The sequence below is a fragment of the Geotrypetes seraphini genome, chromosome 2 (genome assembly GCF_902459505.1).
Source record: "Geotrypetes seraphini chromosome 2, aGeoSer1.1, whole genome shotgun sequence".
Lineage (NCBI taxonomy): Eukaryota > Metazoa > Chordata > Amphibia > Gymnophiona > Dermophiidae > Geotrypetes > Geotrypetes seraphini.
Window position 1 is genome coordinate 501,461,453 of NC_047085.1, and position 72,089 is coordinate 501,533,541.

A 72,089-nucleotide genomic window follows, 5' to 3' on the forward strand; every position below is an offset into this window, starting at 1 on the left:
ATACCGAAAAATCAGATATAACAACCTAGGAACAGACGATTTTTTGGTAACATAAGATTATGCTTTGTAATATTATGTAATGTAACATAAGGTTATGCTTTGTAATATAACATAAGGTTATGCTTTGTAATATTATGTAATGTAAGTTATGCAATGTACTGGAAAAATAAGGTAAAATAACACAAAGTAACCCTACGTAAAGTCTTGTAAAGTTATGTAAGATAAATTATGTAAACTTAATGCAAGTTATGCAAGCACGGTAAGGATAATGTAAAGTAACGCAAAGTAACTCCACGTAAAGTTATGTAAAGTTATGTACGAAAAGTTATGTAAAGTTAGGTATGCAAAGTTTGTAAAGTTATACAAATAATTGTATTGTCATCGCCTGGAAATGACCAGCCATCTTCTAATGTAATCCGCTTAGAACCGCAAGGCACAAGCGGAATAGAAATCACTAATGTAATGTAATGTAATATATGCAAAATATAAATTGGTGGGCTTCCCAAAGCCCTGCCAGCTGAAGATCTCTTCATCTAGGAAGGAAGGGGGGATTTGTTCAGACAGGATCAGATTAATCAATAGGCCAAATAGTTACGTGCCTAGGGCCCAACACTGTGAGGGGGCCTGCTGAAGGAGGGCAAAGAGAGAGACCCTTTTCTTTTTTTAAACATGCAGGTCTGGGGGGGAGGGGCTGATGATGTAATACCGGGGTATGGAGCTTTAAATTGAGCCACAGGACTTGAGGGATACATTTGTTTTGCTGTTTTCTCAGGCATTGCGTAAATATTGTATTTGTACGAAAACTTAACCTGTCATAAAAGGCACGATCAAGAAATCCGAAAATAGGAGCTTGGATGAGCCGAACAAGCCAAGTTCTGTCCCTGCACTCTTCTCCCAACCCCGCTGTTGACTCTGCGTGGGATCAAAATTTGCCAGGATCGTGGTTATTCCGTTCTGCTACACCGGCTCACTCCATATTTGGCTCAGCTAAGGGTCAGCTGCACCCAATTGGCTCCGAAGGAATTCTCGCCGCTCTCTTTCGCAGCCAATCTCTTGAATTCGAGTGCTTCCTCTTCCGTCTTCCTATCGCGCACACACAGCCAATCAGCTGAGCCTAGCCCTCCACCTCCAGCAGTCCAGCTGCCAGTAGAGGGAGAGAGGAGCTCGCAGGGGGTGGAGCTAAACCTCTGCCTTTGTACTGTCAGTCACCCAAGTCTTCCATGAAGGTAATAAAAGGATTTTTATCCTTCTCAAGTTTATTTATACTTTCCCTTCCTTATGTCATACTTAGGGTTACCATATTTGTGAAGACAAGAAAAAAAAAAGACAGACGACACATAACCACGCCCATATTCATCCACAGCCCCACCCACACCACCAATTTCTTGGTCCCCTTCCCATCCTCTGTACCCTTTAGTGCTCTCTCTCCTTTCCTCCAATCTACCTCCCCCACTGGTGCCTCTCTCTCTCCTTCTAACCCCCCCTCTCCTGTGGGTGCTTCTTTCTCTTTCTCCTCTTTCAACTCCTCCCCGCCCCTCTCTCTCTCTTCTCCTGCTGTTTCTGTCTCTCCCCTCTCATCCAGCACTACCCTACTCCATGCTCTTTTCTCCAGCACTCTCTCCTTTCTATAATGCTTCTCCAGCCCTCCTTCCTCCCTCCATACTGTTTCTCCAGCCACCCCTCCCTTCCTCGCACTTTCTATACTGTATCTCTCTTCCTCCCTCCGTGCTGTTTCTCCAACCCCCTCCCCTCCCTCCTGCGACACTGGTTCACCTCACACCCTCTCTAGCTTTTGACTCCCCCACCTTTCTCCTCCCCAGACCCAGCCGCTGTAATTGAATGTTCAGGCAGCCAGCGGCCTGCCCCGGAAGCCGCCTTCTATATGGGAACAGGAAGTCGCTGTAGAGAGGCGGTTTCCGGGGCAGGCCGGTGGTAGTAGGCTTACCTCGTTGCTGCTACCGGCTGCCCAAGGATTCAGTTACAGAGGCCCACGGAGGAGTCGGGAGAGCCGGCTAAACCTGGACAGACCCCCATTTTTTATAAACCATCTATGCACCAGGACAGTCCTTCTGCCCCTAACCTAATCGGGGAGTTGGGGTGCCGCGGGGCAGGAGGGCTTGGGCTCCCTCCTGCACCGAACGTAATCGTGGGTGCCGCGGGGCAGGAAGGCTTGGGCTTCCTCCTGCCCTGATCGTTGTGGGGGGGGGGGGGTGGATTGCGGCAGGGGAGATGAGCCATCTCTCCTGCTGGGATCATTGTTGTAGGGGGTAGGCAGGTTGCTGGGGCCGCTGAGCTGATCGCAGCAGCCACGATCAGCTAAGCGGCCCCTTTTCGGCACTTATACCTGTTTTGACTTGGTCTAAGTCAAAATGTATAAGTGCCAACTAGGCAACCTGTCAAAATTTTTGGTTATACGTGTTGTACGCCTAGGTGTAGGTCGACCTACCTCCCGCCCACCGCCCGCCCTTTCCCCTCCTCTAAAAACGCCTCTTTTCTCTCTGTGCATTTAGAGGCAGGGGAAAGGCATAAGCTGGTTTTAGTTACGTTTAAAACCAGCTTTGATTATGGGTACTTGGACGATCAGGCTTTTTGATCATACAAGTACCCATTTAGGCCACTTTTTAGACTTTTTTTTATTATGAGCCCCTTAGCCTATAATCATAAAGTTCTATGACCTCACAATGTAGGTGTAAAGAGCCTTAGCCAATAGGGAGAGGAGGAGATAGTGGATGCTGCGAATGGAGAGACTGGATGGGACATTTGGTCTTTATCTGCCATCATATTTCTATAACCATAAAGCTCTATGACCTCACAATGCAAGTGTTGAGCCTTAGCTTAAAACAATAATGCTCTATGATATATTTATGCAAGTGTAAAGAGCCTTGGCCTATAGGGAAAGGAGGAGATAGTGGATGCTGCAGATGGGCCATTTGGCCTTTATCTGCCATCCTTGTTTCTATCCAGCAGAGATTGTCTATTACATATTTAATGCACAGTGCTGCGTATGTATGGCAGTGCTAGGGAAATTATAAGTAGTAGTAGTAGACTGGAGAACTAAAAACGCAAATGCATTTCCTGTTGGACTGTGAAAAATATACAAAGACATCAGAGATACACATTTCCCAAAACTAACAGAGAAAATCAAAGATCTCCCATAAAAGAATGAGCAGGAAAATCTCTTTATGGTGAGATGAGAAACAGCAGCTACAGCGACAAAATGAGACATGTAACCCAACCATGGAGAATATGTACCAGCGAAAGTAAACACCAAAAAGTCCAACAGGACAGAGAACCCACGGGTATAAAACAGTACAAAAGGAAGTGGGAAAGGACAATGAGCACTCCACTGAAGATCACTGATGTAAAACCAACTTGTTTATTTCATAAAAGGACACAAGCAGAAGCTGTGGATCCGACACAGCACTGTGTTTCGGCTTCTGAGGAACGCCTGCATCATGGGTCACTAAAAATGGAACCAAACCTGTGGCGTATATGTTCACAGATGACAGGTCTGGGATAAAACCAAAGCTCGGTCCAACTAACATGCCAGAGTAACCAAAATCACTGAAAAGCTTTTCAGTGTTCTTCAGTGGAGTGCTTATTGTCCGTTCCCACTTCCTTTTGTACTGAATATGTACCAGCAGCAGAAAATGGGAATTATCATCCTTTCTGGACCCTGTATCTTTATCTTGTTAGTCTTAATATTTTCTAAATTCTTAATCAATTTGGGAGTGATTTTCAAAAGTTTTGTCCATATGTAATGCCCATAAAAGTCTCCTATAAAATTGTACAATAGTATATGCGCATTGATGAGATGCTACATATGTACTGTATATATTTGAATATAAGTTGATTTATGGGCTAAAAAAAGGCGCCAAAATGGGGGTCTTGGCTTATATTTGGGTCAGCAACTACCCGCTCCCCTCCCAGATCTGTTGCAGTAAGACCTGATAGTCAGCGGTGGGCCGGGACAGGAAGGACCCCTCTCATCTCCTGTCCTGGCTAACTGTGACAACGTTTACCTCCCCAGCATACCTTTCAGTTTCCTGGTGGTCCAGCAGTGAACTGAGGCTGGAGCGATCTTTCAGCGCTCCTGCCCCTTGCAGTTCCACTCCCAGAATGGCTGACATAAGTGACCACGGGAACTCAAGAGGTTACCACGAGGGAGCGAATTTGCAAGAGGCAGGAGCGCAGAACGAACTTAAAACCAGCTATGCTATCTGCTTTTACCACAACCTCTGGCAATGCACTCCAGAGCTTAACTATTCTCTGAGTGAAAAATATTTCCTCCAATTGGTTTTAAAAGTATTTCCCTGTAACTTCATCGAGTGTCCCCTAGTCTTTGTAATTTTTGACGGAGTGAAAAATCGATCCACTTGTACCCGTTCTATTCCACTCAGGATTTTGTAGACATCAATAATATCTCCCCTCAGTCTTCTCTTTTCCAAGCTGAAGAGCCCTAACCTTTTTAGTCTTTCCTCATACGAGAGGAGTTCCATCCCCTTTTAGCTGAAACACTGTCAGTGTCAAGTTTACGCCAATTGCTTTGACACCTACATTTGCTGTCATCAATAAAGACTGTTTTGGTTGATCTGGACTTTGGCTGTGGACATCTGTGCCTAATGACTCTAATATAGACCCTTCAGGCACTCCACTACTGACCCTTGTCTTGGAAAATGTATAATTTAGTTTTACTCTCTGTTTCCTGTCTTTTTAGCCAGCTTGCAATCCACAGTAGGACACTGTTTCTATCCCATGACTTTAATTTTTTGAGGAGTCTCTAGTAAGTGATTTTGTCAAAGGCCTTCTGAAAATCCAAATACATTATATCAGCTGGCTTATTTTTTTTTTTTTTAAGCTATAAATAAACTTATGGATAAATGTAATAAACTGGTAAACCCCTGTTGACTGATTATTCCCATTAAGCTATATCTCTCTCAATGGTCCTTAACAGTATAGTTTCTATTTTTTTTGTTTAGCATTGACCTGGATCATCCTGGAACTCTTTAAAAAATTTGTATCATGATGCTCATTCTCCAGTCCTGTAGCTGTCTTTAAATGATAGATTACATATTGTTAGTAAGTGGCTTGCCTCAGTTCCCTGCCCTGCTTCTTGCTAAATTGTTGCCAGAGAATGTGGTATAATCAGTTAGCTTAGCGGGGTTTAAAAACAGTTTGGATAATTTCCTAAAAGAGAAATCCATAGGCCATTAGAGAGATGGCTTGGGGAAATCCACTGCTTTTTCTTAGGATAAGCAGCATAAAATCTGTTGTACAACAGCTATGTACTTGGGACCTGGGTTGGCCACTGTTGGAAATAGGTGCTGGGCTTGATGGACCTTCGGTCTGTCCCAATATGGCATTTCTTATGGCATTCTGTTTGCAGCATCCTATCACTTTATTCTTCATATTTTATATAGTCTTATGCACTCCTCTACCCATCTATTGTGTCTTATGGTAGATTTATTTTGACAAATTTTGGATCTGGTTTAATTTAGGCCTCTTACCCACACTGGTCTGACCACAGAGGATCTGCACCAGCTCCAACTGATTCAGAATGCTGCAGTAAGACCAATAGGAAGTTGTAAGTGACGTGACCACATCACACCATTTTTGCAAAAACTTCACTGGCTACTAGTATAATACAGAGCTAAATTTAAAATTCTATGTCTAATCTTTAAGGCCCTCCAAGGAAATGGCCCAGAGCACCTGAAGAACAGGATCTCCCTCTACACACCTTCAAGGTCACTAGGGTTCTCCCAAGGAATACCCCTAACCGCACCCTCTCTGAAGGACATCACACGATGTGATACCCACCAGCAAGCTTTCTCCAGAGTAGCCCCCACACTCTTGGATGCACTCCCTGAAAGGCTTCGCTTAACACAAGACTATCTCTACTTCAGGAAACAGGTGAAAGCTTTAATGGAATAACTACCATATTTTCACGCATATAACGCGCACGTTATACACGATTTTTACAAACCGTGCATAACCGTGCGCGTTATACGTGTGAGCGCATTTTACAACTTTTTTTTTTTCAATCCGATCCGGCATCCCCCCTGCGAACCGGCATCCTTCCCCCCGCGATCCTACATCCCCCCCCCCCAGCACCGCAAAACATCTCTTACCCGATTGGGCACCAGCACAAATGCACAGGATGTGCCAGTGCCAGTGCCCGAAGATCCTCCCTTGTTGGGTTGGGCTGGGCGGTGGGTGCGAGAGAGATCCTCCTTCTTCTTGCGCCGGGCTGGACTAGGCTTTGAGCATTTGCGCATGCTCAAAGCCTTCGGGTCTCACTCTCACCGGCTGCACATACAAGCAAGACATGTTTATCCACTCCTACCCTGGCTAAGATAACTTTCAAGCACCATTCTGATCTCATATGCAACTTTCTTCAAATTAATCCCCTTATTTTCTGACTGAGGGTTCTGGCCAGGGCTCCTGGGCTTTAATGGACCATTGATCTGACCCAGTAAGAACATATTGGGTCAGACCAATGGTCCATCTAGCCCAGTTTTCTGTTTCCACAGTGGCCAATCTAGGTCACAAGTATCTGACAGAAACCCAAACATTAGCAAAATTCCATGCTACCAATCCAGGGCAAGGAGTGGCTTCCCTTATGTCTGTCTCAATAGACTATGGACTTTTCCTCCAGTAACGTACACAAACCTTTCTTAAACCCAGCTATTCTAATTGCTGTTACTTCCAGGGCTGTGGAGTTGGTAGATAAATCCTTCGACTCCGACTCCCCAATTTCTGGTACCCACGACTCCGACTCCAGGTACCCAAAATGTCTGTGACTCCACAGCCCTGGTTACCACATCATCTAGCAACAAGTTCCAGAGCTTAACTATTCTTTGAGTGAAAAAATATTTCCTATTTCCTCCCTGCATGCAGCTGTGTGCCACAAAAATAAATGTCTTTAGTCTTTTCTATCTATATACTCCTTCTTTGTTTGCACCTTATGCTGTCTATTAAAATGTTTTATCACTATTTGTGTTGACATTGTAATGTAGCATACTATGCCATACTTTGTATTGTAATCTGAATATCTTTACTCCTGTAATTGTTTATTGCTTATGTTTGACTTATTCTTGCTGTACATTGCCTTGAGTGAATTCTTTCAAAAAGTTGGTAAATGAATCCTAATTAATTATAATGTCCTCCCTAGAAGTTGAATAATTTTCCAATTGTATACCACTTAGGTAATATTTTGTAGGCAGCATTTCAAATAAAATAAACCATAAAACAACCGTAAACTATAGCAATTTCACATTTTAACTTTCAGAACTCTGGGGTCGATACCATCTGGTCCTGAGCTTTGCTCCTTCTTACAATGGTTAAGTAAAGTTATTCCTAAAATGTTAACAGAGTATGTTAGTAGAATTGGCCCCATGTCTCTGACTTACAGAGGTAGGTTCCAATGTTCCCTCTAAAGACTGAGTTCATATGAGCAAAAAAATATATATATATTTTTGTGAAGAAAGGACTGAGTTGATGTGAGGAAATATTTTCTGTTACATTACACCAGAGAAAGAGAAAGCAATGTGTGTCCATTTATGCCATGCAAAATATAAAGATAGCAGATGTAAATTGCTAAAAATTGACCTATTCCAACCACTACTACATTACAAATCGAAAAATGCAAATAAAATAAAAAATGATACAATTTTATTGGACTAAATTTATTTTTCAATTAGCTTTCAGAAGCCAAAACCTCCTTACTCAGGTTAGGACAGTATACTGCTATTATGGTATCTTGTTCTGACCTGAGAAAGGAGGTTTTGATCTCTATAGTTAGTCAAAAAAGTATTAATCCAATAAGATAGCACCTTATTTCCATTTTCTATTTTTACTTACTTGTATTAACATTTATTAACATGGCTACCATACTACTTTACTTAAATTAAAAATAAAATTATTTTTTTCTACATTTGTTGTCTGGCTATTTACTTTTTTCAGCTGTATTGGTGGTTTTTGCTTTCCTCATCTTGCCAGGATTTCCTACCCATTTGTCAGATTTTTCTATTCCTTTTCTTTTCAGCTTTCTGCCTCTGTCCAGATTTAATTTTTTCTTACTATCCAATCCTCAATTTCCCTTTTTTATTGTGTCTACCCACAGCTTGCCACCTCTTTCACTCACCCTGGCTCTCTTGTTTCACGTTCTCTTATTCTCTAATTCTCTCCTCTCTCCCCCTCTTTCATCCAGGGTCTGCCTTCTCTATGCTTCCATCCAGTGTCTGCCCCCTCTTTCCTCTCCACTTCCAGCATGTGCCCTCTCTCGTCTCCCCATATCTATCCAGCATGTGCCCCTCTGCCCTTTCCACTTCCATCCAATGTGCCCCCTATCCTCCCCATTTCCTTCCAGCATGTGCCCCCCTGCCTCATCCTTTGAACCCTGACATCCATTCCATTACCACTATAAACAACTCTGGCACTTCTTCATGCCTGCCTCCCATGGGTCGAAAAGCACCTCTTCATATCGCAGTGCAGTTGGAAGTTCTTTTTAAACAAGCTGGTTATGCCCAATATGATTGGAACCATTCCTGGAACTCAGGTATTGTAACACCTTTACTGAAGCTCATGCAAACTGTTCAGAATTGACTCCCCTGTCATTAGTAGCATTATACAAGCTTCCAAAAAACAATAAACTATTTCTGTAGCATTCCACCACATGCTATTGGCCCCTGATTGCCTTGAATGGTAGTGTTAATGCTCCCTTTCTCCATACATTGTATGGAATAAATCACTTCCTATTAACACTGATGGTAAAGAAAAAAACCCCCACAGGAATGGCTTGTTAATACAACATCCCATTTCCTAGCTTAACCTTTATATTAGTTGGAATAGGAATGTCCCAAGGAGAGCAGTCTTATTTCAATTGCTGAAAAGCTATTTCTCGGGTGTGAACTGCCTGGTGTTGTACCAATGACCCCTTCCTACTGAAACCGTCTCCACATTTAGAACACGTAAAAGGCATCTCTCTAGGGGGTCTTTTGGAGGCCTGTAATTCTCCCTGCTGGCTAATGGATTTCTCATAAGCTATACATTTAGGTGGTCTCTCTTCTTTATGAGACCTCTGCTGTGGATATGGAGTAACAAGATGTCTCGTGTGTATCTCTTCTTGGGGTAATGTCTTCAGTGGGGTGGGTTTTACATGTACCATGCCAGGTATCTCTCGAGTGTGAACCCTCTGATGTTGTACTAATGATCCCTTCCTAGTGAACACATCCCCACACTTCGAACATCTGAAAGGCTCTCCTGTGTGGGTTCTTTCACGTTCTTCTGATTTTCCCTTATGATGATTGAAGGTTTTAGCATATTCCGGACACCTAGATGGTTTCTTTTCATTCCCATACTTCTCATATGATCTCAGAGTTATAGGGTCCTCGAGGAATATCCTGCACACATCACATAAACATTTTTGTTCTGGCTTCTGGTTTCTCTGCTCATCCTCTGTGCATGAGATTTCGCTGCCGCTTTGCTCACGCAGAATAGAATTCTCTGCTGAGTCTCTAGTTGAACTTCTTTGCTGCTTTTCTGAGATGCGTCGTGCCCTGAATTTTCTTCCCTTATTAGAACACAAAGAAGTCTCCCCATCATTTCTTTCCAACAACATCTTGTACCCTTCACAATTGCTAAGCTCCCGGTGATACGTCTCTGCATTTTCATTTTGGGGTTCATCGGTTTCTGATAAGGTAAGAAAGGAAAGATATATGTTAGACAAACAAGCAGCAAAATTTGAAACCATTCTTCCAAGACTGCCTATAGGTGGTTGGGATTGTGTCAATTTGCCGGCTGCCTGATTTGCGATGTCAGGGGTGGAACCTGGAGGGCAGGTATGGTCTGGCCACCCTTATTGGACAGAATACCCCATTGCCCCAGGTACATTAGAGAGAGTGTGAGCCCACCGGGACAGATAGGGAAAAATGCTTAAGTACCTGAATGATTTATAATCCACACAGAATTGTAGAATATGTGGAATATAAATAAATAAATTGAAAAAAAACCAAACACTGTGCAGGCCTTTATCTGCCATCATTTATGTTATTAAGTAATTTCAAAAACTTCCATCAGTTGATGGTAGTGCTCTCTGCATAAATTTTTTTAAAAAATAAAAGAATATAGGACATTTATATAAAACATATACAGCTGTACACCAGCTAGGACCCTGAGTACATAAGAACATAAGAATTGGCGCTGCTGGGTCAGACCAGTGGTCCATCGTGCCCAGCAGTCCACTTCCACGGCGGCCCCTAGGTCAAAGACCATTGCCCTAACTGAGACTAGCCCTACCTGCGTACGTTCCGGTTCAGTAGGAACTGGTCCAACTTTGTCTTGAATCCCTGGAGGGTGCTTTCCCCTATAACAGACTCCGGAAGAGCGTTTCAGTTTTTCACCACTCTCTGGGTGAAGAAGAACTTCCTTACGTTTGTATGAATCTATCCCCTTTTAACTTTAGAGATTGCCCTCTCGTTTTCCCTACCTTGGAGAGGGTGAACAATCTGTCTTTATCTGCTAAGTCTATTCCCTTCAGTATTTTGAATGTTTCGAACATGTCCCCTCTCAATCTCCTCTTTTCAAGGGAGAAGAGGCCCATTTTCTCCAATCTCTCACTGTACGGCAGTATTAGTTCTTTTAACTCTTTATTTTGGTTGCTTTCTTTTAAATTTCTCGCTGGGCCAACAAACCGCTGTGGTTACACGTTCTTTTTCAATATTGTCTTTGCATACCAGCCTGCTAATCCAACTGGTTCGCAAACTCGATCTGTCTTCTTAGACTGGGCTATGGGGCTGCTGTTGCCCCCTTCACGGAGACTCTATTGCCAATCCCTTCTGGCTGGCTCGGCCTTGCAAACTTTCTGTAGCCCTCTTTTCTACTATTTCTCCCACTTAGCCACGGGCTCATCTTCAATGTAATGCTCGTCTTTATGCCTTGTGCTTGGATTGCCAATTGTCTGGCTTTTGTTCAAAAGACTATCGCATTCATGTCCGGAGGGTAGAATTATTAGGGCTGTATGAGCGATTAAACTTTTAAAATCACACGATTAACTGCATGACCCAAATGTAAAAGAGTTGAAAGAAATTTAGCATGTACAGCCTTTCTAAAATCTGGTGCTTTTATAATCATCTTCTCTTCCCATCTTCTCCCTTCTTTCCCCTTTCCTTTCTCCCCACGGGCACTATCTCCTCCTGGCTCCCTTCTCTTCCGGTGGCATAATAAGGGGGTGGTGGTCCGCCCCGGGCGCCATCTTGGTGGGGGTACCGGAACCCATCCTCCTCTCCATCCCTCCCCCACTACTGCACCCCTTCCCTTCCCCCTTACCACTTTAACGTTTCTGGTGCTTGCACCAGCGTCTGCTCTTTCTCGTACGTCACTTCCTGGACCCGCACCTAGGAAGTGATGTCAGAGGAAGGGCCGACGCTGGCATGAGCAGCAGGTTGGGGGGAGGGGGGGTCGCTGCTCGTGCCAGAAACATTAAGGAGGTACGAGGAACAGGAATGGGCATATGTAGGGTTACCCGATGTCCAGACTGCCCCGAACATGTTCTCCTTTTGAATCGCTGCCTGAATCCTTACGGCAGGCTTTGTATCTGGCAGTGATCAAGTCCAAGTTAAAAGCCCACCTCTCTGAGACTGCTTTCAGCTCCTAACTCTTCTCACCTTGGGTTCTGCATCCCCCAACCCTCTATCCAGACGGTACAAAGATAATCCTATAAGATCATCCCTTAAGACTCTCACTAGAACCCCAAATTAGGTGGACCCTCAGAGATGCCACCGTTATACTCAATTATAGTTTCACAGTATATGGCTTTAAGCATCAGGTCCTCATCAGGTCCAATGTTTACCAGTATTACAAATAAATTCAGTGAACCAGCATTTCTCAACGATGTTTAAAATATATAGATATCTTAAACATCTTAATATCTAAATATCTTAAACATCTTAATATCTAGATATCTTATACATCTTAATATCTAAATATCTTAAAACATCTTAATATCTAGATATCTTATACATCTTAATATCTAGATATCTTAAAACATCTTAATACATCTTAAACATCTTAATATATCTTATACATCTTAATATCTAAATATCTTAAAACATCTTAATATCTAGATATCTTATACATCTTAATATCTAGATATCTTAAAACATCTTAATACATCTTAAACATCTTAATATATCTTATACATCTTAATATCTAAATATCTTAAAACATCTTAATATCTAGATATCTTATACATCTTAATATCTAGATATCTTAAAACATCTTAATATATCTTAAACATCTTAATATATCTTATACATCTTAATATCTAGATATCTTAAAACATCTTAATATCTAGATATCTTATACATCTTAATATCTAGATATCTTAAAACATCTTAATATATCTTAAACATCTTAATATATCTTATACATCTTAATATCTAAATATCTTAAAACATCTTAATATCTAAATATCTTAAACATCTTTGAGAAATGCTGGTTCACTGAATTTATTTGTAATACAATGGTACCTCGGTTTACGAGTGCACCGGTTTGCGAGTGTTTTGCAAGACGAGCAAAACATTCGCAAAATCGGCGCCTCGGAAACCGAGCGCGCTTCGATTTGCGAGCGCCCCCCCTGCGAACCGGCACCTTCCCCCCCGTGATCCGGCACCCCCCCCCGCCGCCATCGGGCACCCCCGCCGCCATCGGGCACCCCCGCCGCCGCGACCTGAGGTCCCCCAACCCACCCGAACCCTCTTCTTACTTTTCTGTAGCCTCCGCAGCGGCACTGGCACCAGCATGTCCTGTGCATGGTGCCGGTGCCTGAAGATGTGCTTCCTGTGCTGGGCCTGAGAGTTCACGTCGAACGTGAACTCTCACGTCGAACGTGAACTCTCAGGCCCAGCACAGGAAGCACATCTTCAGGCACCGGCATGCACAGGACATGCTGATGCCGGTACCGCTGCGGAGGCTACAGAAAAGTAAGAAGAGGATTCGGGTGGGTTGGGGGGACCTCAGGTCGCGGCGGGGGGGGAAGGGGTGCCCGATGGCGGCGGGGGGGGGGTGCCGGATCACGGGGGGGGAGGGTGCCGGTTCGCGGGGGGGCCTTCGGGGGGAGCAATGCCGGTTCTCTTGGGGGGGGGGAGCAACGCTGCTGGCCTCGTGGAGGGGGTGGGTGGGAACATATCAAAGCAAGTTTCCCTTACTTCCTATGGGGAAACTTGCTTTGATATACGAGCATTTTGGATTACGAGCATGCTCCTGGAACGGATTATGCTCGTAATCCAAGGTACCACTGTACTGATAAACATTGGACCCAATGAGGACCTGATGCTTAAAGCCATATTTGCTGTATAGTCCCTATATTTACACTGCTGCACAGTCTCGTATGTCCAAGTATTTAAATCTACTGTATAATCTTGTATGTCCAATTCACTCCATTGTGAATGTTTACTTGTAAACCGTTCTGAGCTACTGGGATAAAAATCTAAATAAATAAATAAATACTATGAAACTATAATTGAGTATAACGGTGGATCTCTGAGGGTCCACCTAAATTTGGGGTTCTAGTGAGAGTCTTAAGGGATGATCTTATAAGATTATTTTTGTACCGTCTGAATTATTAATTCACTCTCCTAGCAATATTATTGATTAAGCATGCTGTTAGAGAATCCCCCAACCCTCTATATCATGTCTGTCTGTCCAAGTTAGATTGTAAGCTCGTCCGAGCAGGGACCGTCTATTTAATGTCAAAATGTACAGTGCTCCGAATGCCCTTCAGCACTACAGAAGTGTTAAATAGTAGTAGCAGATGTACAGATACAGAAACATGTCCGCCCTTCCCCCGTCACATACACACATACATGTAACTGGAAATCAAGACTCAGCAGAGAATAAAGGCTTCTCATGTAATGGTGGGGTGAATTTCCAACTAGAGGACTCCAGGCTCCAGCACAGACTCTCTGATCATGGGACAGTAATCAGGAGAGGCTGCTACAGCACTTCCCTTAACAGAGGAAAACAGTAAAATACAGTGGTACCTCGGAATCCGAACGCCCCAGAACTCGAACGCTTTGGAATCCAAACTTTTTTTTTGTAGTAAATTTTACCACAGAATCCAAACTTTGCTTTGGAATCCGAACGCCCCGCACACTATATGTGTATGTTTCTGCCCCAAAAATCCAGTGTATTTACTATTCAAATTTGAGTTTGTGGGACCCAGGAACGGATTAATCCAATTTCTATTATTTTCAATGGGAAAAACTGTCTTGGAACTCGAACGGGGTTCTGGAACGGATTAAGTTTGGATTCCAAGGCATCACTGTATAGAAATCCAAATGGCATCACTACAGATAGAACAATTCACGTGGGACTAATGTTGCGGGCATTATGGTGAGAAGATGGCCTTTGAGTAGCTGGTTTGGTAAAAGCTACTCTATGCGTTGAAAGAGCTCTCCAGAGGAGGGAGGGGAGGGATATATCTTTAATGTGATTCTTTGATGTAATTGCGGGGTGGGGGAGGGCTTATATTGTTTCAATGCTACTGACTGAATTTAAGTGCTTATTTGTTATTGTTACTGATATGAATATTGTATTGCACTTTTTGTTAGTAATGGAAAATCAATAAAGATTATAAAAAAAAAAAAGAACGCTCTCCAGAGGAGCTTGTGAAGGGGTCTCTACAGTTCCCAGCTCTCAATCCACTCTGCATTACAGCGGTTTTATCCCAGTCTCGCTTATTGCTGGACTTACCTGAGCTGCTGCTTTTCCCAGTCTCTCTTTCCTCTGATCCCAGCTTATCTCTGGTGTACAGTTCTTCCCCTCGTTCAATGTGAGATATAATATCAGGCGTGACAGTCAGAGGGCCTGCTCCTAGGGTAAAAATGATGTGTTAGGTTTCCCATAAACACTCTGGGTTTCATTCACTCACATTCAGAACTTTGTATATAAAGATTTTCAGCAACTTTGCTCAATAGAAATAATCAAAATCCGTGGAGGGGCATAATAATAAAAAAAAAATGTCTAAGCCCCTTTTTGGCCTAAGGCGCTAGGCCCCAAACTCGGCTGCAGGGAAATGTCCATTCTAAAAAAAAAAAACGTCCAAAATGGGTGTGAGTTTTTTTTTTAGAATGGCCTACCTGTACATTAAACATAGAAACATAGAAGATGACGGCAGAAAAGGGCTACAGCCCATCAAGTTTGCCCACTCTGCTTACCCACCCCCTGTCTATGCCCTAATGACCCAATTTCCTTATCTTGACCCTCGTAGGGATCCCACATGGGTATCCCATTTATTCTTAAAGTCTGGCACGCTGTCTGCCTCGATCACCTGCACTGGAAGCTTGTTCTAATGATCAACCACTCTCTCTGTGAAGAAATACTTTCTGGTGTCGCCATGAAATTTTCCGCCCCTGAGTTTGAGCGGGTGCCCTCTTGTGGCCGAGGGTCCCTTGAGAAAGAAAATATCATCTTCCACTTCGACACATCCCGTGAGGTACTTAAATGTTTCGATCATGTCTCCCCTCTCCCTACGTTCCTCGAGAGTGTAGAGCTGCAATTTGTTCAGTCTCTCTTCGTACGAGAGACCCTTGAGCCCCGAGATCATCCTGGTGGCCGTCTGCTGAACCGATTCAATTCTGCGCACATCTTTACTGTAATGTGGCCTCCAGAATTGCACACAGTACTCCAGATGAGGTCTCACCATGGCCCTGTACAACGGCATTATGACTTCAGGCTTTCGGCTAACGAAACTTCTATTGATCCAACCCAATATCTGCCTTGCCTTAGATGAAGCCTTCTCCACTTGATTGGCAGTTTTCATGTCTGCATTGATGATTACTCCTAAATCTCGTTCTGCTGAAGTCCTAGTTAAAGTTTCTCCGTTTAATTGCCCAGACCGCCACTACGTCTATCTTTAAAACATATTCCCAACCAAAAGTTTGCCCAAGTCCCAAATGCCCAAACCAAGACCTTTTAGGTGTAGGAGGGGCCAGTCCTTTGCCCAACAGCACGATTCTCTAACCGGCGTATGTCATAAGCTCATATTCAAACCCTTGACCATTTCCCTAAATTTTCAAGTCTCCTTTTGATTTTTACTCCTGATGTGTCTGCTCTGTAGCCCATTTTAGTATTAATCTGTAAAGTAACATTTTCCCATTAGGATTCTCAGTAACCCCTCTTTCATTCCCTCCCCTACAACCCTTTTCTTATGTAACATTCCCCTCATGCATTTGTAATTCGCTGAATGTCCAGCCTTCTTTCGATGTGAACCGCCTAGAAGTCGTCTGACTCTGCCGGTATAGAAAAATAAAGTTATAATTATTATAAGCATCAGTTAAAGAATTGGGGAACCCGTCCCCCCAAAAGACTACAGCAGGAGGAATGCCCAATCCCTCCTGCCGGACAGTCCCCCCCCCCTGCAATGATCACTGTCAAGAAAGATGCCCAATCTCTCATGCTGGATAACCCCCAAGCCCCCGAATGATTGCTGGCAGGAGAGATGCCCAGTCCCTCCTGCCGGACATCCCCTCCCCCAAAAGTTTGCCAGCAGAATGGATGCCCAGTCCCTCCTGCCAGACCCCCCAAAATCACCCTCTCCGGAACCCCCCCCCCCCCAAGCCCACCCGGACCCCCCTAACCTTTTTTAGATTGCTGGATGGATAGGTCCTTCCTGTGTTCAGCTGACAGGCCCATCTTCACTTGAATGGCGGGCCTGCCCCATCCCGGTGCATCTTGGCCAGTAGAAGGGGCCTTAGGCACCTGGGCCAACCAGAATCTTAGGCCCGTCTCCCGGAGGCAACATGGATTCACTAGAGGTAGGTCTTGTTAAACAAATCTGATCAATTTCTTTGACTGAACGACCAGAGAAATGGATAGAGGCTATGCGCTAGATGTGATGTATTTAGATTTTAGCAAACCCTTTGACAGTGTTCCATACAGATGTCTGATAAATAAACTGAGTGCCCTCGGGATGGGTCAAGAACTGGTTGAGTGGAAGGCGACAGAGGGTAAGTGATCAATGAAGATCGCTCTGAGGAAAGGGATGTTACCAGTGGTGTGCCTCAAGGTTCTGTTCTTGGGCCTGCTCTTTTTAACATTTTTATAAACGATAATGCTGAAGGGTAGCCAGGTAAGATTTGCCTCTTTGCAGATGATACCAAAATCTGCAATAGAGTAGTCACGCTGGATGGTGTGAATAACATGAAGAAAGACCTGGCGAAGCTTAAAGAATGGTCTGAAATTTGGCAGCTAAAATTTAATGCTAAGAAATGTAAGGTCATGCATTTGGGCTGCAAAATCCTGAGGGAAAGGTACAGATTAGGGAGTGAAAAGCTTATGTGCATGACGGAAGAGCGGGACTTGGGTGTGATTATATGTGATGATCTTGGTAGCCAAACAGGTTGAAAAGATGACGGCAAAAGCTAGAAGGATGCTAGGTTGCATAGGGAGAGGTATGGCTAGTAGGAAAAAGGAGGTATTGATGCCCCTGTATAAGACTTTGGTGAGACCTCATTTAGAATATTGTGTACAATTCTGGAGGCTGCACCTTCAAAAAGATATAAAAAGGATGGAGTCAGTCCAGAGGAATGCTACTAACATGGTATGTGGTATATTTGGTGAGTGTGCCCGTTGGATAAGGAATATTGGCAACTGGTGGCATGTTGGTTCAAGTATTGCAGAAACATTGTCTGATGTGTTTGGAGAGTTGTTTGTTAAATGTGGGTGTACCTGGCCTCACTAAAACTGAACAGAAGTTTGCAGCTTGTGTATTCACAGCCGCCAGGTTAGCTTTGGCTCATCGCTGGTGGTCACCAGGCATTCCTGGTTGCCGTGAGATATAAAGTCGGCTGGATTACCTCCAACTGATGTCTAAGTTGACAGCTATTCGCCATAACCTGAAAAAAAATACGACTCGATATCAGCCTTCATCGGGCAACTACTCTAGCTACCCATCCCATCACAAATAAAATTGAAAACTTCATGCATCATATACCAAATAATTCATGGAAACTCAGCAGCTCCACTCATCCATCTCTTCTCAAAAGCATGGTCTACCTCCCACAGAACCCTTAACAGGATACTACTGAACCTCCCTTTAACAAAGAATCTCCAATACAAGCGAATCTTTCACTGCATGCTCACCTTCCTTGGAGTGAAAACCTGGAATAACCTCGCTGAAACGACCAGAACAGAACCCAACACCACCACATTCCGGAAAAAAACTGAAAACGAGCCTCTTTGACACTTAAAGTTCTCAGATTTTCCCTTGCCCCATGTTTCCCCTGCCCTACTCTCTTCGCTCCTCACTGGTACATGAAGAAGGGCATGGTACTACTCAAAAGGGTCCAGAGAAGAGCGACTAAAATGGTTAAGGGGATGGAGGAGTTGCCGTACAGTGAGAGATTAGACAAGCTGGGCCTCTTCTCCCTTGAAAAGAGGAGACTGCGAGGGGACATGATCAAAACATTCAAAATACTGAAGGGAATAGACTTAGTAGAGAAAGACAGACTGTTCACTCTCTCCAAGGTAGGGAGAACGAGAGGACACTCTCTAAAGTTGAAAGGGGATAGATTTCGTACAAACGTAAGTGCAGGGAGCCTATGAGCGTCAAGAGAAGCAGGGCATGCAGCGCAGCTCCCTGCGCTTAAAACTGCTATTGCAGTTTGGTAAAAAGGGAGGGGGGTATATTTGTCTATTTTTGTATGGTTGTCACTGAGGTGACAGTGCATACAGTCATCTGCCTTGACTTCGTTGGAAAAAAACCCGGAATATGAATGATAATTAACATTTTCTCTGCCTTTCAGTGTGCTTTGTGTTTTTTAAAAATTTTATTGTTGGTAGATCATTTTGACTTGGTCATTTTAGCTCACAAGCCCAAATAGTCTGGGCACCCCTGTTGTAGACAATACACTGAAATCTTTTGCCTGGATGCTAGGAATTATTAGGAAAGAGATTAAAAAAAAAATGACACAGATTATTATAATGCCTCTGTATTGACCCTTGTGTATTGTGTACAGTTTTGATCACTATACGTATCTCAAAAAAGATATAGCAATGTAGGAGGGGTGATTCCTGCTCCACCTAATGGTATGAGGCCTCAGACTTAGGACAAGCAAGTCATGAACCATCTTTGCTGCCCTGAAGCATTCTGGATGTGTTTACAAGAACTGTGCGTGTACAGCCAATACACTTACCATCTGTGCATGTCCATGCCTATGTGAACGCGGAGGAGTGTTACTTTTTCATCTCTTGTTATGAATTGTGCTTCGTGCTCTTATCATTTGTGGCTGGTCTTGCTGACTACCAAGGCCTTTGCATAAGAAGAACACTATTCATTCCCTGCTGGTCTGGATTGATTGGTCCTCTAGGGTCACCTGACACAGGCTGAGGATCGAGGTGCTTTTGTGAGTTAGACAATTTGGGGTATTGAGGTAGCTCGGACCACAATTGTAAACTCCTCAACACTGCACTGTTTTACAATAAGAACTGATAAGAAGAATTTCTCTTGTGTGGTCTGGCTCTCGGCTGAGAGTTAAAAGAAGCAGACTTGTTCTTTTGGATAAAAACTGAACGTTCTCTGGTTTGCTTTGGCTGTATCTGTGGAAAGTGACCTTGTGCTGACAAAACGAAGACGCTACAACCACAAGACTTCATCAGGCTCGTTCGTAGCCTGAACAAGATTGTTCTCATCTGGATCCGTGGACTGTGGCTACATCCAAGGGTGAGGCAGGAATTATCTTTCAGTTTTGCTGGGTTAGACAGAATCTTGTTTTGTATGGATCAAGTGCGTTTTGGATCCTTGGTGCTAAGCTATCATAAGGTTTGTTGCTATGCTTATCAGAAATCGGTACTGTAAGGAATTATATTGTGTGATAATTACTCATATTTACTAATTACTTAGTGATTACTTATGTAGTAGCTGTGTGCTGACATTTATATATATTTACAGAGATATTGTGAATCATTATTAGTTGTTATTTGCTGCTGGTCATGTGAATATATTTTTCTATCTTTATAATAAAATCAGTTTCTTATATCTTGGCTTCCTGTTTATTCTAATAAAAGTGCAGATAGAAACATAGGAACATGACAGCAGAAAAAGGCCAAAAGACCCATCTGGTCTGCCCATCCGCAGTAACCATTATTTCTTTCTCTCTCCGAGAGATCCCACGTGCCTATCCCAGGCCCTCTTGAATTCAGACACAGTCGCTGTTTCCACCACCTCTTCTGGGAGACTGTTCCACACATCTACCACCCTTTCCATAAAAAAGTATTTCCTTAGATTACTCCGGAGCCTATCACCTCTTAACTTCATCCTATGCCCTCTCATTGCTGAGTTTCCTTTCAAATGAAAGAGACTCAACTCATGCACATTTATATTACACTAGTCTTTAAGCCCGTTACATTAACGGGTGCTAGAATATATGTATGTCTGTCTTTCATTCTTTCTTTCTCTCTCTCTCCCCTTGGCCGCTTTCTGTCTCTCTCTTTCCTCGGCTGTCAACCATCACCCCTTGCCTGTTCCACCTGTCCAGCAGTAGGCCTTCTCCCTTCCTTTTACCTCCCCCTGTCCAGCAGCACTCCTTACCTGCTCCCCCTGTCCCTCTTCCCTGCTCCCCCTGTCCAGCAGCACTCCTTACCTGCTCCCCCTGTCCCTCTTCCCTGCTCCCCCTGTCCAGCAGCACTTCTTACCTGCTCCCGTTTCTCTTCCTTGCTCCCCTGTTCCTCTTCCCTGCTCTCCCTGTCCAGCAGCACTCCTTCTTTTCTCCCCCTGACCCTCTTCCCTGCTTCCCCTGCCCAGCAGCACTTCTTACTTTCTCCCCTGACCCTCTTCCCTGCTCCCCCTGTCCAGCAGCACTCCTTACCTGCTCCCCCTGTCCAGCATGCAGCTCCTCTTCTTTAAAACAGCCTACCGGCTGTAACAAACCTCGCAGGCCGCTCTGAGGCACAGTTGACATGGCCATTGTATGGTTGGGTTTTTTTTAGTCTCTCTGTCTTTTTAATTGGCTACTGTATGTGTGCCTTTTTTTTTCCATCTATCTCCTTGGCTGTTGTTTGGTTGTTTGTATTTTTTTGTTCTCTGTCTCCTTGCCCACTGTGTCTCTTTTTTGCTGTCTATCTCCTTGGTCGCTGTTTGTTTTTTTGCTGATTGTCTACTTGGTCTCTGTCAGTTTGTCTGTCTCATTGGCTGCTGTATGTCTGTATGTCTTTTTTGCAGTCTAACTCCTTGGCCACAGTACGTCTGTATGTATTTTTTTCCTGAATTTATCCTTGGCCATTGTATTTTTTATTTTTTTCCGTTTGTCTCCTTGGCTGTTTGTATTTTTGTTTTTTGCTGTCTCCTTGCCCACTGTCTCTCTGTCTGTCTACTTGGACGCTGTATGTAAATATGTCTGTATTTTTTTTGTTGTCTGTCTCCTTGGCTGCTGTATGTCTGTTTGTCATTTGTTTCCTGTGTCTCTCTCTCTCCTTAATGTTTTGTTATCTTTTTCAATCTGTCTCTTTAGCCCCCTGTCCTTCTGTGAGTGTCTGTGTGTCTCTCTCTCCTTGTCCTCTGTGTTTTGTGATTTTCTCAATGTCTCTTTAGCCCCCTGTCCTTCTGTGAGTGTCTGTGTGTCTCTGTCCTTGTCCACTGTTGTTTGTTTGTGTTTTTAAATCTCCGTTTAGCTCGTGATCCCCTTTGTTTCCATGGCAACCCTGATCGCGGATCTCAGTGTAGGGCCGGGTCTGGCGGCGCCATGTAGGGCGGAAGCGGGAGGCGGGACCTCAGCACAGCGCCGCCGGCCCCCAGGAGCTCGAGGCCGGCGGCGGACATGCCTGGCGTGGCATGGTGCAGGAGGAACAGTGATTGGTGGCGCGAGGTGGAGAGCAGGTGATGACAGTGATCGGTGGCGCGAGGTGGCGATCTCCAGTTGGGGGGGAGGGGGGTTGTTTTAAGTTGAAAGCCGACACCATGCACAGTGGGAGCCGGGTGAGAGCGGCGATCTGCAGTTGGTGGGGGGGGGGGTTTGTTTTAAGTTGAAAGCCGGCGCTGCAGCTCCTTTCTCGATCCTGGTGCAGTTCGAGAGAGGAGCCGGTAGCATGCACAGTGAGAGGCGGGGGTGAGGAAGGCCGCCGCAGCTGTGTAACTTTTTTTTTAATTTGAAAGCCGCGCAGCCGGGGCCGCGCATGCGCACTCGTGTTTCCGCGACGGATCAGGGAACACGATTTTTTTAGTGCGCATGCGCGTCCTACCATTTTATTATATTAGATAGGTATTTAAATGTCTCTATCATATCTCCTGTCTCCCGCCTTTCCTCCAAAGTATACAGATTGAGATCTTTAAGTCTGTCCCCATACGCCTTATCACAAAGACCACTGTTTATCTCATTGTTTTATTACACCTAATTCCTGCTACAGCAGAATTAGAAAAAGTTCAAAGTAGGGTAACTAAAATTAAATGAGGATAGGTTAAAGAGGTTAGGGCTCTTTAACTTGGAAAAGAGATGATTGCAGAATTTGTGCAGAATTCCTCAGGGACAAGAATTACCGGTGTTCTGCGCAGAATTTTGGCACTCCCTTTCTGCGGCCCGATCGGATCGGTACTTCTTCTCTATAGTTGGAATCACTGCCAGCGATATCTTCAGGCAGCCTGCGCATGCTTTGTAGACCTCCCTCTACCACTTTCCTGCCCTTGATGATGTCACTTCTTTCTTCAGGTGGGACCACATTAGAAGGAAACCTGTAGAGCTGGTGGCAGGTTGCCCAAATCAGCATCCCTGAGGTACACAGGATGGATTGGGGACAACGAGGAGAAGTTCTGGCTGGGGAAGGCAGAATGACAGATGTTGATTGGGGGGATGTGGATAGGACTAAGAGATGTTGACTTGGGGACAGGTGAGAGAGATTCTGGCAGTGGGGACAGGGGTGAGAGAGATGTTGGCTGGAGGAAGACAGGATGAAAGAGAGGCTAGCTGGGGGGGGGGAACAGGGGTGAGAGAGATGCTGGCTGGTGGGGGACAAGGGTATTCATGTAGTTTTTCAATGACATTCCCTATGTGCGGGCGAGTGTTGTGAAGAATGAGTGGCCCAAGCAAGAGCATCTGAGGTTGGGTTTTGTGTATTTTTCTGCTCATTTTTTGCAAAAAATCATGATAATACACTTCTTCCACATGGAACTTTGTCTGTAATAATGATGCCTTCATGATCATAAGCAAAAATCATCATTTGTTTGACTTTTGATTGAGCTCATTGAAATTATTTTGGTCGTGGGGAAGATGGAGCTCTCCACTCGTCAATGAAAAACTACGCGAATATGGCTGCGAGGTGTTACCTCAAGCTCCCTACAGTCCAGACATGAGTCCACCAGACTTCGACCTTTTTCCAAAGTTGAAACAACCTATGCATGGACATTGTTTTGCATCTCTGGAAGAGCTTTCTTCCGCCATTACCCGAGCTATTCGGCAACTGAACAAAACAGTGTCTTGGATGGAATAATGAAACTTCCCGGACGCTGGGATTCGGTCATTGCAAAGCAGGGAGACTACATTGAAGGATTGTAAAGAAATACTTGAAAAAAAAAACAAAAAACATGTAAATTAAAAAAATAATGTGCATTATTTATGAAATGACCCTCGTAATATGTAAATCGCTTTGATTGAAACTACAAGAAAGGTAGTATATGAAATTCCATCCCATTTCCCCCTTTTTAAATAAATTAAGCGTTCCCACCCTTCCTTTTGTTTTTCCCTTGTCTTTTTTCCTATCTGATATTGTATTTCTTACCCCTCCACTCCCATCGGCACTGTAAGTCCGTGTCTTATTTAATGTACTCCCTGAATGTTGTCAAACTTTTTAGCTACGTTCATCGCTTAGAAGAATGATTAAGCGATTAATCAAAGTTTAAATAAAACTTGAAACTTGAATGTAGACTGTGTTTGATTCCAGCTCCTTTTTATCTCCACTCTGTACATCACTGTTGGGATTTGTCGCAATGAATATGTATGAGATAACTTTGTATGCACTGCCTCTGCACTATCAAGGTCTAAATAACTATAAACTATAACTCCTTGGTATGCAAATCTTTCTTGCATATGCAATGTGGATGACCTGGAAACCCGACTGGCCGGGTGTGTTCCAGATTGAGTTGAGAACTACTGCCCTTTGCTATATCACCTGACTAGTCTTCTTCAGAGGCTATTATTACAAGGACACTGACATTCATAACTTTTCACCTTTTAATGCATGGAAATATAATTCCTGGCAAATCTATCTCAGAACTCACATTCCCGGAGGATTATTTCTCTGGCTCTCATGGAGCATAGGAACATAGAACATAGGCTCACATAGAACATAGGCTCCCATGGAGCATAGGAATACAGAACATAGGTTCTCATGGAGTATAGGAACATAGGCTCACATAGAACATAGGCTCATGTAGAACATAGGAACATAGAACAAAGGCTCACATAGAACATGAGCTCATAGAGCATAGGCTCACATAGAACATAGGAACATAGATTAATTGCATTTTTTTTCATACAACTGAAGCAGTTGGAAAACGATTGGGAGCATTATCTTTGCATTCTGAAATCTGAAGATTGAATATTCAGATAATGATATTTTAATTTATTATGTTTAATATCAATGGTGCTTATTGTGAGGACTGGGATAACTTCACTCATTCATCTGAAGCAGAAGATTAATTGGTCCTTCCCATATCATCAAAACTTTTCTAAAATACAATAGAAAGGGGCAGATATGGATCCTGTCTCTATTAAGGACATCCCATTTTGAAGATGACTATTGGTTGTACCTAATAGCGTGTCATTCTCTCCTTAACTCTCGCTATTTACACCTGTTTCTGCTTTTGCGATGCTAGCCATTTCTCTGTGTAGCCCAGGAGTGAATAACTCCAGTCCTCGAGGGCCGGAGTCCAGTCGGATTTTCAGGATTGCCCCAATGAATATGCATTGAGAGACTGGAGAAACTGGGGCTCTTTTCCCTGGAGAAGAGGAGAATTAGAGGGGATATGATAGAGACTTACAAGATCATGAAGGGCATAGAGAAAGTGGAGAGGGACAGATTCTTCAAACTTTTGAAAACTACAAGAACGAGAAGGCATTCGGAAAAGTTGAAAGGGGACAGATTAAAAACCAATGCTAGGAAGTTTTTCTTCACCCAACGGGTGGTGGACACCTGGAATGTGTTTCCAGAGGGTGTGATAGGACAGAGTATGTTATTAGGGTTCAAGAAGGGATTGGACAATTTTCTGAAGGAAAAGGGGATAGGGGGGTATAGATAGAGGACTACTACACAGGTCCTGGACCTGTTGGGCCGCCGCGCAAGCAGACTGCTGGGCACGATGGACCTCTAGTCTGACTCAGCAGAGGCACTTCTTATGTTCTTAAGCTCACACAGAACATAGACTCTCATGGAGCATAGGAACATAGGCTCACATAGAACATAGAACACAGGCTCACATAGAACATAGGCTCACATAGAACATAGGAACATAGGACATTGAACATAGGCTTTCATGGAGTATAGGAACATAGAAAAATGAAGGCAGATAAAGACCATATGGCCTATCAAGTCTGCCTAATCATACAGTCTTTTATCCCCTCCTCTCCCTTAGAGATCCAACATACTTGTCCCAAACTTTCCTGAATTCAGATACACATTTTGTCTCCACCACCGAGAGGCTGTTCCAAGCATTATCTACCTTTTCCATTTTCTGAGGTTACTTCTGAATCTGTCCTCTTTCACCTTCATTCTCTGCTCCCTCATTCCAGAGTTTCCTTTTAACCCTTTATTTGGCAGTGTTGCTCAGAAGCAACATGTGTCTTCTATGGCTCCTATGGGAGATCTGCATCTCCAAATGCCTGTTTACTTGGCACTGTTGCTCTCATTCAACATCGAGTTACGTAAAGCAGCTGTTACACCATCTGCCAATTAAAGGGTTAATTGTAAAAGACTCTCCTGCCTTTCCTCATAGTCTATATATATTGAGATCTTTAAGTCTGTCCCCATATGCCTTATTTTAGTAGCCTTCCTCTGGACTGACTCCATCCAGTTTATATCTTTTTGAAGGTGCGGTCTCCAGAATTGACCACAATAATCTAAATAAGGTCTCACCAGAGCCTTATGCAGGGTGTACAGTATTTATTATTTCTTTTTATTGTACGGTATTGAATAGGCATAATACACTACTGAATGATAATCAGGTAAAAGTGAAACGACGTAATTGATACAAAAACTTCACACAAATGTTATTCATGACACCTGTACAATAAAAAGAAATAACGAATAAATACTGTATACCTACTTTGGGGCCCCCCTTTACAGGGGCATCAATACCTCCTTTTTCATAGTGACATAACATAGTAGATGACAGCAGATAAAGACCCAAATGGTCCATCCAGTCTGCCCTACCTTACTCACTCTTTAAATTACTGGTTTAATTTAAATGTTCCTTCTTTTTAGCTATTTCTGGGCCAGAACCCAAAGCTCTGCCCGATACTGTGCTTAGGTTTCATCTATTGAAGTCTCCGTCAAAGCTCACCCCAGCCACTGAAGCCCTCCCCAGCCCCTCCTCCACCAAACGGCCATATACACACACAGACTGTGCATGTCTTCCCAGTACTGGCCTTAAAGTTCTTCAATATTTACTATTATTTTCGGGATCCTCTATGTTCATCCCATGCTTTTTTTAACTCTGTCACTGTTTTCCTCTCCACCACCTCCCTCAGGAGCGCATTCCAGGCATCCACCACCTTCCTACTGGCCATAACTCTTCCTATGTACCCAGGCATCCTTATAGCTCTCGCCATCGCCTTTTCAACCCATTTGACCACCTCAAGATCATCAAATGCTATCACATCTGAAGGAACGCCATTCTAAAATAGGGCGAGATCAGCACACTGATTTCCTATGGCCCTGTGAAAGAATTCAGACTCCTTCCCTCTCTCCCCCTTTACCTTAACTTATTTGAGCTGTCCTTATTTGGAAAGGACATCAGCTGACAGGCATTGCATATGTGCAAAGACTCAGGATCTGTCCACGTGTTAATTAGGCCCTTGCCTACGTGCAGAAACAAGCATAGAATACATCAGCTGACCAGCCTTGCACACGTGCAGGGTCTGAGGGTGTCCACGCTGTAAAGGCATGTACCTTTGTATCCACCAATTTAAAAGCATGTACCTTTGTATCTACCAATCATTAAAACATGTAATCGAGGGAGTTACTATGATGTCATTAGCATAGAAGCATAATAAAAGGGACTCGGAGTTAGCCACTGGTAGCACCTCCTTCCTGACTCATATCCTGCATGTGTGTGTTTGCTGTGTCCCATCCCTACACACACCCAAGTCCCGCTCCTCTTTCATGCACAAAAAGTTCTTCACCCCCTAAACTGTACTGTTCGCTTGGATTTTTGCAGCCCAAATGCATGACCTTGCTTTTCTTAGCATTAAATCTTAACTGCCAAATTTCGGACCATTCCTCAAGTTTCGCTAGGTCCTGCCTCATATTATTCACACCATCAGGGGTTTCTATTCTATTGCAGATTTTGATATCATCCACAAAGACAGCTCTTCAGCAATATCGCTTACAAAAATGTTAAAAATAACAGGTCCAAGATGTCAAGGAAATTGCACTTTCGTATTTCAGGAGAAGTGTGAGGGAAGCTTTTTTTTTTTAACTTTACTGTTTTGCAAAATTATTGAAAGTACAGGGCCTGATATTCAAGTCTGCTGGTTGCTGATTTGCAAAGGCATGTGGCATCCTCACTTAAATCCACTGGCCCAGCCCAAGTATGGTTGTCCTTATCATCAAAAGTCACAAAAAAGGAAACAGAATATTCTTCCTTACCCAGTGACATCAGGGTCTGATAATTCTCCTTCATCACATCCTTGTAAAGCTCCTTCTGCCATTCTTCTAAATCCTCCCATTCCTCCTGAGAGAAATAGACAGCGATGTCCTGAAAGGTTACTGGGACCTGAAACAAACAAAAAAAAAACCCTTCCACACTCAGCGCTATCTGATTCAAATGCATCAGAAGACCTCCCAGTGCTGGAGCTCAGCAAGGCAAGGGGAAGAGTCTTCTGTGTGTTTCTAAATCACAGGGAAAGAACAGAGTCATTATTCTGTTTCACGTGCTCCAAAGCAGTAGCATCAGGGAACAGAGCAGTAACTGAAGACAGCTCTAAACACAATTTTTATGAAGACAGTGTATGTGAATGCATAAAATCTGTTTTACTACTTGGGACCTGGGTTGGCCACTGTTGGAAACAAGATACTGGACCTTCGGACCTTCGGTCTGACCCAGTACAGCAATTCTTTTGTTTTTATGTGGGCCAAGTAGGATAATCGAGTCATTGTGACATCACCAATCAGGCTGGCTCTTAGGCATTGATGGAATGAGGCTTTATGACATCACAATCTGAGCTCTGGAATGTTGCTACTCTTTGGGTTTCCGACAGGTACTTGGCACCTGGGTTGGCCACTTTTGGAAACAGGATCCTGGGCTTGACGGACCTTTAGTCTGTCCCAGTAGGGCAATTCTTATGTTTTTATGTGAGCCAAGTGGTGACCCATCAAATGCGTGGACATTGGCACGCCAACAATTCCGCCCCGACATTTGCGCACCGCCCTAAAACCTTAATTTTCCGCTCTCAAGTGGGGGGGTTGGAGGGGGGTATTTACGCTTTCATTGAGGGGTGTGTGGGGGGGGGGAACCCCCAATACACTTACTACTTCCGCTGTCCTCGCGCTCTGGCCACTTAGAACTGGCTCTGCCACCCATTGCCTTCCCGTTTCTGGTCTGAGGAGGGCGGTGGGGGGGTCCTCCCCACTACACTCACGCTCTTGTCAGGGGGCTCTGAATTCAAACATTGCCGTAAACCCCACCGCCCACTAGATTTACAATTGCGCCTCAAAAATCCCGCTCCCTTCATGCGCGCACTTGTTGGTGCGCGCATTTGTCAGAGCAGATTTGTCAGGGTGCTATCGTCCTGCACGCTACTGATGGTGTACTGAGCCAAGTATAGGATAATCAAGCCATTGTGACATCACTGATGAGGCTGGCTCTTAGGCATTGGTGGAATGAGACTTTATGACCTCACAATCTCAGCTCAGGAATGTTGCTACTTCTTTGGGTTTCTAACAACTAACAAACACACGGATCATTACCCACAATATCCAACCCACAAAATTAACAATCAAAAAAGGAGAGGGTGGGTATAAAGGATAATTAATACAAAAATTATTTTAATAAATTTTACTTTGTGTATTTATTTTATACCTAAATTCTTATTTCTGAAACGATCTATTGTTACTAGTAAACCGCCCCTGCCGTATAAAACCTTGTCTTGAGCACACACTTTTACCCTAATGTATAAATAAATTAATTTGTCAAATTTAAATTAATTTAATTTAGTTTAAGAGGTTGAAGTATCATAATAAATGCACTGTTCTCAGTAAAGAGACCTCTTATAACTTGGATGTTATTTCAAGTCTGGTTTTGGCTGGGAAGCCACAAAGGTAAGTGTTGCTGTTCTTCTTTCTTTCATATACTTTTAATCTATTTTTGATAAATTGGATGAACTGAATTGAATTTTAGATAAGCCTTAAACTTATATAAAAATTTTTGATATGTTTAATAAAGTTATTTTAAGTTAAGAAATTAAATTATTCACTCTTAATTAACTAGTTGATAGTTTAATTAATTGAATAAATATTAACTAGTTGATAGTTTAATTAATTGAATAAATATATAAAAAATAAAAATCTTTAAAGGTAGGAAGGAGGTTTGAAGTAAGTGATTATATTACATGCATTCAGGATGAAGACTTGAAATAACATCTAAGTTATAAGAGGTCTCTTTACTGAGAACAATGCATTTATTATGATACTTCAACCTCTTAACCTAAATTAAATTAATTTTTTTTTTTATTTATAATTTTGAATACATTACAATATCCAATACTTCAAAAGAAAAAAGGAAATCACATAAAACAATACATAATCAAATCATACATACATAATTCCTTTTAAGCCCACATTAATGGGGAGTATACCTTGCTATTTCTAATTAAATAAAATTCAAGCAAGTAAAGGACAATAATTCATGGTTCACCTATAGAACCCTGGATCATTCCTTAAACGATGGGATACTTTTATATTAATTCTCCTCACAATCTCAGCTGGGTGAAACAAATCTCATTTATATTGCTATTTCTATTCTCTTGCAACTAAAAATTGTTGTAATTGTATAGGATCCCAAAATGAATACTCAATATCTTGTAACTTAATCAAACATTTGCAGGGAAATTTCAGATAAAAGGATGCATCCAGTGCCAACACTCTCTCCTTCAATTTCAAAAATTCTTTCCTCCTCATCTGAGTGGTTCTGAATACAAATTAAATTAATTTAAATTTGACAAATTAATTTATTTATACATTAGGGTAAAAGTGTATGCTCAAAGATAAGGTTTTATATGGTAGGTGCGGTTTACTAGTGACAATAGATCGTTTGATAAATACGCATTTAGGTATAAAATTAATACACAAAATAAAATTTATTAAAATAATTTTTGTATTAATTATCCTCTCCTTTTTTGACTCTTTGGGTTTCTGACAGGTGCTTGTGACCTGGGCTGGCCACTGTGGGAAACAAGATACTGGATTTGATGGACCTTCAGTCTGTCCCAGTATGACAGTTCTTATTTAATCAAAAATAACCAACAAATATTCAAGATAAAGCTGCTACTAGTGGAAGGTAACAGGCTAAAAGGCAAGTTTCTAACATGGAGAAAAAGACCTCAGTGTTTCAAGGAAACAACCAAGAAACTATATAATCAGTTATAAACTGACATACAAAACACATCCCAGGTCGAAAAACTCCATGGAAAAGATTTATAAAGATACAGTTTAAGATACTTCCCTTTATACTTCATGTTCGTAGGGGGTCACGTGATGTGCTGAGCCGAGTGAGACGTGCTTCACTCGTGCTCCGGGGCCCTGAATCCCTCAGCACCGTTTTGCTCATCTTGGCCAGCCCTAGCCCTGCACTGAACCTTCGAGGAGGTTTATGGACTGTTTTTTACAGACACCCAGCCTGGTAATGAGCACTAAATCGAGCCGCACGGGAAAAGACAGGGAGACCAGATCGGCGCGACCCGAGCCTAAGATGGCGGCGGGAGACTTGGGTTCCGCGCTTCCCCTGTCGGAGGCCCACATAGCGGCATTGTCGGCTTCGGTGGTGCGGGCGCTGGACTCCCGATTCGACCTTCTCTCCAGCCAGCTTACCTCTCTTGAATCCCTTTTGGGGGAAACGACTCGGCGGACGGGGGAATTGGAGCATCGCGTCTCGGGGGTTGAGGACATGTGCTCCTCCTCAGCAGCGGATCTGGCCTCTCTGCGTACACAGCTCCAGAGACAGGCGGAAAAGATCGAAGATCTTGAAAACCGCTCGAGGAGAGATAACATCCGACTGGTTGGTCTGCCTGAATCAGTTCCTGACTCTCGCCTCCTTTCCCTCGTGGAGTCTTGGCTTCAGCAGGAGTTGCCGCTTCCAGCGGGGGTTGGGCCCTTGAAGCTTGACTGCGCTCACCGCCTGGGCCAGCGTACAGATGATCGTGAACGAGCCCGAGTCACCATCTTCAAAGTCCATAATTCGGCGGTGAAGTCTGAACTTATGCGGCAGTACCGGCAAAAGCGGAATACTCTCTCATATGAGGGTATCCCTGTACGTCTGTTCCAGGACTATTCCCCTGCCTTACAAGAACGTCGACGGCGCTTCTCCCGGGTGTGCTCGGCTCTTTTTGATAAGAAACAGCGGTTCCAGCTACTCTATCCGGCGCAACTGAAGGTTTGGACTCCAGCTGGCTGGCGCCTGTACTCCACGGCGGAGGATGCCCAGGCCTATCTGGATTCCCTACCAGGAGAAGCGGGACCCTCTTCGGCTACCTGAGTCCTGAGGCAGAGTTGGTGTGGGGAGCTGTTCTCCTTTACCTGAGCGGCTTTGTTTTATTTCACCATTGCTGGCCTTTTGAGCTTTACTATTGCTTGCTTCCTATTTGGGTCTTTAGCCTCCTGGACTCTGCTGCCCATTACATCTCACTCAGAGTTTGAGCTGCTTCGTGGCCTACTCATGATACATTTTATGTTTTACCTACAATTTGTTATTATTGTGGTTGCATATCTGGCTTTGCAGTTTATATTTTCCAGTTTCTGTTCAGGATATTACTGCTTGTTTTTTGGTGGCCTTAGTTGGTTGTAGGTGTACTTAGGGGTTGAATGGATGTTATGCCTATGGGTGGAGCTGTTGTCCTGTTTGGTTCTGGGGTTTATCTCCTCTTGGTGGGTTGGAGTATGTTAGTGGGGGTTGAGTTCCCATTTGGGGTGTGGACTGGGTGTGTATGGCTGGGAGTGGGTGATAGGGGGGAGTATCTGTGTGGTTGAGAGTTGGTGATTGCTCGTTTACATCATCTGTGCCAGTGGGGCTGCTTATACTATTTATGCTTCACTTATATGTCCCTTTAAGGGGTCCTTTGGTGATTCTTTCAGGCCCATTGGCTATTGGGCTATATTACTCCCCATGTTCCGGGGTCATTCTGCTTCTTAGCTTCGCTCTCCTATGACTTTTCCCGGTGTGTGTGCTGTATGGATGGGGTATTTTGCGTGTCTGTGGTGTGGATGGGATTGAGGGATTTGGGGCCCTGACTACATCTTCTGTGACTCCATCTCTGTTCCACGTATGTGGGACGGGGTTTTCATTCTGGTTGGGTTCTTGGAGGATTTGTTTCTGGGGGGTGGGGGGGATTGGGGGGGAAGAGGGGGGTTGGGGTGGGTGGATTGGGAGTTGGTGGGGTGGGTTCTTGGGGGTGGGGGGTCCTCCTTCTATATATTTGCTCATTAAGTTTGATATGTTTCATTATTGGTCTTTTCTGTTCAATCCAATTCTTTGGCGATTCCTACTGCTCTGGGGGAGGGTGGGCCCTTGGGGTAGTTTTCACCTGCTTTTCCTTTTCTGGCATTGCTTCCTTCCTGCTTTTCAGCTATGAGTACCCCTTTTAGAATTGCCTCTTGGAATGTTGGGGGGATCATGTCGCCTGTCAAGAGATCCAAAATACTTGTTGCTCTACACCGCTACCGGTCTGATATTGCTTGTCTACAGGAAACTAGATTGACTGATACCGAACATCTTAAGTTACGTCGTTCTTGGGTGGGGGAGGTGTTTTTTGCTTCTTCTTCGGGTCGTCATGGGGGCATTGCAGTGCTGGTCCGTAAGTCTTCGCCAATAGGTGTCCAGGTTCTTGATAAGTCGTCTGACGGTCGCTTCTTGCTTCTTCGCCTTACTTTGGGTGGTCGCTCCTATCTTTTCCTAGTGGTTTATGGCCCTAATTCTGGAGAATCAGCCTTTTTACAGCGGTTGCTTCACCTTCGTTCTCGCTTTCCTGATGATCCTCTGCTTCTTCTGGGAGATTTTAACTTGGTGATGCACCCCGCTCAGGATAAGTCTGGCTCTCCTGCCTCTTCTTTGGGTTCTAAGAGTCATCTCCTTTCCGACTTCTGTGACTCACTTTCGGTTGTGGACCCGTGGCGTCTTCTACACCCTGAAGTTCGTGACTATACCCATCTCTCTCGTGCCCATGGTACTTGGTCCCATCTAGATTATATTTTCTTGTCCACCTCTATGTTTCCTTCTGTTCACTCGGCTGAGCTTGGACCTCTGTCTATCTCGGATCATGCCCCGATTTGGGTTGATGTTGTCCTGGATCCTACGTACCTCTGTGCGCCATCCTGGCGGTTTCCCTTCTATCTTGCTCAGGACGAGGAATTTCGTGCCTTTTTGCAGACCCAATGGGACGATTATTCTACAAATAATGCTCCCCACATGGATGATCCTATCTTGTTTTGGGAGGCTGGGAAGACGGTGATTCGAGGACATATCATTTCCTTTCTATGTGCTCATCATAAGCGTATTAATCAGGGGATCGTTACTCTGGAACGGGCTTTACGTTTGGCGAAGCGGTCCTTTTCTCTCCACCCTTCTCCGGAGACTCGAGACTGCTATTTGTCTACTCAGGTGGCCCTGAACTCCCTTCTCCATTCTCGTTCCCAAAAATGCAAAGCCTTTTATCATCATCGTTTCCTTCGTTACGGTAACAAACCCGGCCGCCTTATGGCTCGTTTGGTTAACGCTACGACTGGCAGGAAGCCGATTTTATCTCTGCGTACCCGGGGCGGAGGAGTGGTGTCTCAGACTTCTGAGATCTCCGGGGTCTTATTTGATTTCTTTAGTTGGTTATATGAAGCTCCGGATGACGCTTCTTTGGACATGATATCGGACTATCTTCACTCTTCTGGGTTGCCTCGTTTGTCAGCGGCTGCGATTTCCTCTCTTAATAGTCCGTTTCGGGCGGTTGAATTGGAGTCTGCTATTAAATCGCTTCGCTCTGACCTTTGCTTTTATTTGGGACTGTTCCTCACTACTTTCCACGTTCCAAGGGAGTTGCAGCTTTCCTCAAGTAGTCTATCCTGATTGCATTGAAATGCATCCTGCTGAAATGGCTTGAAGCTGAGGCTCCGGACTATTCCCTTTGGAGGAGCTGCATGATTGCTCTTTTGATGTGGGAGCGAAGGGATGTGACTGACTTGTCTTCTCGCCAAGGTCGTCTTTTCCAGACCACTTGGGAACCTTTCTGGACTACTTTGACCCCTCTGGCTCGTAGCCGGATACTTAATTGAAGCTTTTGTCTGTACTTACCCTTTTGTGACTCTTTTGTATAGTTTGTTATTCAGATTCTTTGTTAATTTGTGTTTCGAAGGAGGACCCAGGGGTGGGTATGGTGGGGGGGGGGGGTGGTTCTTTTGGGGAATATTTCAAAAATTTTGAGCTGGTTCTGTACTTTTGTGTTACTCTGTTGTGTTCTTGATTGCTCAATAAAATATATTTGACCATACTTCATGTTCGTCTCAAGTGTTTTGTTTTCGTTTTTTAACATGAAATTGTCAGTCTCCCCTTATTAACTTTTGTTATTATTATACTATGTACATCGCTTAGAATGTTGAATAAGCGATTAATCAAATATTGAATAAACTTGGAAACTTGGATACTCAAGTTAAACTGCAAATAACAGCGAAAAGTGTAAAAAACTTGCACTTATCTTCCATTCATCTCCCACAGGCAGTGGAATTAAGTATCCGTTGCTCCAGTACGGAACCAAGCGCACTGTTCGAATAATGAACTCAGTATTCCCGACAGGCCCTGTTTCGCCAAGTGGCTGCGTCAGGGGAATATCTTTAGAAAGAGAGCAACTGCTTCAAAAAATCTTCCGCAATTTGGAGTGGTGATGATACATAAGGATTGCATGCAGGTTTCCCCACTAAAATTAGTGTCAGTAGTGCTGGAACCATAATGGATTTAATGAGGTAAAAAAATTAAAGCAGCAGATCAGGGGCTGCAAGAACCACTTGGGGGTCCTTTTATCAAGGCGCGGTAGGGGTTTAACACGCGGAATACCGCGCATTAAACCACCTGCCACGCTAGTCGCTAACACCTCCATGGACGAGGCATTCGTTTTTTGGCTTGCCGCGGGGGTTAGCGCGGGATTAAATGTCTGACGCGCTAACCCCACTAGCGCGGCTTGATAAAAGGACCCCTTGGTGTATGAATGCGATGTCACTTAAGTGATAAGATTCAAACTTCTGTGTAGCAGCAACAGCATCATTCGCTTGTTACATACGAACTGACTCAGCTCTTATAGCTCCTGACACAGTCCCTGGATGGGGCAAAACATGGCTGTATCAGGCTACTGTTTATTTGAAGTGTTGTTTCTTCATAAATATCTGTTGAAAGGACTTTTCCATCTGCTTCTTTTTTTTTTTTTTTTTTTAACACATCGGATCTTGTGGATCGACCGCCCTGTTGCTTTTTTGGACCATAATGCATCTTCCAGGTATAAAAACATTGCCTCACGCGAGTCTAAAATGAAGTGGTCTTCTTAGAAGGGCTGTATTTGTCTCTTTATATGCGTATGGCCTGCCTGTGAAAATATGCGCCCAATTTTGCCGATCTTTGTAGTAAGCATTTGCATGTGCTCTACCACACATAAATTCACTAACTGAGCTACTGTAATAAAAAAGCAGCTCATTATTTCTGAATTCTTTTGAAAACTGATGTGTAAAAAGGGCTTTTTGCAAAAACAAAACCAAAAACCTTTTGTGCAAAACTGCCCATAGGAAACTCATGCACGTATGTTTTCTGGCAGGTTCACTTGTATACAAGTTCCAGCAGAGATCTTACATGTGGTTACTACATGAGCCTCCAGGAGAGAACCTACAGCAGGGGTGTCCAACCTGCGGCCCCCGTGAAGTATTTTGTGCGGCCCCGGTCGACGGCGATGCAGTGTTTTCCTCTGCTGCTCCCGAGTGTTTACCGTCTTGCCGACTCCCTCCTCTGTCTTGCTGCAGCGTTTGTGCGGCCCCAGAAACTTTTTTTTTTTTTGGCCAATGCGGCCCAGGGAAGCCAAAAGGTTGGACACCCCTGAGCTACTGCGAGGAAGTTAAAGCAGGAGTTCTTTTCTTTGACCGAAAATGATTCTTAGTTTCAGAGGCGGCACAAGCACAGAATGCTCTCGTTATTACTAGAGGATTCCATAATGGGTTTTCAGGGATCCCCATGCAAGAAGTCAGTGGAATATCACAGCAGTGAAGATGCAACCCGGGATGACTAACCTAGGTCATAGCTGCAATGCACTTATCTGTTACAATTGGTGAGACCACAAAATATCTTGCCTGTGGCATAAGATCTTTTTTTTTTTTCTTTCTTTCTTGCTTGGCCATTCCCTCCAAGAACAGCAACTCTTCCTGTTTGGGGAAGACTGATGATATTAGGAGGGGAAAATGGAAAACTGGGACCTGATAGGGAGAACATATTTAACCCAATATTCAGAGCAATCTAAGCAGGCTGGAGAGGCCCCAGCCTCCTTAAATCACTCAAGGCCACCCAGCTGCTGAATATCGGCTCTGATCAACCAACAAAAAAGTGGGCAGGTCAGGAGGCGGTGTTGGGGAGGAGCTCAAAAGCTGTCCAAAATTTGGCCTGTTAGCTCTGCAGGCCCCAGCTGAATGTCGGCCAGGACCCGCATAATAATAAAGTGTCCTGTGTTCTTGAGATCCCCCTCCTGCAACACTAGGCCCCACAATGCCTACTAGGCTCCTACTACTCAGGATAGACCTCCCAGGTCTTGGTGATCCAGTAGATGGGGGCAAGAGTAAAGCCCACTTGCTCCTGCCCCTAGTGACTGCAACTTCAAAATGGTTGCCGTGGCCTATAGCTTTGTTCCTGCCCTTGGCACCCCACTGGACTATTAGGGACTTCAGGATGGCTTGGGGGGGGGGGGGCTGGGGCTATCCTGAGTGGCAGGAAGGTTGGGGGTCAGGGTCCAGGTTGTGTAGTGTTGCAGGGGAGTAAGTCTTGTAAGAGAGGCACAGTGGTGGTGGGGGGGAATCCTCAAGAACACATGGAACTTTATTTAAATGCCGGTCCCAGCTAATATTCAGCCAGAGCCTGCCTAAGCTCTGGCAGCCAGCACTAGTGCAATTATCCCTGAATATTCAGTTCCAGTGCCCACATACAGCCAGGGCTAATTCAGCTGCTGACAGTCAGCCGGATTATTTCTGTATTAGTGAAAAGAGCCACAAGTATCCAGTACTTAGGAGCCAGTGTTTACATTTGCCTCCGCCCCCAACATACACCACATCACAAGACTCCATGCATTTGGTTTTGACCCTCCAGCTCCTCCTCCTGCACCCCACTCAGCTTGGTACCCAGGGTCCACAGCCGCCTCAACCCAGTCAATTAGCTACTTGATGAAGGTTGGAAGGGATGGGAAGGCAGAAAGGCAGATACACATGCATAATCACTGTCCCAAGATATTCCCACTCACATTCAGTATGCAAACTGTTTTTTGCATCTGCATTTCGCCTTCTTCAGTATTCTGCGATCTTTTCCTTGCACCTCTCTGTTGCTCTAGTCGTATCATTCCCTCCTCAGCATTTCTTGCTCTATTTATTCTTAATTGCCTCTGCTCTGTGATATTCTGTGATCGTTTCTGTGCGATTCTCTGTTCCTCTGTAGTCCTACTTCTCTTTGCTGCAGAGTTCCCTGCAATCTTTTCTTTCGTGCTCGCTCTCTATGCTTCTCCTTTTGCTCTAAAGTGTCTTCTGATGCTGGCTTTGTCTCTTCTTCTGCTACTGTCTGTACGCATTAATTGATAGTGCTGTAGTATTGTGACGTCGTTGCAGAAACTCCAGCTGGAAGGCTGTAGGAGACAAAGTATCTTCTCTCCCGTCCTTGCCAGACTCTTTCCCTAGATGCAGGGCCTGGCGCACACCGATGACGTCAGGAGAAGCGCCGCCGCCTCCTCCTCTTCCAGTCAGGCGTGTGCTGTTAATATCACGAGCAAAGGGAAACGAGGGGAGCTTTAAACAGAGCCTTAGAGGCAGATCCGCAAAGAGGACGCAGATTTGCAGTACAGCTCCCAGAGATACCAAGTTACCCAGGTCAAGGCTGGAGAATTTGAGACACTAATCACCCCATCCTTGTGCATTATGGGACTTGCAGCACTGACAGCAGTTGCCAAGAACATGCACTACAAATACCACACTGCTTTGGGGTGTACAGTTAAAATCGGGACTGACCAATCAAGTTTCCAGCCTGGAACTGGATAAGTTGGTATCTCTGGGCTTCCACCTCCCACCCTTTCTAAACTTCATTCCCCTTTTTTAGACCAGTCACTGACAACAGAGATGAATGAGATGTACAACCTTACTTCTGCGATCCTCTGTCTAGCTTCTCATCTCTTGTTTTCTATCTTCAAGTTTCAAGTTTATTAGGATTTTTATATACCGCCTATCAAGATTATCTAAGCGGTTTTTTTACAATCAGGTACTCAAGCATTTCCCTCTCTGTCCCGGTGGGCTCACAATCTATCTAATGTACCTGGGGCTATGGAGGATTAAGTGACTTGCCCAGGGTCACAAGGAGCAGCGCGGGGTTTGCGCGTCTGACATTTCATCACGCACTAACCCCGCGGCCGGCTAAAAAAACTAACGTCTGCTCAATGCAGGCGTTAGCGGCTAGCATGGCAGGCGGTTTAATGTGCGGTATTACGCGCGTTAAACCCCTACCGCAGCTTTATAAAAGGACCTCATAATTTGTGTGTACTTTATAACACATTTACAAGGGTAAGCCAGAAGGAAAGATGCACCCAGAGATATTACGTCTTGTCTTAAGGACAAAAACTGTTTCCTTCTTTCTTGAGTAATTTGTGTTACATCTGGGTATTTTTTTTGCCATAAAACAAATTTTTTGAAAATTTAAAATATAATTTCATAAATGAATCCATGTCCTGTTGGAAAACAAAAGATATCAATAATGTTGCTCTCAACATTGACTTGTAAATAGATTCTTCAAGTATAGCAGATAAGTTCTTTAAATCAACCTGTGGGGGTTGAGCATTTTCCCACTTCCATAGGCTCCTGAGATTTTTAAAGGGTTGATAGAAGATAATATATTTTAATCAATGGGGGAATAAATTCTGAAGAATAACCGAGCATTTCCATCACATATTTTTTAAACATATCATACGGCAGAATTCCAGGAGGTTTAGGAAAGTTCAAAATTCTCACATTCAACCTACGATTATTCTATCTATATATATATATAAAATCGGAGGTATGTATGTGTGTATGTATGTGTGTATGTGCTGCGATCACGCAAAAACGGCTTGACCGATTTGAACGAAACTTGGTATGCAGATCCCTCACTACCTGGGGTGATATGTTCTGGGGGTCTCGCGGCCCACCTGCACACGTGGGCGGAGCTACAAACAGAAAATCAGATTTCACCCATTCATGTCAATGGAAAAAATGTAAAAAGCTGCCATTCTCACAGTAATTCAAAAACGGCTTGACCGATTTGAACGAAACTTGGTATGCAGATCCCTCACTACCTGGGGTGATATGTTCTGGGGGTTTCGAGGCCCACAACTCTATGTTGCTTGCTCAGGGCTGGGTTCACCCAAGAATTTATATGTTCTTGCTCCAGGAGGTGAAACTAAAAATGTTGTTTATAATCACGTTTTGCGTTAGTTGTATTGTATTCATTTTGTCAAATATTTCACATTATAATTTGAATATTGTACTTTTTATTAAGCTGTAATAAAATAATTTCATTCACCACTATAAAGTATCTTTATTTGAATCCATTTACAGTGTTATTGCTATAATTAAATACCCGTGCAACGCCGGGTCATCAGCTAGTATATATATATATATATATATATATATATATATATATATATATATAAAATCGGAGGTATATATGTGTGTATGTGCCGCGATCACGCAAAAACGGCTTGACCGATTTGAACGAAACTTGGTATGCAGATCCCTCACTACCTGGGATGATATGTTCTGGGGGTCTCGCGGCCCACCTGCACACGTGGGCGGAGCTACAAACAGAAAATCAGATTTCACCCATTCATGTCAATGGAAAAAATGTAAAAAGCTGCCATTCTCACAGTAATTCACAAACGGCTTGACCGATTTGAACGAAACTTGGTATACAGATCCCTCACTACCTGGGGTGATATGTTCTGGGGGTCTCGCGGCCCTCCTGCACACGTGGGCGGAGCTACAAACAGAAAATCACATTTCACCCATTCAAGTCAATGGAAAAAATGTAAAACGCTGTGGGACCGATTTGAACGAAAATTGGTATGCAGATCCCTCACTACCGGGGGTGATATGTTCTGGGGGTCTCGCGACCCACCTGCACACGTGGGCGGAGCTACAAACAGAAAATCAGATTTCACCCATTCATGTCAATGGAAAAAATGTAAAAAGCTGCCATTCTCACAGTAATTCAAAACCGGCTTGACCGATTTGAACGAAACTTGGTATGCAGATCCCTCACTACCTGGGGTGATATGTTCTGGGGGTCTCGCGGCCCACCTGCACACGTGGGCGGAGCTACAAACAGAAAATCAGATTTCACCCATTCATGTCAATGGAAAAAATGTAAAAAGCTGCCATTCTCACAGTAATTCAAAACCGGCTTGACCGATTTGAACGAAACTTGGTATGCAGATCCCTCACTACCTGGGGTGATATGTTCTGGGGTCTCGCGGCCCACCTGCACACGTGGGCGGAGCTACAAACAGAAAATCAGATTTCACCCATTCATGTCAATGGAAAAAATGTAAAAAGCTGCCATTCTCACAGTAATTCAAAAACGGCTTAACCGATTTGAACGAAACTTGGTATGCAGATCCCTCACTACCTGGGGTGATATGTTCTGGGGATCTCGCGGCCCACCTGCACACGTGGGCGGAGCTACAAACAGAAAATCAGATTTCACCCATTCATGTCAATGGAAAAAATGTAAAAAGCTGCCATTCTCACAGTAATTCAAAAACGGCTTGACCGATTTGAACGAAACTTGGTATGCAGATCCCTCACTACCTTGGGTGATATGTTCTGGGGGTCTCGCGGCCCACCTGCACACGTGGGCGGAGCTACAAACAGAAAATTAGATTTCACCCATTCATGTCAATGGAAAAAATGTAAAAAGCTGCCATTCTCACTGTGACCAATTTGGACGAAACTTGGTATGCAGATCCCTCACTACCTGGGGTGATATGTTCTGGGGGTCTCGCGGCCCACCTGCATACGTGGGCGGAGCTACAAACAGAAAATCAGATTTCACCCATTCATGTCAATGGAAAAAATGTAAAAAGCTGCCATTCTCACAGTAATTCAAAAACGGCTTGACCGATTTGAACGAAACTTGGTATGCAGATCCCTCACTACCTGGGGTGATATGTTCTGGGGGTCTCGCGGCCCACCTGCACACATGGGCGGAGCTACAAACAGAAAATCAGATTTCACCCATTCATGTCAATGGAAAAAATGTAAAAAGCTGCCATTCTCACAGTAATTCAAAAACGGCTTGACCGATTTGAACGAAACTTGGTATGCAGATCCCTCACTACCTGGGGTGATATGTTCTGGGGGTCTCGCGGCCCACCTGCACACGTGGGCGGAGCTACAAACAGAAAATCAGATTTCACCCATTCATGTCAATGGAAAAAATGTAAAAAGCTGCCATTCTCACAGTAATTCAAAAACGGCTTGACCGATTTGAACGAAACTTGGTATGCTGATCCCTCACTACCTGGGGTGATATGTTTTGGGGGTCTCGCGGCCCACCTGCACACGTGGGCGGAGCTACAAACAGAAAATTAGATTTCACCCATTCATGTCAATGGAAAAAATGTAAAAAGCTGCCATTCTCACAGTAATTCAAAAACGGCTTGACCGATTTGAACGAAACTTGGTATGCAGATCCCTCACTACCTGGGGTGATATGTTCTGGGGGTCTCGCGGCCCACAACTCTATGTTGCTTGCTCAGGGCTGGGTTCACCCAAGAATTTATATGTTCTTGCTCCAGGAGGTGAAACTAAAAATGTTGTTTATAATCACGTTTTGCGTTAGTTGTATTGTATTCATTTTGTCAAATATTTCACATTATAATTTGAATATTGTACTTTTTATTAAGCTGTAAAAAAATAATTTCATTCACCACTATAAAGTATCTTTATTTGAATCCATTTACAGTGTTATTGCTATAATTAAATACCCGTGCAACGCCGGGGCATCAGCTAGTTTTCTATATTTTCCATTCTCCGTTGCAAACAAGTACTGTCTTTTATTGCAGTGTTTTTGTAGTCATAAAAACATAAGCAATGCCTCCGCTGGGTCAGACCTGAGGTCCATTGTGCCCAGCAGTCCACTCACGCAGCGGCCCAACAGGTCCAGGACCGTGCAGTAATCCTCTATCTATACCCCTCTATCCCTTTCCAACAAGAAATTGTCCAATCCTTTCTTGAACCCCAGTATCGTACTCTGCCCTATTACGCCATCTGGAAGCGCATTCCAGGTGTCCACCACACGTTGGGTAAAGAAAAACTTCCTAGCATTCGTTTTGAATCTGTTCCCTTTCAATTTTTCCGAATGCCCTCTTGTTCTTTTATTTTTCGAAAGTTTGAAGAATCTGTCCCTCTCCACTCTCTCTATGCCCTTCATGATCTTGTAAGTCTCTATCATATCCCCTCTAAGTCTCCTCTTCTCCAGGGAAAAGAATCCCAGTTTCTCCAGTCTCTTAGCATATGAAAGGTTTTCCATACCTTTTATCAGACGTGTCACTCTCCTCTAAACCCTCTCGAGTATCGCCATATCCTTCTTAAGGTACGGCGACCAATATTGGACACAGTACTCCAGATGCAGACACACCATTGCCCGATACAACGGCAGGATAACTTCTTTCGTTCTGGTAGTGAAGACCCAGACCTTCACAGACAGATCACTTGACTCCCTTTATGCTGGTTCAAACATTATGAGTTTAATAATCAAATGGTAGCTTACAGGAACAAATCACACAAGCATACAGAGTGATAGAGCAAACATCAGGCTGGCCAGACTGATGGAGAACTTCCAAAGAGTTCTGAAGCTCTGGTCCCGGGAGCCCTCTTTTATAGGACTCTGACAGCTCTGGCCCACCTTGATGCATGTTACATTTCACATTTTCATTGGTTAATTATATTTATTATCTCATTTATTAATCTAATGATTGGTTAACGAGTGATACTGTGTTACCACACCCCTTATGATCTAATTCTACCCTGATTTCCTGTAAATGTCCTGTTAATATACCAAGCCCCGCCTCCGAGCACCTGGCCTAATGGTTTTTAGCTCTGCGGTTAGTTTTTACTTCCTTACATCCCTTGTTCTTACGCTGCACAGCCCAGTTTCTTGATGAATTTCTTACATCAATTTCTGTGTCTTCCTTTTCAGCTGTGTTTTGTGGTTGACCTTTCCTTCAAGAAAGCAGAAGTGTCTTTCAGAGCTGACAGTTTGTTAGAGTTTGTTAGTCAGAGTCCATTTTTACTTTTTCAGCATTCATTTTAGGCTCCATCCGTATTGGCCTGCTTCTGCTTAAATGGGGGAAATTTCAGGGGTCTTCACCTGGTCTCTTCTACACAAGACTTCTATACCCTTCCTCAGTAGTAATACCCTTCTTGATTATGTCTAGCTCTCTTAGCGGCCGCTGCGCACTGTGCCGTCGGCTTCATTCTCATGTCCACCATTACCCCCAAGTCCCTTTCTTGGGTACTCTCATTCAATAACATCCCTCCTATTGTACCTCGAGTTTCTACTTCTCACATGCAGTACTTTACATTTCTCAACGTTGAACTTCATCTGCCATCTCGTCACCCATTCCCCTAGTTTGTTCAAGTCCCTTTGTAATTCTTCACAGTCCTCTTTAGTCTGAGCTCCACTAAATAGTTTGGTGTCGTCCGCAAATTTTATTATTTCGCACTTCATCCCTGTTTCTAGATCATTTATAAATATATTAAATAGCAGCAGTCCGAGCACCGAGCCCTGCAGAACACCACTCGTGATCCTTCTCTAGTCCTAGTAGTGGCCCTTCACTCCTACCCTCTGTTTCCTAATGATTGTACCTCAGTTTACAACTTTTTAAGTGAGCTTTTAGTTTCAATATTCATCTGCTCAATAGTTTTAGTAACATTGTCCAACTTAAGAATATAAGAAATGCCTTCACCGGATCAGACCCTAGGTCCATCTAGTCTGGCGACCCGCACACGCGGAGGCCAATCCAGGTGTTCCCTGCTGAAGATCTTGTTTACCCGTATCCCTCAATGTGTTTTGCAAGAAGGTATGCATCCAACTTGGCTCCAAGAGCCTTTACCTCCTCTGCCGTCTTCATTGTGGCAACATCCAATTTCTGGAGCGTCTTCAAAATAGCTGACAAAGTATCCTCGTTGGAGGAGAGCGAATCTCCAAAGCTGGTCTGCATCGGCAGAAGCTTATCTGCCGCAGAACTTCTCTGTGCGGGAGCTTCGGGTGCAACTTCGTCCTTCCTTCCACTTCCTGGGCAGCAGCGTCAGCCGGACAAGGTGGGATAACCGGTGCAGGCGAAAGTGAGATCTCATGCCCTCTCCACTCGTTCTTGGAGCAGGGCTTAACTTGCCCAATCTCGAGCAAATTGCCGGGAAGGACTGCTCCAACATTCGCTGAACCAAGGTAGGCGAGGATGTTGAAGAGGTAGGCACTACGATAGCAAGAAATTCCTTCACTGATAGGAGCGTTCTCAACGCTTCCAGCTTAGCATTACCTTCTTGGCCACTCCCCCCGAAACTGAATATTTATTTGGCTGGGTGAAACTGCTATAATAGCTTTAGTATCTTTACAAAAACCAATTGTGGCGGGTGGGGTAAATTTTCCAAATGTTTATAGATACCATCAGGCCTATATACTGCATCAGGGTATGTACTGGATCCTTCCTGAGCTCATGGAACATCTTCCTGATTGGCTTTACTTAGAATGGCAACTATGTCCCCATTAAGATTATGTCATATGGTGAGTATCAAATTACCGAGAATTTATAAGGACAATAGTATCTTATTTGCCACATGGAGCACCTTAAAATTTATTAACAACTTAACAGATATTCCAGTAGGAAAATCCATGTGTCAGTCTTTATGGTTGAACTCCAAGATTCAAGTTGGCGAGTCTTAGATCCTCTGGAAGCATTGGTTGCAGGCAGGCATACGTACATTAGATGATGTGATATCTAATGTGAAAATGCTTGATTTTTCACGACTGCAACAATTATTCGGTATTTCAAAATCTCAAATATATAAGTGGTTGCAGTTGAAGCAAGCCATTCAGAAGGGGTTCCCTGATTGGCGAAATCTACAAAATCAGTATAGCTTGCCGGGCCTCTGCTTCCAGACAGATTTGTTAGGGCATCAGGCAGCCAAGTGATATAAATTAATATCTGGCTATTTGAATAAGAAACCAAAAGCAAGTTTGAGAAATATTTGGAGCATTGAGATTAAGCAGCAGATTTCTGCTATTCAATGGCCACAGATTTGGTCTTGGAGGATGAGGTGTACAGCGTCAGCATCTATGAGACAAACCTGGATTTTTTTGTTGCATAGAAGCTTTTGGACCCTTGTTTGTTTGCAGAAATTAGATAGTTCTAAGTCAAATAGATGCTGGCACTGTCATCTCGATATAGGGACACTGCATCATTTATTATTCTATTGTCCTTTGAGATCTATATGGGGACATATTACTCTGATCCTGGAGACTGTGGTTCCGCTAACATATGAAGCAGTAATAATCTAATCTAATCTAAGATAATCTTACATTTGTGAGTCGCAACATATGTGGGACGTTGTTATCTCCTACATCTCCAGTAGACAGACATAAAAACAGGTTATTGGGCATAATGACTGGAGTAGCCATCCAAATGATTATGAAAACTTGGAAGAATTGTGACTGATTAAATTTCACTTTTTGGTGGAATTCATTATGCTTGTGTTACAGATATGAGAAAATGTGTTCTGAGCAAGGGGGTAACAAATGGTTTAAACTGACGTGGGGGTCCATTGACTAATTTTATTGATTGTAATTGAATGGTTTATCCCTTTACTTCTGGTTATAATTTGCACATCCAGGGGAGGGGGAAGGATAGTGTACAGGGACTGGTTTATTAATGATTTGTAAATACTATTGTATGGTTATCTTGAATATATTGAAATCAGAGGGGGGATAAAATTTATTCTGATTTATTTTATTGGTGGATGTAAGTCAGTGGCCGACTGGATTGCGGCCCTCAGGGAGGGACTTTGAGATCCCTGATGTAAGTGCTGTTTTTTGAAATAACTTCTAGGAATGAACTGTTTTTAGATTGAAAATGAATAAAGATATATATATATATAAAAAGATTGAAGGCTATAAACCAACACATAAACGAGAGATTCGCAAAAGGAAATGTCTATATATATGATTGAATAGAACATATCATGTGCAGAGAATAGAAACAAGATCTAACTACCGAGACCAGCTGAAAAGTCAAAGCTGTATCTAAATTGACTCCTAGATACTTTATAGAATTTCAAAGTTCTACAGGATGAGATTGCAGGAGTGGAGACTCAGCTGGAGACTGTAAAGAACCAGTAATCCACAAGCCAGTAATTTTTTCAGGATTTTGTATTAATTTATTTTGTGAAATCCATTCATCGATCATGCTTGCAAAGAACTTAAACAGGTTTTGGGGGATTTTGTGTAGATACCAACAAAATATCATCAGCACAGATACATATAGCATTTGATCTGATGCTTCTTTCTTGTAAATCCACACTCTGGACAAGTGGACTATGCATCCCATGTCACAGGACTGCTTGTGGGAAGCCTCATTTACATAATTTTTCTGACCCTCCCCTTACCTCAGGACTGCCCTCTGGTCTTCAGTTCCTGCAAAAGCAGATAGTGACACCTGTAGAGGATACAGACAAAAGGGAGGGGTATGGGAAACTCCCTGACAAACAAGTTTAATCTGCTCATATAAAATTTCATGACAATCATGAACAATTGAAAACAGGTTAACAAACAGTATAAACCTGAAAGAAAACTGTGTTATAAGGAGATGCAGCCTGACTAACAGAAGGGGGGACCACAACTAGGAACCCTGAGGCAAAGTGCATAATATGTGCGGATAGTACTCTTAGAAAGGCTGGTCAAGAAACCATAAGTTCAGCTTACCAGTACTTATCGAGGCAGACAATTGGTGAATTAGCAACTCCCAGGGCGGGTTCCAGGAATAGTGTGTGGATTTACAAGAAAGAAGATTAGCAATGGTAAGAATCTAATCTTTTGTTCTTGTACAATCCCACTCTATTCCTGGACAATCGGAATGTAACAGAGCAGTCCCATAGAATCAAGGTGGGACTGAAAAGCCTGCTGCCAGAACTGAAGAACCGAAAGCAGCATCCCGTTTGGCCGCCACATCAATCCTGTAAAACTTTGTAAGAGTATGCAAGGAGGACCAGGGAGCAGCTCTACAAATCTCAAGAGAAATCACCAATGACTCTGGGATGGAATAGAGAGTAAATTTTGTGACTGGGATCTGAGGATCCTGGTTGGGGTATATGGAATTAAGATGTTATTAAGGAAGTCTGGTTGATTATTTTGGATTACTTTAAAAGTTAAGAGTACGATTTTACATGTTATTCTATGGGTTATGAGGAGCCAGTGAGCTTTTATCAGGAGTGGAATGATATGATCATATTTTTTGGTATTTTCAATTATTCTTATGGCAGTGTTCTGTATGATTTGTAAACGTCTAATCTCCTTCATTGTTATTCCTTTATACAATGAATTACAGTAATCTAGGCAAGAAATGACCAAAGAATGCCTCTGTCAAATCCAGGGAAGCTAGGAATTCCCCAGGAACCACCAAGGCGATCACAGACCAGGACTGGTCTCCAGTCTTTGGAGCCTCTCTTTGGCACAATAAAGTATATCGAGTATCTGCCGGAGCCCAAGTAGGACTCCGGGATGTGTTCTATGGCCACAATGTAAGCAACCTTTGGACCATGGTCTCCACCCAAGCTGCCTTGTCTGGTCTCCTTGCTGGGGAGTCCAAAAAGATTTCTGAAAGAGGCCAATAAAATTTGAGTTGGTAGTCATCCTGAAGAATATCCAGGACCCAGATTGGAGATGATGGTGATCCACTCCTCCATAAAGGCCGAAAGATGCTCTCCCATCTGTGGAGGACCAGCGGAGGGCCTGGAATCATAATTATTTCTTTGGGGTTGACGCAAAGCAGCTCTCCGAAGACTGTGGATGCCAGGCTCCACCAAAGTGCTGTTTGACTGATAGGATCTCTGACCCAAGGAGCCCCCATAGTACTGATGGGAATGTCTGGAGGGAAGAAAGCTAGAACACCCTGATCCTCGAGAGGACTGGGGCCTGCTATCTGGCAAGGACTTGGGTTTACGGTCCTACACACTAGCCATAAGGTCACCCAGTCCTTTAGTGAACAGTAATTGCCCTTTAAAAGGTAGCTTACTGAGGGTTGCCTTAGAGAAGTGTTTCTCAACTCAGTCTTGGAGTACCCCCTTGCCAGTCAGGTTTTCAAAATATCCACAATGAATATGCATGAAAGACATTTGCATAGAATGGAGGCAGTGTATGCAAATCAAGTTTATGCAAATTCAATGTGGATATCCTGAAAACCTGACTGGCAAGGGGGTATTCCAGGACCAAGTTGAGAAGCACTGCCTTAGAGGATGAGTCACTGGACCACTGCCGGATCCACAACATCCTATGTGCGGAGACAGAGTACGTCGAGAGCTTGCTTACCACTCTGAAGAGCTCATACAAAGCATCTGCCACATAATCCACACCTGAAATTAAAAAGGGAAGATCCAGAAGCACAATAGTGTCAGGATCATGGTAAAACTTTGAGTGGCAAGCTCTGGCCACAAAGAGCCGTTTGAGGACAAAAATCAATCCTATGGTCCTGTGCATCTTTCAGCACAACCCCTCCTTCACTAGGGAGAAGTATGATTGGTAACCTGTGCTACCAAGGAATCCACTTTCGGGAACATAAAACACTGGTTAAACGCCATCGGCTAGAGTTTAGACATGGCTCTAGCTACTCTGAGGACCTTCCGGCACCTCCCAGTGATCCATAAGCATTTTTGCAATGTTTGGATAATCAGGAAAGGATAAAGACTGTGGCTTCATGCTACTCATGAGTGAGCATTCCACCACTGCTTACTGCCCAACCTCCAATTTCAATTCAAGTTTCAAGTTTAATTAATTTTAATATACCGACCATCGACATGCACCTGGCTGGTTTACAATGCTAAAAATAAAAGGTTAAAATAAATTTTTGTAGTGGGGGGAAATGTGAACATTAAATAGACAAATTACAAATCCGAACATGAGCTTGAGGGTAAAGGGGGGGGGGGAAGTTAATAATTACATCATTAAAAGGAAGAGGGGGGAGGATAAAACACCAGGAATGGGGATCATTTCTTAAAAGCGGTTCATGTTTATTTTGCAGACTGTTGGAAAGGAAATATTTAGACGCTAATGTATGCGTCTTGGAATAAGAACGTTTTTAGTTTAGTCTTGAATTTGTCGAGTGACTTTTCGAGGAGAAATTCAGAAATGAACCCAATCAAGGCAGAGGGCTTGAAGAGTCTCCGTCCCGTGAAATCTGGAGCCTCTCCCAGATACGAATTATGAAGATCTGCAAATATAGCTACATCCCCTCGCAGTGGTGGTGCCTGTTTGCTTAAGTAAAGGCATAGTTAAGTCATCTGAATCATTTGTGTCATCAGTCAGTGTATCACCCCTCATCAACTTGACTCTGTACTGAAGAGCTGTGTAAGGGGGGACCCCCAACACCAGCAAGGATGCCAAATGAGGCATATTTGGTGCCTTTTACTTGGCTAGAAAAGCCTGGAGAAGCATGTTAATAAATTTAGAAGGATACCCTCATCCTGAGTAGAAGTCACCTCCTCAAAACTCTTTTTGATGCTTTTAGATTTGTTCACCTTCGACGCCAAATCACTGCTGCATTTTGCCTGAGCCATGAGCAGGCCTTCCCTGTGGGCCAATTTTGACTTCTTGGACTGGCCACAGATGGACTGGGCGGTAGGACCACTAAAGCGGTCGATGGAACCAGGGCCAATGAAACCTCCGCTCCCTCCCCCTCCCCGATGCACCACACAGCACATGAACATGGCTGTTCACTGGACAGCCATCCACCGCAAACGGGGTAAGAATTTAAAGTATCCTGCCCTGAAGGAGTCCATCTGAGTAGTTTTCTTGCAAAAAATAACTTTAAAGTCAAATCAGGAAAATCCAAGATGGTTGACGCAAGAGCAATTTCAAAATAAAATAGCTCAGGAAAAACACAAGAACCCCCAAAACGAAGCAATTTTAGGATTTTAGGGTTGGGGGCACCTAGGGCTAACTCCCAAACTGCCCAAAAGCTACTTCTGAAGATCCCCCAAAATCACTGTAACAGGCTGTCAGCTCTGAATTTACTGTGCCATGCTGTGATGGGAGATGCAATAAAGGAAGCTGAAATAGCTTACAGGGAGATCCTCTGCCTCAACAAGCCTTGTAACTTGGACTGCTGGTCTTCTGAGTGCCCCTCTGGTCCAACACCACGGCCGGAGACCTCTGCCACCCCTAGGACACGCCAACACACGACCTGGAAGAAGAACACAGTTGGCCCCCCAATCCCAGTTACACTTCCAAGGAGCCATGCAGTTTATACTAAAACCTATTAGTGGACAAACTTGGGATGAACCAACCAAGGGAACGGTCCCTGAAATTTCTGATCTGAAAGTTCAGGCTGTCCAGGAGAAGCACTGCAAAGCAGCCAACCTCCCAGAAGCAGACTTTACCCACAAAGTCTGCGATCTCCTACAGCCAGAGCTGTCCCCATGGGGAAACTCTGCAGCACGAGGACGCGAAGTTGTGTAAAAACTTAATAGAAGAAAAAAAATAAACACAAGAAGAAAAGACAGTCTCCCTTGTAGGAAAGCAACTGCAACTAGAGGGCAGTCCTGAGGTAAGAGGAAAGGGTCTGAAAAATTATGTAAATGAGGCTTCCTACAAGCAGTCTCGTGACATGGCATGCAAGGAATAGAGTGGGATTGTACAAGTACAATCCATTATCAACATCGATCTAGAAAACAAGAATGAAGAAGAATTAAAAAAAAAAAAATCACATAACCTTAATTAAAAAGTATTTAACAGCTTTCTTAAACCCTAATAAATAAATATGCAAAAAGAAGGAAGTTTATTCTAAGAAAAACAACTAAGAGTACACACAAGAATGTAATTGTACAAGGTGAAAAGATCTGGCTGAAGGAAGAACAATTTTTTTTTTTCCTTGAGAACATAAAGGTTGATTAGAACATATTTGGAGATCTTTAAAAAAACCAACCCAAAACGCAGGAATGAGCCCATGAAAAAAATTAAATGCATGAACCAACAATTTGAAGATGCAAATCTTTTTCAACAGGTAATCAATGTAAAACATCAAGAATTGGTATAATAGGATCATGTCGTCTTGAATTTGTCAAAAGCTGGGTAGCAGCATTCTAGACCTGCTGTAAATCGCTTCAGACTTTTAGATGGAAATCCCTGAAACAAAGCATTACAATAATCAACTCTGTGATTATAAGCATAAAGCTATTTTGCTAAATCAAATTGAGAACAGTAAAATGAATTTTACTAAGCTGGCAAAGGTAACAGAAGCAAGTATTAACAATACATGAAATATGGCTTATAAAAAATCAAACTATAATTAAGTTTTACATCTAAATTATGGATTTGTTAGTTAAAAATCACTCCATCCTGTGATACACTAGGGTGCAAATATGTGAAGTTATCTCTGTGGCTCCAAAGAAGTTTGGTCTTTGATAGGTAGGTGAGGAGTGACCTAGTGGAAGAGAGGCTGCCTCAGCACCCTGAGGTTGTGGGATTGACCCCAGTCAGTGCTAATCCTTGTGACCCTGGGAAAGTCACTTAATCCTCCGCTACCCCAAGAACAAAATAAGTACACTTCCCCCTCCATATTTGCGGTGATAGGGGAATAGCATGGCCGTGAATACAGAAAAACCGTGAATAATTTTTTGCATGCTATTCGCGGGTTTTCTGTAAAAAAAAACCCTAGAAAAGGCACAAAACCGCAAATAACCTGACCTGTTCCTGTGCGGCTGTAAAGGAAAGTGTGGGTCTGGATCCTGAGAACCGCTTCCAGAACAGAGCGCAGGGCTACCACTGCGTGAGGGAGAGAGCAGTAACCTGCTGTGGTTTGGCGGGGGACTTCCGGATCAGACTGCGCGCCTGACGCTGGCAAATGCCAAGTACAGAGTAGAGGTCTGCACAGGAAGGGGAATCGCGGGAATCCCGCGGGTCCCATGGGAATCCCCCCTAACCCACGGGACTCCCACAGGGACCCCCTCTAGCCAACGGAACTCCCATGGGGATGGAAGGCTTTGGAAGCAGGGTTCGTCCATATAATATAATGAACACGTCAGCCTTAGTAAAAGAGGGGGTTTATAAGTTAATTACCTGAACAGAAAACAAAAAAAGGGTTCCACCAAAGAGATTCCACAAGGAAAACAACAGCGCAAACACAAAAGAAACTGTGGAATTGATGATCCTGTCAGAAGTAATTGCTGCTTTTTATGGGGACGGGCGGGGATGGAGATAATTCCTTGCGGGGATGGGTGGGGACGAAGAGGATCCTGATGGGGACGGAGAGGATCCTGGCGGGGATGGGTGGGGACGGAGAAGATCCTGGTGGAGACGGGTGGGATTTCTGTCCCTGCGCATGCCCGCTGAGTTGCAGGTGCATGTGTGCTCAGTGGTGGGCCAGGGCCTCTGGAAACAGCACTGGATCCTGTCAGTTCATCAGCCTCCGCCTCGGCTGCAGATTTCGGGTGATTCCTCCAATTTCCTGTGATGTAAATTTTGGGGCGGAGACTGCGTTCAAAACACTGCGAATAACTGAAACCTCGGATAATGAAATCGCGAATACGGAGTGGGAAGTATACCTGTATATATGTAAACCGCTTTGAAATGAATAACCACAAAAAGGCAGTATACAAGACCCATTCGCTTTCCCCCTTTGACTGTAATTTATTCAAAACCATCCACTTCTTTAGTGCCGTCAGAGAGTCCTATAACTTTTCAAACTATTAAAGGCAGGCCACAAGGACCAAAACTAGAACAAATGGAGATCAACTAAAATCAGGAAGCTCTGGTAAGGATACTTCTTGAAAGGCAGATGAGACAGTAGCAGTAGTAGTGAAGGTTGATTCAGAACTCATGATGTTAAATGGTCCAGAATCAACTCGGCTCTGCACTTTCAGCGTCCAGTGAAAAGGCAAAATATTCTCAATCTTTTCATTGGAGTCAATATTCAGACCACGGGAATTAGCCAGGCCGACTCTCGTGGTCGGCGCTGAATCTAATCTACTCCCTACTCGGTTTACAGTTCGTAAAAAATGAAACATAACAAGTAAAAACTGTGGGATAGAAACAGTTTTTACTTGTTATGTTTCATTTTTACGAAATATTCAATGCTGGGCCCTTTAATGCTGGGCCAGTGTTGATTATCCAGTTTATTTTTGGCCATTATAAACTTAGCCAGCTAAGTCAATATTTAGCACTGGCCGGCTAAAGTAGACCATTTTAAGTGTCCCGATTTGACTGCTAAACGTAGCCGGCTAGTGCTTTAAATTTCAGCGGCCATTTTGCACTGAATATCAGGGCATAGCTGCTTTACTGCTATTTAACCAGGCAGGAGCTGTTTCTGGGCAATTAAATAGTGCTGAATATCGGGCAGATTGAAAATAAAGGAAAAATAGCTCATTATTTTCGTTTGTTTTGTTTTTATTCATGTATATCCCGCTTTATACAAAGCGGTTTACAGCAAGAACATACACAATATTTAAAACAAGCATAGATTAGCGACCAGCGCTACGGCAAATGTAATAGACCTAGCTGCCGTATTTCATTTTACAGAACAAGTCTCTCTTCAATAATAGCTTAAAAGTACATAGATTTCCCTGCTGGCGTATATACATAGGTACTTCACTCTATTCCTGAGGGCCCAAGCATGAAAACATGCTTGTTCTTGACACTTTCAACCTCACATGCTTGACAGGCGGAATATGCAAATCAGCACGATGAACAGAACGCAATTTTGGTAATGGAATATATGGCAGAATGCTGTCTAAATAAGGAGGAAAATATTATTACTACTACAGTTAAAACTCAGCTAACCAGCATTCAATTAACCGGCACTCTCAACCAAATGGCAAGAAAATTGCCGACCAAAAAAAAAAAAAAATCTTCTGCGCTCTTCAGACAACCTCTGAAGCAGCAGCGGCAGCCAATCCTGACAACCTCCCCTCCCTCGGTCCCGAAGCAGAAACAGCAGCCGATTTCGACAGCCTCATCTCTTCTCTTGCACCCCCAGCTGATGTCATATGGTACAAAAACTTGGTCAGCTTTTAGAAGTGACCCAAACCCATTCCGTCACCTATATATCTCCTGCTCCTCTGCTCAAAATCTGCATGTCCAAAGCTTTTAAGAGGCACCTGGGCTTTAGGTGAAGGATTCATGGTTCGGAAGGAAGTACTCAGCTGCGCTTCCTTACCACACCAAGAGGACACAAGCTTTGACTCCTATAAGAGCCGTCTCTTGTGAGAACAGCCTTTTAAGTCTTTTGGGAATAAGGATAATTTTTTATTGAGGTAGGAGGGTTTTGGTGGCCAGAGGCTGCTCTAAGTATTTTTAGAACTTTTTCAGGAACTCCTTTTGTCCCTCAGCCTGGAAGATTCAATACCAACATGGCAGGTATCTGGAGAAGGTATGGATACTTAGCAAGTGCCACCTTGGAAGGAAAGAAGAGCCACCAGCTTGGTAACTGCCCAACACAGAAAGTTAAGAAGGTGCTTACAAAGCTCAAGAGGAAGAGAGGAGTGAATTAGTGGACCGCTAAAGATCAATCAATGGATCTCAGCAACAGAAGGGGGCTCCTTATTGATTAGGAAACCCGATTTCCAAGAGGAATAAGAGTCATTTTCCAAGGCAAAGGAATATGGGAAAAGGTTCAGTAATAGCAGTATAAGAGACCCCAAAACACAAGAATTAAAACTAAAGTTAACTGAAAAATGCCACTTAAATGCAAATAGATCGAGAGAGTAAACTTATGCAATATAACTCACTATTTATTCAGACCTCATACACCCAGAGCACTACTCGAATTGCTTTCATGCCCTTACTGGGGTGGTGCATTCCTCATTGGTCCGATTTCATTTTAACTTTAGGCTGTGATGAAACCAACTGTGAGCATCAAAATATACAAAGAAGCAGCACTGTTTAGTCTCCTCAGGGGCCGTGCCACTTCGTTGGTGCACGCTCTTAACACCACACAACAGTCTTTTCATATTACTTTTTAAAGATCCTGTCCCGTTATTCTTTCCACTTCATACAGGTACCTAATTTCCAAGAGGAATAGGAGTAATTTTCCAAGGCAAAGGAATATGGGAAAAGGTCTACTAATGTACGCTTTAAATAGCAGCATGGATGCTATAAGAGACCTACATTGTTAAACATATACTTCCCAGTCCAGATAAGTTATTGACAAAGCAAGAAGAGACATCAGTGTATGTTTGAAGATAAATCCTTTCCTTCTCCTCCCCCCCCCAGTAGAGAATCCAGATCCGTGTTTTTAAAAAGTGAGTCAGAGACTCGGTCCTATTGAGAGCTCCTCTCCTTAATGAGTCCATGAGTTCCAATATACACAGGCAACACATCCAGGTGTGATTGAAAATTATTTTTAAAAACAGGCCAGTGCTACTCAAGACTACTGAGACTATTTTCTGTCTTCTCAAATTAACTAATTTCCACTGTACCAGCGAGAACCTCATTTTGAAGTCCGTAAGGTGTAAAATGTTCAGGAAACACTTAATCAATTTCTGTATCTTTTCACTGTATTTTCTCAGTCTCTGACTTCATCTCTCAATACTTAATAAAGAATAATTACTTGGCACCGATACTTCCATTGGAAATGCTGCTTCCATGTTTTTCTTCTTTACCGCTATATCCAGTTGAATGGAACGGAAGATACAGATCTTTCTCGAGTCTGGTAAAGTCTGACTTTCAGCTGAAGCTTTACCACTCTCAGAACACAAAAATGGTTTCTCACGGGGGTGGGGGGGTGGCTAGTGCCTCTAAAAGGATTTCTTTTGAGCATGCCATGAAAAGTAGTCAGCCCCCGCTGTATACAATCTCAATCTCTCAGATTTACGGTGTGGATTTTCTGGTGTTCTGTAAGGTGAATTTTCCAACTGAAGCTTTTCCTACAGTCACTGCAGGAAAACAGTTTCTTATCGGTATGACTTATATAATGATTTATCAGGTCTTTCTCGTGCCAGAAGCGCTTATCACACTCAAAACATGAAAATGGCCTCTTTTTGCCAGGGCTTATTCTCTGGTGCATCTGGAGACTTCTGCCACAGTTGAGGTCTGAAAACAATCTGTCTCGGCTGTGAACTTTTTGGTGTTGTTCCAGAACATCTTCCCCCGTGAACTCATCCCCACATTCTGAGCACGTAAAGGGCAGTGCTACTCTGTAGGGCTCTTGCTGCTGTAATTCTCCTGTCTGAATAAAGATTTTCACACAGTCTGTACCTACAGATGGTTTCTCTTCCGTGTGGGATCCCTGATGCAATTGCAGAGTTACAGGATCACTAAGGAATATCCCGCAGACATCGCATAAACTAATTTGTTCCCTTATCTCGACTGAGTCTCCTGTCAAATTTCTTTGCTCTTTTTCCTCCCAGTAGGAACAGGGCATGTGTTTTCCATCTCTTACAGACAGCAACTCTTTACTTTCAGGGCTCTTGCTAAGCTCCCAGTAAAAGGCAGCTGGACTTTTGTTCCTGGGCGCATCAGTTTCTGTGTAAAGTAAAACAGGAGAGATATATGTTAGAGACACAATGAGCAATTCCCAAAGGAATGTTGACCTTGGATCTAACTGGAATTCAGACTCAATGATCAATGAAATATTTTCAGTTAACGATGGGGAAAATACTCCACTGCAACTACATAAGAAGCTCTGCATTGAGAATATCACATTATGTAATCAAAGGAGAGTGTGGCGCAGTGGTTAAAGCTACAGCCTCAGCACCCTGGGGTTGTGGGTTCAAACCCACGCTGCTCCTTGTGACCCTGGGGCAAGTCACTTAATCCCCCCATTGCCCCAGGTACATAAGATAGATTGTGAGCCTGCCAGAACAGGGAAAAATGCTTGAGTACCTGAATAAACTTGTGTAAACCGTTCTGAGCTGAATAAATAAATAAGGATAGCTCACTTCATAAGGGACCAATATTAAGACTTTGAGCCAGAGCATGTTAAAGACAATCGGAAGATGTTACAGTTCTAAGCGACTAGGTTTGGAAAGGACCAGCCTCTGTGAAAGGTGCCTATATCAGAAACACTGAGGGGGAAATTCAGTGCCTAAACTTAAGCTGCAGTAGACACCCTGCCGATGCCTAAGTTCATTGAAAAACGCTGTCAGAAATGGCAAAAATTGTCAGTCTTGAAGGGCCTACCGATGCCTGAATAAAAAGGTGGCTGGAATCGCGGCTAGGTAGCTGCTTTAGGCTGCAGAACGCCGAAGTAGGCGTGGCCAAATGCCAGAAGTCATGTTAGGTGAGCTAAAGCAGCTACCTGGCCGTGATTCACAAGGCTTATAGTGTGAAATGTAGGCCTGGAAAACCCTGGCCTAAATTTCAGCTGCCTATCTTTGCCACTACACTGCAGTAGTCATGAGCTCATTGCAGCAGGGGAATTTATCCCTGATCAGCTGAGCTGGCAAGGCTTCCCGAAGAGTCCTGCCGGCTCAGCTGATCGGGGGGAGGGGGGAATTCCTTTGCCACAATCAGCTGAGCCGGCTGCAGCAGACAGAGGACCCCAATCGGCAAGAAGGATGCCCACTCCCTCCTGCCTGACACCTGAATCTCCAACACCCACCCAACTGCAATCAGCAATCGCTTCTGCTGCTGGCTCCCAAAACCCTTGATACCCCTTCAACCACAGAGAACCTCAGCACCCCACCCTGGCATCCCTAAGCACACCTCAACCCTCCCATACCTTTTGTGGTCAGGCCAGCTGGAGGGATACCTACTCCCTTCAGCTGGTAGGCCCGCCTCTTCAAAATGGTGGGCCTCTCCTTCCCAGTGCATCTTGGGATGCACCAGGCAGGGCCTAAGACCCTGATTGGCCAAGGGGCCTTGGGCCCCCTTCCTGATGCATCCTGGGTTACACTGGGAAGGGCCTCCTATTGGCCCGGATAAGGAAGGAGGCTTGAGGACCTGATTGGCCCAGGTGCCTAAGGCCCTTCCTACGAGTGGAGCCTTAGGTGCCTGGGCCAATCAGGGCCTTAGGCCCCTCCCCTGTGTATCCCAGGATGCACCAGGAAGGGGAGATCTGCCATTTTGAAGAGGTGGGCTTGCTGGCCAGAGGGATTAAGCATCCCTACGGCCAGCCTGACTACAAAAGGTATGGGGGGGGTTGTCAGGGTGGAGGGGAGGGAGTCCTCTGTCTGCCACAGCCAGTTCAGCTGACTGTAGCAGTGGAATTTCCCCCTTCCCCCCAATCAGCTGAGCCAGCAGGACTCTTTGGGGAGCCTTGCCAGCTCAGCTGATCAGGGATAAATTCTCTGCCACAATCAGCTTATAGCTGCTGTGGTCTAGCGGCAAAGAGAGGAGGCTGAAATTTAGGCCAGGGTTTTCAAGGCCTACATTTCAGCTGCCTAGCTCGGCTGATTAGGCGCGATTCTGTAACCAGAGCTGTCAAGTGATTGACACGCAATCGGACATTTTTAAGGCAACCACCGACAGGGGTGTTGGTTACAGAATCCGTCTGTAAGTGATTAGAACTAGTGAAGGGGTCTTGGCTTGTGAGTGATTACGGAGCTCTTCACAGGAGCTCGTGAAGGGTTCTCGGCAGTTCCCAGCTCAGCAGTTTTACACCAGTCCCTCTTATTATTGGACTCACCTGAGCAGCTGCTTCTCCCACTTTCTCTTTCCTCTGACCCCAGCTCATCCTTGATATACAACTCTTCCCCTTCTTCAGTGTGGGATATAATATCAGGAGTGACAGCCACAGAGCCCGATCCTGAGGTAAAAACACTACATTAAGTTTCCCAGAGTCATACACGGGTTGATTTGTTTTAATTCTGAACTTAGAAAGTGTTAAAGCATGAAGAAATTCATCAAGTTCCATGAACAGCAAATCTGAAATCCTCAGTAATGGCATCATTTTATGTTCATGGCCCTCTCCGAACATAGCAATACACCTTCAAACTTATCTCAACATGTATAGGCCTCATCACCCTTTATGCAACTAGCAAGTCTCCTTCCTTCTTTAAGAGAAGCAGCTTTTGAGAGAAGCAGCTACAGCGGAGGCGAGTCAGTCTTGTGGCGAGCAGAAGCGGCCTACTCCTACAGCTTTCTCTACCCCCAACAATTCCCGACCTACTCTCCACCTTCCCAAACTACCCTCCTACAAGTACTCCCATCTTCAAGTTTCCAATTTTTCAAGTTTATATTTTGCTTTGATATACCGTATATCTATGCGGTTTACAAAGCATCAATAAAATCTGATCGTTATGGAGAGAGTAGTAGGAATTAAAGACAGAAGGAAGATGGAACTACAATAATTGATAGGACAGGGATGATAATAGATTAGAGGAGAAAAAAGGCTTTGCAATCATGCAGCTTGCAATCTTGAGAGGGTCTAGTGAGAGATAAGGGGAAGATAATTTACTCATAGGTATCTCTGAAGAGGAATGCTTTTCAAGACAATTTAAATTTGTCTAGTGAAGATTCTAGTCTAAGGTGAGCGGGGAATGCATTTCATAGGGATGGACCGGTTACGGAAAAAATACTATTACGGGTGGATTCATAGGTGATCTGCCTAGAGACTGAAATGATGAGCAACTTTTGTTGAAGGGAACGGAGGGTGCGTGAAGGTGTGTAAGGAGTTAGCAAGTGTTCAAGATAGGGAAGGGATCGAAATTGGAGTGTTTTTAAACACAAACAGTAGAATTTTATATGTCAGTCTGTCGATCACAGGGAGCAAATGTGCTGATTTTAAAGCACAGTTACTTACCGTAACAGGTGTTATCCAGGGACAGCAGGCAGATATTCTTGACTGATGGGTGACGGCACCGACGGAGCCCCGGTACGGACAATTTTAGAGTGATTGCACTCTAAGAACTTTTAGAAAGTTCTAGCTCGGCCGCACCGCGCACGCGCGAGTGCCTTCCCGCCCGACAGAGGCGCGCGGTCCCTCAGTTAGTATAAGCCAGCTAAGAAGCCAACCCGGGGAGGTGGGTGGGACGCAAGAATATCTGCCTGCTGTCCCTGGATAACACCTGTTACGGTAAGTAACTGTGCTTTATCCCAGGACAAGCAGGCAGCATATTCTTGACTGATGGGTGACCTCTAAGCTAACAAAAAGAGGGATGGAGGGAAGGTTGGCCATTAAGAAAACAAATTTTGTAAAACAGATTGGCCGAAGTGACCATCCCTTCTGGAGAATGCATCCAGACAATAATGAGATGTAAAAGTGTGAACTGAGGACCAAGTAGCAGCTTTGCAGATTTCCTCAATAGGAGTGGAACGGAGGAAAGCTACAGATGCTGCCATTGCTCTGACTCTATGGGCCGTGACAGAACCTTCCAGTGTCAGTCCGGTCTGAGCATAACAGAATGAAATGCACGCTGCCAGCCAATTAGACAACGTACGTTTAGAAACAGGACGTCCCAATTTATTCGGATCAAAGGACAGAAAAAGCTGGGGAACTGATCTGTGGGGTTTCGTACGCTCCAGATAGTAAGCAAGAGCCCTTTTACAATCCAAAGTATGCAGAGCTTGTTCCCCAGAATGAGAATGAGGTTTTGGAAAGAAAACCGGTAGAACAATGGATTGGTTGAGATGAAATTCAGAAACAACCTTGGGGAGAAACTTTGGATGTGTACGCAGAACCACCTTGTCATGGTGAAAAACCGTAAAAGGTGGATCTGCAACCAGTGCATGAAGCTCACTGACTCTCCTGGCAGAGGTAAGAGCAATAAGGAAAAGTACTTTCCAAGTGAGAAACTTGAAAGGAGAAGTAGCTAAAGGTTCAAATGGAGGTTTCATTAAAGCTGAAAGAACCACATTGAGATCCCAGATAACCGGAGGGGCTTTAAGAGGTGGTTTAACATTGAAAAGCCCACGCATGAACCTGGACACCAGGGGATGAGCTGAAAGAAGTTTTCCATGGACTGGCTCATGAAAAGCTGCAATGGCACTGAGGTGGACCCTGATGGAAGAGGACTTCAGGCCAGAGTTAGACAAAGAAAGAAGATAATCTAACAACGTCTCCACTGCCAGGGAGGTGGGATCAAGATGATGAAGAAGACACCAGGAAGAAAATCTCGTCCACTTTTGATGGTAACATTGTAGAGTGGCTGGTTTCCTGGAGGCATCCAGAATGGAACGAACGGGCTGAGACAAAAGAGTATCAGTCGCGTTCAGCCCGAGAGATACCAAGCCGTCAGGTGTAGAGACTGGAGGTTGGGATGCAGAAGGGTTCCCTGCTGTTGCGTAAGCAGAGAAGGAAACAGAGGAAGAAGAAAAGGTTCCCTGGAACTGAGTTGAAGTAGAAGGGAGAACCAATGTTGCCTGGGCCACCTCGGAGCAATCAGAATCATGGTGGCTCGTTCCCTCTTGAGCTTGAACAAGGTTCTCAACATGAGAGGCAGAGGAGGGAAGGCGTACAGGAACAGATTCGACCAGTCGAGGAGAAAAGCATCTGCTGTTAGACGGTGCGGAGAGTAAAGTCTGGAGCAGAATAGGGGCAGCTGATGATTGTGAGGAGCTGCAAAGAGGTCTATCTGAGGAGTGCCCCATTGATCGAAGATAGACTGCAGAGTTACGGGATCGAGTGTCCACTCGTGAGGTTGGAGAATTCTGCTGAGTTTGTCCGCTAAAGAATTCTGAGCCCCCTGAATGTAAATAGCTTTGAGGAAGAGATGATGATCTATGGCCCAAGTCCAGATCTTCTGGGCTTCCTGGCATAAAAGGCGAGAGCCTGTCCCACCCTGTTTGTTGATGTAGTACATCGCAACCTGATTGTCTGTGCACAACAGAAGGACCTGAGGAAAGAGAAGGTGTTGGAAGGCCTTGAGGGCGTAAAACATCGCTCTGAGTTCCAGGAAATTGATTTGATGCTTCCTTTCCTGGGCTGACCAAAGACCTTGAGTCCGGAACTCGTTCAAGTGAGCTCCCCATGCGTACAGAGAGGCGTCGGTGGTGATGACTAGTTGATGAGGAGGCTGATGGAACAGAAGACCTCTGGATAGATTTGAGGATACCAACCACCATTGAAGAGACTGACGAAGAGATGATGTCACAGATCTGTGTCGTGAGCAAGGATCCGACGCTTGGGACCACTGGGTAGCAAGGGTCCATTGAGGAGTGCGCAGGTGAAGACGGGCATGAGGTGTGACATGAACTGTGGATGCCATGTGCCCCAAGAGTACCATCATTTGTCTTGCTGAGATGGACGGCAGTGGAAGCACCTGGTGACATAGAGACTGAAGAGTCTGGAGACGATTGGATGGTAGGAAAGCTCTCATTAGGAGTGTATCCAGGATCGCTCCAATGAATTGCAGTCTCTGAGTGGGAATGATATGAGATTTGGGTAGATTGATCTCGAATCCCAGAAGTTGTAGAAACTGGATGGTTTGGTTGGTGGCCAGAAGGACTGCTTGAGCGGATGTGTCTTTGATCAACCAGTCGTCCAGGTAAGGAAATACATGCAGGTGGTGAGAGCGTAGAAATGCCGCTACCACAATGAGACATTTGGTGAATACCCTTGGAGATGAGGCAAGACCGAAGGGCAGCACCTTGTACTGGTAATGACAATGATTGATCATGAATCGGAGATATGGTCTTGAGGTTACATTGATCGGTATGTGAGTGTAAGCCTCTTTGAGATCGAGGGAGCATAGCCAGTCGTTTTGATTTAGAAGGGGATAAAGGATGGCTAAAGAAAGCATCTTGAATTTTTCTTTTACTAGATGAATGTTGAGATCGCGAAGATCTAGGATGGGTCTGAGATCTCCTGTCTTTTTGGGAACTAGAAAGTAACGGGAGTAGAATCCCTGCCCCTTTTGATCTAGAGGAACTTCCTCTATAGCGTTCAGAAGGAGGAGGGATTGGACCTCCTGAATAAGGAGGGCCGATTGAGGACTGTTCAAAGCAGACTCTTTTGGCAGGCTTTGAGGTGGAAGAGTCTGAAAGTTGAGAGAGTAGCCGTGGCGGATGATGTTGAGGACCCATTGGTCCGATGTGATTACTTCCCACCGGCTGAGGAACAGAGAAAGTCGACCTCCTATAGGCTGAGGCAGGAGAGCAGGAATAGGGATACTGGCTATACTGTGGAGAATGAAGTCAAAAGGGCTGTGACTTTTGCTGAGGAGGTTGTTTTACAGCTTGTTGCTGCTGCTGTTGTCTGGGAGGCTGACGTTGTTGTTGCCTCTGACGCCTAGGTTGCTGAGCAGTGGTAGGCAATGGACGAGCTGTGAAGCGGCGTTGATAGGCCGATTGCTGCCTATATGGTCTTGGCGGAGGAGGCTTCTTTTTATTTTTGAGCAGGGTATCCCAGCGCGTCTCATGAGCAGAGAGCTTTTGTGTGGTTGAGTCCATGGAATCCCCAAAGAGCTCATCCCCTAGGCATGGGGCATTGGCTAACCGATCTTGATGGTTAACATCAAGCTCGGATACCCGAAGCCAGGCCAAACGACGCATAGCTACTGACATTGCTGTCGCTCTGGATGTTAGTTCAAAGGTGTCATATATGGATCTAACCATAAACTTACGTAATTGTAGAAGAGACGACAAGCATGTGTGAAAAGCAGGATGCTTTCGTGAAGGAAGATATTTTTCGAAAGAAGCCATGGTGGTAAGGAGATGCTTTAAATAAAAAGAAAATTGAAAAGCATAATTACCAGCCCTATTTGCCAACATAGCATTTTGGTAGAGCCTCTTACCAAATTTATCCATGGCCCTTCCTTCTCTGCCAGGAGGGACAGATGCATATACACTGGCTCCTGAAGTCTTTTTAAGGGTGGATTCGACAAATAAGGATTCATGTGGAAGTTGAGGTTTGTCGAATCCAGGAATGGGAATTACCTTATATAGAGAATCCAGTTTACGTGGGGCCCCTGGGACAGTTAAAGGAGTCTCTAAATTCTTATAGAAAGTTTCCCTCAAGATGTCATGAAGGGGGAGTTTCAAGAATTCCTTTGGAGGCTGATCAAAATCAAGGGCATCCAAAAAAGCTTTAGACTTTTTGGATTCAGCCTCCAAAGGAATGGACAAGGACTCACACATCTCTTTCAAAAAACTAGAGAAAGAGGAAGTGGCCTGTTTGGAGGATGGGTCAGGGACAGCCGAATCCTCCTCCTCTGAGGAACATTCGCCTTCAGAAAGAAAGGGTTCCTCTGAGTCTCCCCACAGATCAGGGTCTCTGACATGGGAAGAATGGTCCCGAGACTCAGGTGTCGACGTTTGCATGTGTCGGGTTTTGCGCACCGACTTACCCGACCTCATCGATACCGAGTCAGGAGAAGTTATCGGTCGCACCGGTGCCAAAGTCTGCACCGATTGATGGTGAGCTCTCGGCTCCGGTGCAAGGACTGGCATCGATACCGATGAGGTTAGGTGAAGCGGTACCGAGACAGTGGAAGCAGGCAACACGGGTTCCACAATCGGTATCGATACGGGTTGATCCACAACCGGTACCGGTGGCTCGGTGCGGACTGGCACCGGAAGGTTCGGTGTCATGATAGCAGGAAGGAGTCGTTCTAATTGCTCCTTAAGCTGCACCTGAAGGATGGCCGTAATGCGGTCATCGAGGGATGGCACCGGTACCGCTTTTTTCTTCTGCGGTACCTGCGGTGCCGCTCGACGCCCCGGAGATGAGGAGCCCGATGTCGAGGGACTCACCTCTATAGGGGCGGAGCGCTTCCGCTGGCGTCTTACAGGCGGCAGGATTGGACTCACTGCACTCGAGGCCGGAAGACGTTCCAGCGGGGAAGGCTTCTTAGCCGGCTTACCTGACTGTTGAGATGCCGGTGTGGAATCACGCGGCGTCGAAGACGAGGGTGCCGACTGAATCGGTGCCGAAGCCGGAGTCGAAGGAACGGGGTCGGACATCTCGGCACCGAACAACAATCGCTGCTGAATTTGGCGATTTTTTAATGTCCGTTTTTTTAAAGTAGCACAGCGGGTGCAAGAAGAGGCCTGATGCTCAGGACCCAAACACTGTAAACACCAGTTGTGTGGGTCCGTGAGAGATATAGGCCTAGCACACCGCTGGCACTTTTTAAAACCCGGTTGAGGGGGCATGAAAGTAAAAACGGCTTCCGCCAAATCGAAGGCCGAGGCTTCGATGGTGGCAGAAGGCCCCGCCGGGGAAAACCGAAAATTGAAGAAAAAAATGAAAGTTTTTTTTTTTTTTTTTTTTTTAAACAAAATGGAAAGAAAGAAAAAAGGCAATGTAAGCCAAAAAGTTTACGCGAGCGGGAAGGCAAGTTAAGAAAATTTCAACAGCCGTTGAAAACGCGTCTTCTTAGCTCCGCGGAAACTAAGAAACTGAGGGACCGCGCGCCTCTGTCGGGCGGGAAGGCACTCGCGCGTGCGCGGTGCGGCCGAGCTAGAACTTTCTAAAAGTTCTTAGAGTGCAATCACTCTAAAATTGTCCGTACCGGGGCTCCGTCGGTGCCGTCACCCATCAGTCAAGAATATGCTGCCTGCTTGTCCTGGGATAATAAAGGATTTACATGGTCAATTTTTTTCTTTCCTGTGATGAGTTTGGTTTCCTGGATCAGTTGTAGGCGATGGAGGTCTTTCCATCTTATACCTTGATATTACAATAGTCTCTGTGACTAACGACTAAAGAGTGTATGAGGATATTATTTGCTGGAACGTGAAGAAGATGTGAAATTGAGTGAATTATACATAGTTTGTGAAAGCATCTTTAGACAACTGACGAATTCCTGCCTCCACCCCCCCCAAAAAAAAAAAAACACTCCCCCCAAATATTTTCCAAGTCAAAGACACACAAAAATGCCCACAGAGGGGTTGAGAGGAATTCCATCACTGACCCAGCCTCATGTGACATCCATTCTAGACCCTCACTTTATTCCCCACTGACACAGCCCCATATGGTGTCAGGTCAAAAGCGCGCTGGGACAAAGGCGCGCCCAGACAATTGAGCCGCCGCACCGCTCTAAATTACTGTTTTTAGTGCTCCGACGGGGGGACGTGGCCACTTTACTTAATAGACATCGCGCCGCGTTGTGGGGGCGTTGTGAGGGGTGTGGGGGGTTGTAACCCCCCACATTTTACTGAAAACTTCACTTTTTCCCTGTTTTTAGGGGAAAAGTTCTGTTTACAGTAAAATGTGGAGGGTTACATAGCAGATGACGGCAGATAAAGACCCGAATGGTCCATCCAGTCTGCCCAACAACCCCCCAAACCCCCCATAACGCCGGCGCGATGTCTATTAAGTAAACTGGGGGGGGTTCCCCAACAAAACCCCCCGTCGGAGCCCCTAAAAACTGTAATTTAGAGCGGCGCAGCGGCGTGCGCTGCGCTCAATTGTCGGCGTGCGTTTTTGTCTTTCGCGCCGTGGTCTATGAACCGCCCCATATTTTAGTGCAAAGTAAAATTCCCCCTTACCCAGTGAGATCAGAGTCTGATAATTCTCCATCATATCCTTAGAAAGCTCCGTCTGCTGTTCTTCTAAATCCATCCTTTGCTCCTCGGTGAAGCAGAGGACTACTGGGATCTGAAACACAGATCCATTCACACTGACCATCATTTGCATCGCGTCCATCAGGAGACCTCCCAGCGCTGTGTCTCAGCAGGGCAGAGGGACGAATTTTCCATGTGTTGTATGTCACTAAAAGAGAACAGATTTACTATTTTGTTTTTATGCTTTCCAAAACAGAAACACTGGCAATAACTGGGCAACAACTGAAGAATGATCTTTCAGAAAGATTTTTAAGGAAAAGAATATGTAGAGAAGAACAGGCTTCTTCCATAAAATTAGGAGCTTTTAATGTACTTCCTCAGTGTGCTATAGGCACCTGTGCCAACCACATTCAAAGTTCCTTCTCACCCTTTCCTGCTTTCCTCTTTGAAAAGAATAAACTGATCTTTGAAAGACTTTAATCAAATGATTTTATTATCATCATGTAATACATAAGGGACAGGCACAGTATATGTTCTTGTCTAACTATAGATACATCGGAGAGAGAGAGTTTTCCCCCCAGAGGCTTGTGTTTAAAATATTTCTCGTTTCAAAAATGACCTCCACCCCTATTTCCCATCCCCTCTATAGTTGGAGTATGTCCAGAGGAAGGCTACTAAAATGGTGTGTGGTCTTCGTCATAAGGCATATAGGTTCAGACTTAAAGATCTCAATATGTATACTTTGGAGGAAAGGCGGGCGATTATGAAAGAAACATTTTAATACCTACGTGGCATAAATGTGCATGAGTCAAACCTCTTTCATTTGAAAGGAAGCTTTGGAATGAGAGGGCACAGGATGAAGTTAAGAGGTGATAGGTCTGGAGTAATCTAAGGAAATACTTTTTTACAGAAAGGGTGGCAGATTGCCTGGAACAGTCTCCCGGTAGAGGTGATGGAGACAGAGACTGTGTCTGAATTAAAGAAAGCGTGGGACAGGCACGTGGGATCTCTTTGGGAGAGGAAGAGATAATGGTCAAATTGGATGGGCCATCATATTTCTATATTTATTTATTGTCTGCTTTTTGCAAAGCGTATAACAAACATCCCTACAAAGTCAGACAACAAACAAACATATCTTCTGTCCACCACAATGTCCATTATTTCATTATATGAAGCACTAGGCACTTTAGCAAAAATTCTAGAATGGAGGGTATTCACCAACAAAATCCCACAACAGTGAAAAATTATTCCACTGCCTTACCACACCTCATTCAAAGTAATTACTTGTTTCTATTTTGTTTCTATTTTAATTATATTTTAAGGTCCTCAGCGGGCCACCACACACTCAAATCTTTTCATTGTGCGAGGCTTTATGCTCCTATTCGTCATTGGACCCCTTATTTACTCTCAATTTTTATAGAAAATACGTTTTAAATATGTGAATGCTAAAGGTACTTAGCTTGGAATTTTGGCGCTAGCCGGGAGGGTAGAAACATCCGTCACCAACATGTTTCGCCCATATTACTTAAGGGCTTTGTCAAGGCACCCTCTCCCGTTCTCAACTATTGTGTTTCCACCATCGCGACTCCGATTTTTCGTCGGAGATGCGATGGTGGAAACACAATAGTTGAGAACGGGAGAGGGTGCCTTGACAAAGCCCTTAAGTAATATGGGCGAAACATGTTGGTGACGGATGTTTCTACCCTCCCGGCTAGCGCCAAAATTCCAAACTAAGTACCTTTAGCATTCACATATTTAAAACGTATTTTCTATAAAAATTGAGAGTAAATAAGGGGTCCAATGACGAATAGGAGCATAAAGCCTCGCACAATGAAAAGATTTGAGTGTGTGGTGGCCCGCTGAGGACCTTAAAATATAATTAAAATAGAAACAAAATAGAAACAAGTAATTACTTTGAATGAGGTGTGGTAAGGCAGTGGAATAATTTTTCACTGTTGTGGGATTTCATTATTTCATTATAGCATAAAATGATTTTTCAACATCTGCACTTCATTTTACAAAACACATTAACCATCTTTAAAGAGAGGGGAGTGGCCAAGATGGTGACACATACCAGTGACCTCGCTACATAAGTTTTCAGCAGTCTGCTACTTCTATAATGCCTCATGCTAAAAGAAAAGGTATTGCTCGGTTTGTTTCTACCCCAACCCATACACCAGAGGATTAAGAACATAAGAATCGCCTTACTGGGTCAGACCAATGGTCCATCAAGCCCAGTAGCCCATTCTCATGGTGGCCAATCCAGGTCTCTAATACTTGGCCAAAACCCAAGGAGTAGCAATATTCCATGGTACCAATCCTGGGCAAGCAGAGTCTTTCTCAATAACAGACTATGGACTTTTTCCTCAAAACCTTTCTTTATTTGGGAGCCATTAACAAGATATTGTAAAGGTTGAAATTACTGCATAGAATAAATATTACTTCTTTCCCTCTTGTTCATACACGTCCAGGGTGGGGTGGGGGGTGGGAATATTTTATGATTTCTTTTGCTTAAGAACAACGGTTGGGTATAAGGGAGGAGGGATATTTGATGCGAGTTAGAATTTGATGATATATTAAGTGCTGTTAAAGTATAAATGATTGTATTATATGTTACACTTATTGGGAGCTTTAAAAATTAATAAAGATTAATAAAAAAAACCAACAAACAAACCTTTCTTAAAACCAGCTACGCTATCTGCTCTTACCACAATCGCTAGTAATGCGTTCCAGAGCTTAACTATTCTCTGAGTGAAAAAAAATTTCCCCCTATTGGTTTTAAAAGTATTTCCCTGTAACTTCGAGTGTCCTCTCGTCTTTGTCATTTTTGACGGCGTGAAAAATCGATCCACTTCTACTCCACTCAGGATTTTGTAGACTTCAATCCTATCTCCCCTCAGCCGTCTCTTTTCCAAGCTGAAGAGCCCTAACCGTTTTAGTCCTTCCTCATATAAGAGGAGTTCCATCCCTTTTACCATCTTGGTCGCTCTTCTTTGAACCTTTTCTACTGCCACTATATCTTTCTTGAGATAAGGAGACCAGAATTGAACACAATACTCCAGGTGATGTACACCACCAGGAAAGCAATGACCCAGTAAAACCGTGGGATTTTTAGCTCTGCGTTGAGCCAGTTGGAAGGAGTGAGTGGTAGACTCTGTGGGGCTGGATATCAGCTTGTCTCCCCCAGAACTCTTTCTTCCACCATGTCCGATTTCTGAACTGGTGTCATCACAGGAATGGCACCTCTTGGTTCTGTTCAAATCGTTGAGGTGGTCTACTATACAAGCTTATAAACTAATTGACTTCTAAAACACGGTCTTAACTGAATAAGATAAGAATAGTTTTATTAATCGATTGAAAGTTATAAAATACAAAATAAACAAAAAAATAGTGACTAAAGATTATCAGATTTTTGGGCCAATGATTGAATTATGGAGTAATCGTATGGATTCCAACTACACTGACAATGACAGTCGATGTTAAGATTTAGCGTAGAGCTCCAAAACTCTGAGGCCTTTTTCCTGAATTAAAAACATTGATATATGGACAAACAGATAAATATGCTAAATTAGCATTTATTCTAGACCCCTCAATCGAGTGGATTACATGATATTGGCGTTACATTGGTTATTTGTACCACTCAGTTAGTTATATATCTTGAGATTTTGTGCTATTACCCTTATAGGCTAACCAATTTATTGAGGCATGAGTTTCTGATGAAATGGATCTTGGTCCTTAAAAGCTCATGCCTCAATCAATTGGTTAGTTTGTAGGATTTCACCTGCTTCTGTCAATTTTCTCACCCAAGAGTCAACAGTTACCCTCCAAGAGGGAGAGTGTGTGGCGCAGTGGTTAAAGCTTCAGCTTCAGCACCCTGGGGTTATGGGTTCAAACCCACGCTGTTCCTTGTGACCCTGGGCAAGTCACTGCCTCAGGTACATTAGATAGACTGGGAGCCCACCAAGACAGACAGGGAAAATGCTTGAGTACCTGAATAATCTCATGTAAACCGTTCTGAGCTCTCGTGGGAGAACGCTATAGAAAATTGAATCAAATAAATACATTTTAAACAGTCAAATATTCCCCACAGAAAGCCATGCTTTCAGAGATATGTATTAGTGGGCAATTATGAGGGGAAAAAAGTGCATTTGTCCTCCTATGGAAAATCTACATAACAGGAAAATCTGAGCTTCTGTAAAGAATTTTCTTTGCAGGTGGGGTGGGAAAAGATTTATAAACGAAGAAGCACGATATCCTAATATAAAAAAGGGGCCCTTTCACTAAGCTGCATTATAGCTTTAGTTGTTAAATCTGTACGCACTAACCATCCACTAAAAGCTTTTTTTGAGGGGGGCATGTCAGGCGGGGTGGAGAGTAGAGCTATCCGATCCAGGAAAAAAAAATTTTTTGATTCGATTTTGCCAATTGAATCGATTTTCTGATTCGATCTGGTTCAATTCAGTTTCTATGAAATAGCTTTAAAATTAGCTGGCGGGTTTATTTTGCAGCCTCTTCACCCCCCCCCCCCCTTTGCCCTCTCCAACACCACGCCAGCACTGTCATGTGTAAACAAAACAAACACTGTTAGGTCCTAGCTCACACTTGCTAGCACCAGCTCTGGCAGGATACACATTTCAAATCTGACATATTGTAATCACTAAATAGAAAATAATATTTTTTCTACCTTTTGTTGTCTAGTTATTATACAAATCATAGTGTTCCCAGGCTCTGATTTCTGTTTGTCTTCTATTAACTCACTCACCAGGGTCTCCTGCTCATTTGACATTTTCTTTTT

General features: G+C 44.0%; 2 protein-coding genes across 3 annotated transcripts in view; both read right to left on the bottom strand.

Moving 5' to 3' along the window:
- Positions 1–7,211: 7,211 nt before the first annotated feature.
- Positions 7,212–38,524, bottom strand: LOC117354492 (zinc finger protein 34-like). Its single transcript, XM_033932134.1, has 4 exons — positions 37,935–38,524; positions 27,850–27,976; positions 14,752–14,871; positions 7,212–9,690 (listed from the first exon to the last, which is right to left on the bottom strand). Exons 1-4 carry the CDS (start codon positions 38,028–38,030, stop codon positions 8,873–8,875), a joined length of 1,161 nt encoding a protein of 386 aa, XP_033788025.1. The 5' UTR covers positions 38,031–38,524; the 3' UTR covers positions 7,212–8,872.
- A 15,569-nt stretch (positions 38,525–54,093) lies between these two features.
- LOC117354494 (zinc finger protein 184-like) overlaps positions 54,094–72,089 on the bottom strand; it is a 24,669-nt gene continuing 6,673 nt past the window's right edge. For both annotated transcript variants that reach the window (XM_033932137.1, XM_033932135.1), the window contains 3 exons: positions 67,280–67,502; positions 59,538–59,657; positions 54,094–57,433 (listed from right to left, as the gene is read on the bottom strand). In XM_033932137.1, coding sequence (XP_033788028.1) covers positions 56,766–57,433; positions 59,538–59,657; positions 67,280–67,436 — 945 coding nt within the window. In that variant the 5' untranslated portion in view covers positions 67,437–67,502 and the 3' untranslated portion in view covers positions 54,094–56,765. The remainder of the gene's footprint in view (positions 57,434–59,537; positions 59,658–67,279; positions 67,503–72,089) is intronic.

What these genes read in the sequence shown, in the direction of transcription:
- LOC117354492 (XM_033932134.1), bottom strand. Translation starts at nt 38,030, where the DNA reads ATGATACGACTAGAGCAACAGAGAGGTGCAAGGAAAAGATCGCAGAAT. An exon ending in TCAGACCCTGATGTCACTGG is followed by an intron (nt 14,872 to 27,849) that starts GTAAGGAAGAAT and finishes TTTTTACCCTAG; the next exon opens with GAGCAGGCCCTCTGACTGTC. An exon ending in TGGGAAAAGCAGCAGCTCAG is followed by an intron (nt 9,691 to 14,751) that starts GTAAGTCCAGCA and finishes TTACCTTATCAG; the next exon opens with AAACCGATGAACCCCAAAAT.